This window comes from Clinocottus analis, unplaced genomic scaffold (assembly GCF_023055335.1).
Source record: "Clinocottus analis isolate CAN_PGR_092001 unplaced genomic scaffold, fCliAna1.0.p SCAF_8, whole genome shotgun sequence".
Taxonomy (NCBI): domain Eukaryota; kingdom Metazoa; phylum Chordata; class Actinopteri; order Perciformes; family Cottidae; genus Clinocottus; species Clinocottus analis.
The window spans coordinates 16,386,475-16,458,563 of NW_027176240.1; the positions used below are offsets into that span (position 1 = coordinate 16,386,475).

Here is a 72,089-nt window from a genome sequence, read left to right on the forward strand (position 1 = left end):
ATTGCTTAGAAAAAATAAAACAATAACCTGTCATGAAACATGTAAATTTAGTCCGTTCGCCACAGAAGAAATGTAAGACGATTGGAATCCCTTCATCAACATACCTACAACAATGTCTCTGCAAATTATGGACAGAAAACAAGTGCTTTATATCTTTAATTTTGTGGAACAAAACAATACATCTTTCCCAAAGGTAATCTTTTCCCCCAATGCGGCATTCTTTCCCCTTTGCTCCTTTCCCTGTCGACCACCAGCTGCACCTCCAGTCACCAGTCCATCAAGCTTCTGAAGTTTGAGGATAACACCACCCTCAATGAACTCATCTCTGATGGGGACAAGTCAGCCTACAGAGGGACTGACCATCTGGTGACCTGGTGCAGACAAAACAACCTGTTGCTCAGTGCTGTAAAGACAGTGGAGATGGCTGGATTTCTGAAGGAACGCAGCTCTACTCGCCCCCATCACCCTGTGTCACTCCCCGGTCAACGCTGTGGAGTCCTTCCACTTACTGGGCTCCACCACAAGAGCTCAAATAGGAGGAGAACATCAGCTCCATCACCAAGAAGGATCAGGAGTCTATGTTCTTCCTGAGGTAGCTGAAGAAGTTCAACCTACCATCCCATCGTTGAGTCCTTCCTCTGCTCCTCCATCAGTGTGTCCTTGTCCTTGGCAGTAAAAATATACTACGTATATTAAAATATACTTGCCACTTTAATATATATATATATATATATATATATATATATATATATATATATATATATATATATATATAAGTTTTATTGTTATTTATTGTATTTCTTTTGTTTTATTCTATGTTTATTGTTCTGCACCTTTCACATTCCTCGTATGTTTAACGCACCTGGCAATAAACACTTTTGGTTTAGGTTTGATTGGAATCAGTCAACTGCTGTTATTTACCAGTTAATGGAAAATCTTTCTTATGGTCACTGAAATATAATTTAAAAAAAGTCTGTCCCTGGGCTTATTTAAGTAATGTTTTTCTTTTACTGTTTGACTCGCTCCTGTTTTTGTATTGCATTGCACTGCAAGCTTTGCCTCAATTCACTATAAGAAATAATCTAAACAACGTCTTAGTCTGCCAATATTTGGAACAAAAGGCTCGAGGAACTGTTCAAAGTACAATCAAAGTGAATTTCTTGCTGTTAAATAGTCAAAGTGAAGGATGACAGAATACAAAGAGGATTGTTCCCACAACCATAAGTTTGGATATGTATCATAGAGCCGGTGTAGGAGATGAAGTAATTTAGTAAAAAAAATCATCCAGAACAGGTGTTCTTCTCTTGGGGTTATGGCTGCATGTTATCAACCAGTGTGCCAGCTTGTGTCAATGCTGGGAGGCAGTGCCATGAAATAAAAGGCAGTAAGATTTTTGACTGTTTGAACAGCCAACCGTTATTTAGAAGAGTATATACTTAAGTTGCACAGCTGTGGTGGCCTTTAGCTATTCACTGCTCTTCCTTGTGTGTTGCTTTCAAGACCATCTGACGTGAATATGACGTCACCGCCTTCCTGTGTGACACTGCTCCGAGCAGCACACCCACTCTCTAGTTCAGGCTCTAATGCGCCCAGTGTGCATACGTTTATTATTGTGTGATGGCAATCACGCAGGGAGAAAATTGAAATGATGATTAAATTGATGGGACAATTAATTATAGTTAGAAGTTGTAAACAATTATCAAGCTATTATACAATGTAAAATGGTGGGATACACCACACTATAAGTATTATATGATTATATATTTCTGGTAATAAAAAAAGATCAGAGCTCTTAAAACATCAAATTGTACCGTTAGAATAAAATAGCTTATACATTATAACATCCTTATATTTGTTATGTTTTATTTAATAATATATGGGATTTAATTGTGACATTCAATTGAATACTACTTCAGTAAACAGACTTCAAAAAATCAAACATTGCTTATAAATTCAACAATAACATCTTGGCAGTTCTTCGATATGGACAACCCTTACTAAAGTGCATATTCATAAAACAATCACAGAAATACAAATTATAAGTACAATGGTTGTATAATACAAAGTATTGGGTGAAAAATCGATAATAAATTACTTAAAATTACATCTCAATAATTTCCTTTTACTTGTCTTCTTAATAGAATCATACATAATTTTGATAGGATTTGTTATTTTCAATAACATTTCAACAAAACATTGACTGACAAATGCGAGGTGTCAGTTGTGGAACCTTCGTTCCGCTGGGGTTTGTTTCCTTACGGTGACCCGTTTGCAAACACCGCGATACTTCCTGTTAGAATTCTCACCAGAGGCGAACCACAGAAGCTAAACAATTGTATCAGCTTTTGGACAACAACTATTAATGTAGCGAAAACATTGTTCAGCAATAATGATTCCGTACACGGTCAACATCAAACTCGCGGCTCGGACGTTAACTGGCACTCTAAACTTGCAGAATAAAACCGCTGTAGACTGGTGAGTACGGCGCCTCTTTCGTTAGCATCGTTATGTAGTTAGCTCTGCTCGTCAAGACGCGCCGATGATGAGAGATGATGATGATGTTCACAAGGTGCTAATTACATTGTTTGCGTTTCATCATTCCGTTCCTCTTCACGCTGCCTGCGAGGATAGCAGTGACCATCGATGCCGATAGTGTAGTTTTTTGTTTTTTTTAATCAACAAAACAGAAACGTGTAACGCTGGGGAATCTGGTGTCATGTCATGTGATGTGATGTGGAGTGACAGCACGCTGGGCCTGCTGCTTTTCCTTCTTCCCATAGCAATTCAGCAGGGAAGCGTCTTGTTGCATTGCTTTTTATAAATCTCGCTTCAACCATTTCTGAATTATTCCCGTTTCCTCCAAGTGTTATTCTACATAATGCACATTAAGCTCGCATATATTCCACTTAAAATGTTTAATTTAAAAGTACAATTATTACAACTGAAACCCCACACTGCATTAATCATCTTGAATATACACATTCAGTGTCACTGTTCTGGATTGTATTCACCTCAGACATAATTTCTTCCAAATAGTATATTCTCACCCTTGCAGCTACTCTCTATTTTTTTCCTCGTATTATTCCCATATTTTGGTTACAGTGACACACTGCCGACAGCTGTGTGTGTGTGTTGCATCAGTGTGTTGCACCAGTACTCATTGATCGATATTCTGTGTATAGAACAACAGCTTTATATTGGAGTTTCAGAATTTGATGTAAAATTAAGTTGTTTTTTTTGTGCTTTGGTCCAGCCACATATGCATGCAGATACCTGTTCTCAAGAGCTCATGAAGAAAATCTCAACATTTGAATTCAAACTTTTTGTATTATTATTTTTTTTTTAGATGAGCCAACATCAATCTACTCAATTTCTGCAACTACCACCCTTCAGGGTGTATACAATATCTGCATTCATGCTTGGCATTTGATTCAACTGATGATTAGTTTTTCCATTACGGCACTGATAATGAAGAAGCTGATGGTTTCAGCAATGGCATACTTGAAGTTTCCTGTTACCATTTGATGTACTCGTGTATTTTATTATGCTTTTGTGTACCTGATTACTGTGCCTATGTGTGTATGCATCGTTTTATGTATAACTTGGCTGCGATAGAAATTTTCCCTCTACGACAATTGAGTTGAAGAGGGCTCAGTGACTCACAATGGCCTTGCCTCTTCCAATCTTTCTCTCTGAATTCCATTGACTGTAGGGGTTGGCAGGGGCTGATCGCTCAGGGATGTCACTCCAGTATTCTCATCATCGACCCAAAGACGTCTCAGACTATCCAGGTGTTGGAGAGGCACAAAGCCAATGTGGTCAAGGTGAGTTTTCTAAGTAAGCTGTCTTTCATCCGATCTGTTTACTTGTTTATATCTTTATTGTCGGACTGTGAGTAACAGATATTTTCAATTTCTTTTCATCACCCTGATGATTAAATTGTAAAAAACTTGTGAAAAATACCTATCACAATCTCCCACACCCCAAATTATATTCCTATATGAGAAGCAGGAAATGGCACATTCTTGCCTTATATCCTCAATAATGGGTGGAACAATTAATAAATTACTGAATTTGACTAATCAATCAGTTGAACAATAGTAGCCCTGCTCCATAGGATACAACAAATATTTTTTAAATTTGTCAATAAGTACAAATAATAATACACTTTTATTTCTAAATAACTTTCTTCAAAACAAAGCTTACTAAGATATATTACAAGATATAAATGGCAGACAAACAATGATAATACAAATCCATTTAAAATATTTAAAAATATGTCGATATATAAAATAAAACAATATAATTAAAATTTATTAAAATAATGCCTTTGTATATAGATACAAGTGAAAAAGTCATTCTACAAACCCTTTCATAAGTACAGCTGTCACATAAAAAGGCCATGAACAAATACGTTAAAGATTATTGTGACAAATCCGTCTAATTAATGGGAAAATAATATGTGGAAATTCTGTTTTTAGACACTTGTTTATCCTCTTGGCTTTTTAGCTCTCATCAATCTCAAACCTGTTTTTTGGAAGCAAAAAATCACCACTTAAAGTCAGGACTATGGTTTGTAAGCTTTAGATGTCCTTAATGGACTTACTGTTTATGTCACGCTGTATGTCCATTTCTATATCAGTCTGTGATGCTTTCCAGTTGCATCGCAAACACACACCTGCTGATCAAGTAATATTTCATCACCCGGCGTAAACATTAGCTTTGTGTAACCTTGATGGGTTTTTTTTTCATTCAGCTCTGCTTCACTTGTGTAAAGGTTGTTCCTGTATTGACGGATAGTCCTCTTTAGCGTATGTGTGTGTGCGTTAGCGTGTCCACATGTTTGATGTGTCTGTGTTTTGTAGAAGGGTAAATATTGGGCAATAAATCCCTTGGTGATTATCAGTGCACAGGCTCAATCCAAGGCTCTCGTTTCTCACTCCCAAGCACACCTTAATCTTGTAAAGCACCGTGGCGTCAGCGGCGGGCCATTCATCACGGCTTGGCGTCGCAAAGGAAAGCTTGCTGAATTGAGAAAAAGAAAAGAAAGAAGTAGGCTTAGTAAAGAGGATGCCTGTTCAGCAACAAATTCCAGATACAAGATCAATTATGGAAAAACACCAACTTGTTTATAGAGTCATTTGTCTTTTCAAGTATAGAGCCCATGTAGACTGCATTTAAATGTTGTGTGTTACCTGCTTTTTTTAATTTATTCTCTCAGTTCTCTGCATCACTCCACGAAGCCCAACATTTAAATGAGTCGTAGGTATTAGTTAAAACCTGTAAAGGCACTTATACCCTGCCAAACCTGTTCTGTAGAGATCTACTGTTTGCACCAGCGTGTCGAGTCAAAAGCATCATCTACTGTTTCAGATGGAAAAATGTGTCTTATAACATTTGGATAGCGACTGCCAGACACTCGGCGTGTGTTCTGTGATTGACAGGTGAGATGGTCGAGGGAAAACTACTACCACAACGTGAGCTCTCCCTACTGTCTGCGGCTGGCTTCAGGAGATGCCTCGGGGAAGATCATAGTGTGGGATGTGGTCAGCGGGACTGCCCATTGTGAGATCCAGGAGCACTCCAAACCCATCCAAGGTAAGGGAGCCCCCCTTCATGTAGACTTGGGTTGATTCATTATCCATCAGCACTGTACAGCATATAGAGCTGTTGGCAATTTTTTTTTGTTACGATGCTCTAAACATCACTTTAATTCCTCACGGTGCTCGCTACGCCTCCATTCTCCTTCTTTCCTTATTCTTCTCTTTGTCTCTGCAAGACTTGGAGTGGCTGTGGAATCAGGACGCTTCCCGTGATCTGCTGCTCGCCATCCACCCTCCCAACTACATCGTCCTGTGGAACGGAGACACGGGTACCAAGCTGTGGAAGAAGAGCTACGCTGAGAACATCCTCTCCTTTTCTTTTGACCCCTTTGACTCCTCCAACATGGCGTGTAGGTGAACAACGCTGTCCAAAAGCAACGACAGTGTCCGTCACACACATCGTAGATACTGTACCGGCTCTAGAGAGATGTGTCACATGCAGTTATGCTAACTGCTGATAACATCTCATTTTCTGTACTTGGAATTTTTTTTTTTCGTAAGAGACATATGCTGAGTTGCTCACTCAATACTGACAGCTGTTACTAGCGTATAAGTGTTGACACATTTTGTATTTTTCTGGCCAGTGCTGACCAGCGAGGGAATAGTCTTCATCACAGACTTTTCCCACTCTAAACCACCGGGCAATGCCGGCAAAAAGGTCTATATCGCCAGCCCCCACGCAAGCCCCGCCCACACCAAGCCGGCCCCCACCGCTGCACCGGTCCCCACCGGAGCCAAGAAGGCCCTCAACAAGGTCAAAGTGCTCATCACCAATGAGAAACCCACGTGAGTTGTGACGTATGAATACATTGATTGTAATAATTTGATTTTTGAAATTTGTCAGCCTCTCTGCTTTCTGGTTTGTTGAATTATACACTTCTTTTATTCTATTCATAACTTCTGCTGCTCTTTTCTCATTGGCCGACCTGTTGAAAGTGAACCCTATTTGTCATTTTGAGGCATCTTATAGAGGGATCAGATGGAACGTTTCTGTGACAGGCTTTAAAGTGTGAAAACAGGAATGCAATTTTGTGGTGCCGAAGTTTGTTTGTTTGTTCAACCGTCAAGATTTGAGATTGATCGATTTGAAGTTCAAATCTTATCAATTCAAGCCGAGGTATGGGGATAAACCGAAGCAGTTCGTCTCCACCTCTTCTCAACAGCGCGACTCCTAGGAAGGAGTGACAAGCCTCATTTTAATGCCATTAAGTGACAAACTTGTGAAATTCCATAAGCCCTGCTTTTTTTTACAAAGTTGCGGTGGATCAGCGACCAAAGGCTCGTCTGATGTGCTGGCAGCTTCCTGCCTGAGCGGTTGTGACTGTCAGACAGACTTATTTATAGCAGCAACACCACTGCCTACTCCGTCCACCTACTCAGCCTGCTCTATTAACAAACACGCCATTAATCTTACTTGTCGGCCTCACCTTGTCCATTTCACTCTCTATGACGCCTTCTTCGCTCATCTTTCGAGGCAGTGTGTAATCAGCCCCCAGAGAATGTTGTGTTCCGTCAGACCGCCTTTGTGTGTCTGTTGTGGGTGTTTATCATGTTCACTGTTCTCAGAAATGTGTGAATACAGTACTGTATTACACACTTTAGTGTCTCAAGAGGCATCCATTGATTTGGTTGTTTAGCCAGCACAGATTTGATGATAGACATTGGCTTGCTCATTTGCAAACGCACTTGGACATTGTTCCATTGTACTAAATTTAATACCTATGAATGTAACATTACTTATCTTCAGGATATTGTGTGTGTGTGTGGTGACGGACTGCACCTCAAACGATGATGACTATATGTAGAGGTTCGATTATCATTCGATAATAACACAATAGTTCAATTCTGTGAAAATCTTTACATCATTGAATATTTATTTAAAGCTGGGGTGAGAGTAGTGTAAGGACAAAGAAAAACTTGAAAAACATTACATTGAAAAAAAAAAATGAACAGACACCCGACACTAGGAAGAGCACCTTTTCCAAACTTCCCCTGCTATTTTATCAATTTGAAGTTTTTGCCGCAGTGAGGGTTTGAAGTTCGGTTTCATTTTTTCTTTTTCGGCCCCACCATATTCAGCTGCTGATGGTCTTCATGTGCACATCAAAGCCAAAGTCGACCTGCCAGTATCAAGTTGTGTGTGTGTGTGTGTGTGTGTGTGTGTGTGTGTGTGGTTATTCTGAATTGTCTATAGACAAGAGAAGGTTCAGCTGACGTGACTAAATAATGTATAATACCAGTGTTTGATTTGTTTGTCCTCAGGGTCATTTTATTTATTAAACACGGTTAAACAATAGAAGCCGTGGGAGGTCTTTGAAAACCTTAGCTCACCTCTGGTGCGATCAAACACACCTTTGCACAACACTTTGTTTGGGCATGTGTGCACACGTGTTCATGTGTCGGTTCGCATAACGCTCCACAGACTTTTGCAACCTGCATGGCTTATTCAGAGCTCAGACGGAGTGAGATGTGAGGAGCGTGTGATGTTTTGGTAATTGTACAGCTTAATATTTTGTGATGGTTTGGGGTTACCAGACTTTCGCCTCTTTTTTTTTCTTTTTTTTTTTTTCTCTTTCTCTCTGAAGTCGTTTTATTTTTGCATCTAAGACACAAAAATCTCTTTTACTGTTTCCTTCTGATGTTCTGCCTTTGGTAGCTCAGACATTTCTGACCCTTTCGCCGCCTCGCCTGTCTTCAGTAAGCTGCTACCAGTGTGATTTAGCTCAGCAACTCCTAAAGGTTCCCCTTTTGAGTTCATTTTATCTGTTGCGCCCCCCCCAGAGGATAATGATCTCCATTGTGTGATAAAGTTTGTCTCTCCTTTATTTGATCTCACGGTGACTTAGAGGAATAAAGCTGTAGGAATGAGTTATTGCCACGGCCCCGCTCATAAACTTTGTGAAAATCAGCCTTCTGTTCCTTCCTGATTGAACTGCAAAGCATTTGTGACTGCTTTGTTATCTTATGGTGGGGATCGAACCTAGTTACTGCCATGGATGATCGTCTTTGTAATTAATTTTTAATAACAACAGACTTAGCGAAACGTTTTCACGACACCCAAAATCACAGAGGGGATTTTTTTTTTTTCTCACGCTGCCAATACCTGCTTAGTTCATCAGCCTCCGATCATTAGAGAGAAGTTTTCAGTTTTCCCTCATTTGCTTTAGACTCACAGAGGCAGCAACAGTAATAAGAAATTCATTCAGCTTTCTGCACGAAGCGACGCAAATAAAGATCAAATTCATCCTTGAAGTAAGACAGTTTTTTCTTTTTTCTTAAACTTGTTTTAAGACTCTCATCCATCATCATATTGGTGTATTTGCATATTTCATATGCATGCGTTGATACGGCAGAGTCTCATTATGTCTTTGGTGATGTGTGAGCTGAATGACTTAATCATTTCTAGTTATTAAAATGTACATTTTTGCTTCTTGAAACATGTTCTGTGAGCAGTATATTTAGTTTAAAACAAGTATGCAAAACAGAGGCGAAATATAGGAATACCTTAGTTTCCCAATAAACAGATGAATAGCCTTCAAGCTTTTTGACTTTTTTCCGAGTATACTTTTTGAGAAAAAAAATGAAGTTAAGTTCCTCTTTCTGCTTCATAGTGCTGAAGCAGTGACGTTAAACGACTGCCTGCAGCTGTCCTACCTGCCATCCAAGAGGAACCACATGCTGCTACTTTATCCCAGAGAGATCCTCATCCTGGACCTGGAGCTCAGCCAGACAGTGGGCGTGGTGGCCATCGAGCGCTCCGGGGTGCCATTTGTTCAGGTGAGACCGCCGCACGCACGTCCAGGCAAAGTCTGCACAACGGGGCTCTCGACAAAGCTTGAAGTTTGTGGAAATCGTAAACCTAAATAGAGGGAACCTTTGTTGTTTTTGGTGGAAAGAAGACGGCTAATTAGCTAATTGACTTTAATCCTTTTTTCTTCTCATGGGTTAGAATGTGATGAGAAGCTTTCCCGCTGTGCAGCTGGAAGTTGTCTTTGCATGATAGTGATGTCTTTGTTCAATATTAGTTTGATAAATGCAGAGACGGCTGCGCTGTCTCACTCTAACGTGCTTCCTATATCCCCGTCTTTCCCTCCCTTCGAATGAGCACAGTGCGCAATTTCTACTTGTATTAGATTAGCCGAGGGGCTTTACCTTAACCTGTCCCTCTTTTTTTTTTTTAACACGGATAAATCTTTCAGCAGGCTGATTCTCCCTGCCATGAATGATACAGTTTGCCACTCTTCATCCACCCTCTCAGTGCTCTCCTCCTTAAAGTCTGACAACTGAACTGTGCAGTCCTTAGATACAGGAAGAAAAAAAAACTCACCAACTTCGATATCGTCAACTTCACATAAGCTTCTATTGTCTTATTTAGCAGCCCCATTGACCTTTGAGGTGGCAGTCCCCTTCTTTTGGAGACAGGATTTCTAATTGGAAATTGATGAATGCTGTGGGGGTATAAGATGGAGGGTTATTCATGGCTGCAGGGCCAGTAATAGAACGCAAACTCTCTTAATGCCACTTCGTTCACTCCCAACTCTCGAACGTAAAGCCATTGGAGTGGCTTGTCATTAAGCCGAGGAGGTCTCACGGTTTTTCACTGTGGTAATTCTATTCATTCTGAGTCATATTATGCCCTTGGAAATATGTAACCTTCAATGTAATCCCTGCATGGCGACGCGTGGACCCGTTTACTGCTCCTTAGTTCATCACTGCAGACAGTTGACATTTTATGTGTGTGTGGAATTGTGTTCCGATTTATATTTTTCCTTGCACTTCCATAAATCATACTTATTTAGGGTTGTCAGAGATTATAATAAATGTGTCCGTGGTTAAATGGCACAGAGGTGGAGAATAAACCTTTTGTAGTCAAGGAGTAAGTCCTAAAGTCACAGAGTAGTCGGGGTATTACTCAGCCGCCCAGCCTGTGTCCGGCCGACGCCTCCCTCCTCTAAGTGTTATAAAGTACTTGTCACACGGACAATTTGCATGACTGATGACACAACTTCAGCTAAAGTCCAGGCTGGAGTGCAGAAGCTCCCGGAGCCAAGGAAAGACAAGGTGTAGACACATCGACGCTACGCAATCAGATTTCGCCCATTTATCAGGTACATACGTTCAGGAGCTGAACATCTGAAGTGGTGGTGGGGATCCGGGTTTTAAATGATTAGTAAATACTAAAATGCCATATAATTACTAAAACTGTAGGCAATAATCCAAAATGTGTTGTTCTGTTTGAAATTCCAATAACACACTGAAGAGGTTTTCATCTCCATAATGTTGCTTAGTGCAGTCAATCAATCAAAGGATGCCTTGTGCTTGTTTCATCCAAAGAGCTGCAATGTCAGTTGTTAACATAATGACTGTATGTATGTATGTATGTATGTATGTGTGTATGTGTGTATATATATGTTATTATACTATCTGGAGCTGAAGTGCTTAGTTGATTCGTCCATTAACGGACAACTATTTTCTCAGTTGATCCAAAACCTTTCAAGTAAAACCACCAAACTTCCCTCATTTCCAGCTTCTCCAGTTTTCCATTTGTTTTTTTCTCTTCGTGAATTTAATCTCTTCTGGACTGTTAGTTGGACAAAATATGCAACGTGAATATGTCTCCTTGAGCATTTATTCCACATATGTATGATGCGGTGCTAAGAGCAGCTGTCTGTCTGTTCAGGTGATCCCCTGCGCTCAGCGGGATGCCCTCTACTGCCTCCATGAGAACGGGTGTATCACCCTACGAGTGTGCCGCTCCACCATCACTCCGGATGAAACGACTGGTATGAAACCTCTTCACAGACACACACACACACACACACACACGCGGTAGCTGTACTGTACTTACTCACTAACAGCTCTCACTCCTGTGATGTTCCCCTGTCATCATGTCCTGCAGTCAGAGTCTGGAGTATTCTCTATGCGCCAACGCATGTAGCCCTCTTACTGTCCCATTTATCTTCGGCTTTGTGTTATAGGTCAATGGGAGTTCATTGTGGCTGAATATCTCTCTCTCACTTCTCTCCTTGCTGTCTCCTCTGCAGTGCTCATTTTTCTGTTTTTCCTATTGTTTCATTTTGTGAGTCATTTATTCACTTATTTCCTGTCTTTTTTTTCTCATCCTGTCGAGCCCTAGCTTCCCCTAATTAGGGTACAAATCAAGAACATGGTATGAATCTCCAAAAACAACAACATGTTAGGTATCAAATTAAACATAAAAATCAGGGCTATAATACTATACAACCTCTAAACACAACTCAAACAATAACTAGGATTAGGGGTTAGGGAGAGGGAGTAGCCCTATAACCCCTAACCCTAATCCTATTTATTGTTTTAGTACATCATTCCTCATACCTCTCTCTACTCTGTTCCCCTCCTTTCCTCTCACTTCTTCAAAATGAACTTCGCCGCTCCCTCCATCCCACTTTTCCCACTTTATCTACTTCCCCTCTCTACTTACATTCCCTGGTTAATTAAGATCTGCTCGATGTCTCCTTCCATATTTTGTTATCCTCTTCCTTATTTCTGACCCTTTCCATTCACATGTGCACCTATTTGCTCTGATTCCATTTTTTCCCCACTTCCCTTAACCCTCTAATACTTTCTCTCTCCTCGTCCTCCACCTCTCCGCCAGACCCCGAGCAGAATGTGTACGAGCTCATGTACGACCTGCGTTCTCAGTGCGATGCCATCCGAGTCACCAAGACAGTGCGGCCGTATCGCATGGTCATCTGCCCCGTCAACGAAAACAGCGCTGCGCTAATGGTCAGCGACGGCAGAGCCATGCTGTGGGAACTCAAAGCCCACACCGGCAAGGCTGCAGTCAATCCTAGGTACATTCACAAACACTCACACGGATAATTTCGCAAAGCTACATTTTACATTTTTGTGGCTGAAATAGCAGGGAGAGGTTACTGTTAAAAGTTTTTGAATACGTTTGAAAAACTGACTTTAAACAAAATCCCCTGACGTAAATTTAGTCTCGTATGTAAGGTGGAGTGCACAGAGTTTAACGATCATCGATGAGCCCTGCTCCCCTTTGATGGAGCGCTCCCCTGCTGAAGTCGAGGAGACAGTTGTGTATTTCTCTCTGTAGTTGGCTTCCTGCGTGAGACAGGGAGCGGTTTGTCTGCCTGCGAGCAGCCAAAACAGAATTTATTTTGGGCGAACGAGAGAAATCTCGGGATGAGGGACGGCATGCTTTTGCTTTTTGCCACTTTGTGAGGAATTATCTTATTATAGCCTTTTTTGAATTAATTTGCTCTGCAGTCTCAGACGGATGGGCTTTCTATTTCAGGACCACTGAAAAGATGGCGCTTGTCTTTCGCGCCACACTAAATCGATAAGCTGACGCTTCCTTGTTGTTTTAACATTCTTGTGTTCGGTGTCCCCAGACAAATCCCACGAAGGTGGTTTGGCCCAGGTTTGATATCCTGAAATGAATTATAATTCCTGTTGCATTCTTTTTGTGGGGTTGCGTCGTCACAGTGTGCTAAGCGTGCAGAGATAAATTAAAGAAGAGTCATGTAGGGTGGAACCGTTTCCTTTGCTCTCTACCTGCTCAGTTATAAGCTGTTTAGGCTCCTGCACAGCAGCATGGAAATATTTCTTTCAAGCAATCATTTCTGTTTTGTTTATTTTGTATTTGTATTGAGCTGCCTCTAATCAATAAAGGGAATCAGTAGACATGTCGTCCCCCATGAATGCTGCTGTCTCCTTTTGGTTCAGTAATTTATTAAAAGTTGGAACCCATTCATCATTCCCAAACGCAATATTCATTCATCACTCTCCATTCTCTTGTTATCGGTAATGGCCTGGTTTTCAAAATGACTAATAACCACTCTCCCCCCCCAGTTCCGGTCTCTCGCCGCTCTACACCCCTGTGTCGTTTTGTGGATCTCCACTGGGTCAAAACCAGAAACGGATTCAGGATCTCTCTCTCAACAGCATGATTGGTAATTTTACACATCACTGTCAGCACCATCCAGCGAGCGCCAGACATGTTGAGATTTCCAATGCGAGTTTCAAACATCAAAGTACCAGCTCCCAGTGTTTCTGGGCACAAGGTTTGCACACTATGATCTAGAGACTTCTTCTCCAGATCCTCCAGATCTTCTGCAACCCACTTTCAGTCTAAATTAAGACCAACTCAGTTTATTGTAATTGTTTATTTCTAATTCATGTTAGAACATTTTGAATTCAACATTCAACATCTAAAAATGCATTCACAGCATTTAATTTATTCTTTCTACATTTGAAAGAAAAGGTAAAAAAACAAAAAAAAGGAATTTGTGTACATGCGAGTGTTGGTGTGTACCTGGCCTTTGTATATTTTACTGTACTTGAGGTAGTTGACACTCCTTCCCTTTCTGCTTAAATGTGCGACTGCTGCTTTCTTCTCTGCGCTCTACACAGGCCAGCGTCATTCCCCAGTCTGAACGACTCTGCACAAAGAGTCCCTTGGGCTCTCTCTCTCTCTCTCTCTCTCTCTCTCTCGCTCTCTCGCTCTCTCTCGCTCTCTCGCTCTATCGCTGATTTAGAACAGAGCCAGGCTGTCAAAAGATGAATGTAGGTATAACATAGTAATGAGAGATTTTTTTTATTTTTTTACATTTGTCAGTTGTATTCAGTGAGAGTCAAACTGCCCATGAGCTGCGGGCCTTGGGGAAGTGGAGCAGCAGTAGTTATACTAGGATAAAGGGGCAAACTGTCTCTCTGCACGCACACACGCAGGCGCACACACACACACGCACACACACACATAGATTGGAGCCAGTTACTGCCCGGAGGAATAGCTCTGTAGCTCTGTCTGACAGTTGGTGACTAAAGCTCTCGTTCTGAGCGAACGTCACTGGCCTGCAGTTTCCAATTTCCAATGCGGTTCTGAGATTTTAAAATCTGATGCTGATAGGCTGACACAAGAAGGGCATCAGACGGATAACAGCAAACTGATCACCGCCACAGGCAAGAGCTGCCGCCTAGAAAACCATATTTGCCTTCATTGCATATTTTCATTGGTGGCAATCAGTTATATGTATGTTTTTTTTATTGGTGTATTGGTTTGTTTGGACCTATGCCCTCATCTCATTTTATTATGTCTTCAAGCTGCAATGAACGCTTATATAGAGAGACATTAAATTGACAATGTAAAGAGGACTATTATAGCGCAAGAAATGAAAACCAAATGGATTTTTCAGCCAGTGCCAATTATAACTCCAAGGCGTTTGCAAGGTGTCCTTTTGCTCTGCAGAAAATACACGCGAGGAAAGGTTTGCTCATTTAGAATCTATCAAATTATGTCATTAACTGTCTGATTATGAAAAGTGTTTTCATCAAGTCCATTCCTCAGTAAAACGTAGTGTGTCTCTGAAAATATTCAAAGAGCTTAGGCTTGTGTTTATGGTGAAAACTAATGTTGCATTTTATGATGGCCTGACCTTGGAAATGTGATGAAATCAGCAAGATAGATTTAAGTGGAGAAAGCTTACTTCTGAGTAAAATATTGCTCTGTGGCTTGATTGTTTATTTTTTCATTACTTTACATCATTAAAGCTGCCCAACTGCCCTTAATGAAGTGAACAATATTGGTTGTTTTCTGCTCGCTACAGCTGCAGTCAAATAATGTGAGCTTTTCCACTTGGGCCAAAGAACAGTTTTGGATTAGATCGGGGGAAGCCAAGTTGAAAGTGCTAATGAGCTCTGTTACAAATGGCTGTCTAGAGTTCTGAAAAATATGAGGGAAAGAGAGATAACCGCACACTTCCCTCCAAGCTACACAAGATCAGGTTTATTCCAACATGTCCTGACTTATGCCTTCGTCGGGGTACAAATGACACCGTGGTATACGATGACTCACACATGATCACGTCTGTGCAGCCTCCTCTGGAGTCGTAGCTGGGGCTGCATATGGATGGTTCATGCGGTCGGTCCGTTGGGTAACTTCAGCTCATGTTTTTTTGTATTGTGTCTTAAGTTTTGCTTCATTAGCGCTCGTTTGATATTCATGACTTGTTTGGTTTTTGGAGCTCTTGCTCCACTGCGCAGCTCTAAAAAAAATAAATAAAAAAAAATAAAAAAAAATACAAGTCTCATTGTGCTCTGCTGAAATGTTGTAACCTCTTCCTAATGCACATTTTTGTAACTGTGTGACCCACTTTCTGTGACAGACAAATACACTGGTGCAGTTTTAATGAGGAATCCGTACGGAGGCTTGCTTTAGAGTAGCTGTCTAAAACCTGTACAGACCCCCCCCAAAAAATGTACAGATTAAATCCCCTCTACACATATATATATAATACTGTAGAAAATAATCAAAAAAGTTATAAGGAGCCATTAAACTAAGTATCTATATGCTTCATGCAGACTATTATCCAGCTACCAGACTTCTAATCCAAATTGGATCAGTTTGGATCATTTTGTGTATGTCTAAATATGATATTAGACTCCGTTGTATTTACACATTTACAATCTTTAAAGACATAGATCAGGGGCCAAAGGACATGTAAGGACATTGGCGCAGTAATTTCGTCATACAGTTCACGTTGCAATAATAAATGATTGCAGATTGCATCCTGTGGTTTGAGATGCATAAAAGATGAAATGAAAGGAGGACATTTAGTGAAGATGTTCTTGGAGCAATGTTAAGCATGCTGGATTTACTGTGTTTAATTTGATTGAGTTGCTTCAATAATTATTAAATAGCAAGTGTTGTGGTTTGACCTGCAGGTCAGACCTTGATAGCCGGTGAGGCTCTTTCTCCATCATCCACCCAGCGAGAAGTCCAGTTGAAGTTCCTGCTGACGGGCTTGCTGTCCGGTCTACCACTGCCACCATTTGCCCTCCGCATGTGTCCACCTCTTACCACCAAAAACATCAACCACTACCAACCCATGCTGGCTATAGGTAGGTAATAATGCACACGCTAACAAAACTCACTGATCAGCAATACCTTATCAATACATTCTGCTTGTTCTGTGTAAAGGAGATGGCCTCTTCCCCACTGAGGAATAATTGCAGGGTATTTTAAGGGATAAGGAGCTCAGCATCATTGTTGGACATTGAGGCTTCTTGAAATCTGAACTGAGGTCAGCTTTAAAATTCAGTTTCTGTGTTTTCACAAACATCTGAAGGTACCATTGTGTTGTTTTCTCTCATCGTGAGGCTGTTTCAGAACAAAAGCAGTTGCATCAGCACAGCCGTTCATAAAGAAATGAACAGATTTTCTGTGTTTGTTGCATTTCTCTGACACAGTCATGGCAACAAATAGTTTTACTGAATGTTAGTAAATGTTTCATGAATACCGTGTATTGCTCATTTAGATTGATGGCTATTACATCTCAGTAAAATGTAAAAATAACAGTAAAATAACGAGACATTGAACATGTTTGATATAAAACTTTAAACACGTCGTCTGCTGTTCTACAATTGTAACTGATTAAGGAGACTGATAAAGCTCTCTTTGGTCAGCAAGTAGTAATTCTGCAGTCAGTAGACTGCATGACTAGTATGTTGCTAACTTTAGCTTGCCCGCACATTGTAAACCCTTTACCATCAGCAGTCACACAGCCTGCTGTGTTAACATATTTTAGGTCATTGGAATAAGATGTCCATAGTAAGTGTCAATAACTTCTTAATACATGAGGGAATTGTCATTTAATGGATGTATTTATAGTTACACAATTACATGAAGTGACACATTTCTGTAATGATCATGAGTTTTTAAAGGATGTGAGTTGGACCCGGTGTTGGAGATATTGGCCGTAGAGATGTTTACTACCAAAAACATATGACAAACTCAACAGCAATGTCTCTCTCAGGAAATCCTGACCCGGTGAGCTGGTGGAGCGGATGTATTTCTGTCATTGTTGTAAATGAGATTGCGAAGGCAGTTGCTTTTCTGGTTTGATTACGGAAATGTTGCTGCCCAGTGAGAATCGCACAAAACATCCAGTGAGAGAGCAGTGCTTTGAAAGGCACGGGGCTGGATGCTTGTGCAGCTGCAGCAACACATTTTGATCGCACTGCAAAGCGCAATCGGAGCAGAGCAAGACCTTAATCATCGGTGCGACAGGGACATTAGCAGCTGCTGATATGAAGGCAAGCACTGAGTCAAGCAGGCCATTACCTCAGAGCAGCAGCACAATTATTATTAAATATATTCATTCATATGCTCTGCCTTAGAGACCTGTCATAGGGAATGAATCTTTTCAGAATCTCCAGGTGAGCAATTCCCAGCAGTGCCCGTCGTTGTCGTCCAATTAACGGAAGCTATTGAGCATTGAGGGAAAGCATTTCTGGTGTTGCAAAGTCTTCCTGAACTTGCCGACACGTCTGTTGAACCCTCTTGACCCGTTGCAAATTCTCATGTTTGAGTTTAAAAAAACTTTGCAATTCCACAAACATCATGCAAATGTCAGAATATCGAGTCTTTGAATTTGACTGTTTAAGACAGAAAGTAATTAAGTAATATTTAGTCAAATCTGACTCTGCAGCCTCAAATGATACAAAAGGCCTCGACCTAATCTGAAATATCTGCCTCTGGCATTACTCCCCTCAGACCGCTGCTCGACGAGAGAGAAAGAGAGAGGCAGTGCAAGTGAAAGATTTATTTGTTTTAGATTAGCATACCCATTTTCTTCAAAAGCCACCCTATCTTCTCCACAGTAATGATGCATAAAATTACGAAAGTCTCAATTTGAATGGGAAATTAAGAGCAGAATTGTGTGTGTGTGTGTGTGTGTGTGTGTGTGTGTGTGTGTTTGTGTGTGTGCACGCGCGCGCGAGCGATCGTGAGCGTGCGATTGAATGCACAGCCTCTGCGCACGTGTTCATACTCGTCCCTATGCACCAAATACCATCTGAGGCCCGGGAGAACTGCTGTTTTCTGCCCAACGTAGCAAACCTTCAGTTTAGTTGTCAAGCTGAAAGATTGTTCTGTCCCCTGACATAGCCCATATAGATAAATCACTTTTTTAAAGACACATCGCCACCCACAGACAAGCGGATGAATTATATCGCCGTCAACCTTTCACATCTCACCACCATTTTGTACTGTGTCCCTCTGCCACTTTGATTGTGTGTCACGTCCACAACCGTGGGACGCAGAGATCTCCTACGTTCCTTCCACATTATTACTTAATGACTGTAATTGTTCTAAATAGGCCCGGAGGGATGGCCGCTGCTGTTCTCCGTCTGCTATTTATGGATTTGTCTCAGGCGTGTCTAAAACAACAACAACAACAACAACAACAACCATTCTTTCAAAAGCAGCCATTTCAATCACAGACCTTTTCCAATCAGTGAAGTCTGGATGAAGAGGACAGCAGGAGCCCACCTGCAGATTGGCACAGCTGGCTCCCAATGGCATCCCGGATCTAAAACTCGGGCGATTGAATTTTCTGGATAAATGTCATTTGTCTGATCCCCATAGTCAGCTGGCAGAGTCAAGTAGTTAAACACTCTCGAGCTGCATTATTGAGAGGTGCACATAGTAGCTTTTGGGTACTGGATGGTGATATTGGGGATTAAGAGGATGGAACATATCTGCTGGAAGGTGGCGGTGATGTAAATATGTTTAATTAAATGGTACCTTCAGGCGAGTATATTTAATTTCCAGCCAATTTCTTGTATTATCACATTTGGAGATGGTAGATGTTACAATAACATAAGGAACTGCCACATTTGGAGTCTTTAAATTTGATACTTCAATTAATAATAACTTGCATTCTTGGTAAACAACTGCAATTGTCACTCACTTGGTAATGATACTGAGATTGGTGTTATGGCAGATGCTGGCTGCTGTCACCTTTCTTGTTAACCAAGAGCCAGAGAAAACACCTGATTATTAAATCCCGAGCAATCCATGGCCGAGTTCTTGGCAGACACAGCGCCGTCTCTTTCTTGGCCTCTGTTCAGGTCTACGTAAGGCTTCTCCGTAGTGTGTAGTTGAGCTAATGGGAGGACTCGCTGAGCCTTAGTGAAGCGACACCAGTCAGGCAAACAGCCGAGGGAAACCAAGTTTTTACACCTACCACTGGGTGCAAATACAACAAGAGATGAGCTCACTGCTGACTGGCTAGTGTGACAGCACTGGGGGGCGGGGGTTGGAATCGCCAGCCATTACAGTTTCGACAGGAGGCGGGTTTCCCATCTCTGTTTTCTCAATTTCCATCTCTCACTTTCTCCTTGCCCGGGATGACTGAGGGAGGGAAAGGTTACAGAGGCTGTGCATTCAACCGGGCAACCCAGCAGAAATGACGTCTGGTCTCCTGTTGAAAAAGCTCTAATCTCTGTGTGACCTGACAGCTCCATTACCGAAAGGTACGAGCCGCAGAGCCTTACGTTCAAGTGCCATGTAAGACAAACACTGACATCCATTCCTAATCATCTGAGGGCCGCATGCCTAATTATTAATCCAAGCTTTCCCGACAGCTATTCTTTGCTGCATTGTTCGGATCTGCAAAAAGCAACGGTGTTAAGAGTAGAATATAAAGCATCAACACGGCAACAACATGAATTAGTTATTTGAATAATGTGAGAAATAAACACCTGGTATGAAGGCAGCTACTGAGGCAGGGCCCTCAAAAAGCAACAAAATTCTCAGTTTGACTGATTCATATTCTTAAATCCATTTCCCCTTGGGTTCTGTCTTTACTTGAAGCTAAGCTAACCAGCAGCAGCTGCTCTCGCGTCACATTTAACAGCTGAATATCAGCGGGGTATGATTCTTTTAATCTCAGTTTTGTCACAAAAGAAAAAAGAAAGTGGGGAGTTTTTAAAAAAAACCTGATTTATCAAAACATTTTGTTGGTTCAACACAGAAAAAATGCTTTAACACTAGCTAGAGGCCATTTTCTATTTGCTGTCAATAGTATCCATCCCAGTGTCCAAGTCCCCAATTTTTATTTCACACCTCTGCAGACCATACGGACGGGTGGCTTCTTGATTAAAGTCAACACATAGTGGCTGTAAGGCAACTCAGTATCTGTGTTTATCTCCATCCACCCGTTTGCTGTATGGTTGACATCTACCAGCTGCACAGGACACACACACGCACACACCACTGCCTACGTCCAGATGTTGTTTCAGCATGTGGTTGTCTCGCTGAAGCCACTGCAGACTCAGCATCCTTTGCAGAAGGACTGGTCACTTCAATCACGTGCCATCACACTAATAGATTATGAGGATAACCGTGCATATACATAAAAACTAATAAAGGAATTCGCCAAACCATGTTAAACACCTTCAAAGCATCAGGAGAATGGACTTTTGATTTGCTTTCTCATCTGCTGCAGAGTTGTTGTTTTTGCAAGGCTTCCAGAATTGAGTAATTATTTTAATTGCTCTGTCTTTCAGCTTCCTAGTTTAGGTCATCACCTCAATTGTTTTGTGCTTTTTAAAACTGCTTGTTTTCCCCACTAATGCAAAAACCTGCACATTGCATGCCACAGAATAAAGAAAAGGGTGTCTTTTGCTTTTACGAGTAAATGTTCACAATCTAAATAGGATTTCAGCTTTTTGTGGTTTGAAGCTGTAAGTGTAGATACTGGCTGTTATTACTTGTTTGGATAAAATATGAAAAAGGTATATTTCAATTATAAATCAGTGCACAAAAGGTTGTATTGCTGGGCCTGCCATCGGACCCCTGCAGCAATAAAGTGAGAGTACACTGGGGCTCGCCAAAATTGACACAAAATGAATGTTCTACTTAAAAACTTTCTCCCGATTGGTAAACATAAGAAATAATTCATTTTTGGTTTGCTTCAATACATTTTTTTCTTACAGTCTGAACAAATGTGAAAGAAGCGTCACTTATTAGACCTCCTCAGAGTTTCTGATCAGTTTCAAACGTCACCGGCGGCGTTTAATCAGAGGGAGTTTTGGGGAAGGGATGTGCTATTTTCCCAGCGGCAGATGAAGCAAGTGCGATGTTCTCAGGCTGTGAGCTAAGCGACACAGAGTTTGATCTACACCTACTGCAGTGACAGGTGCTCACAGGGGTGTCGCACTGTCACACCGTCGTTCTAATCCTGCTGAAGGGAAGACGCTGCTACTTTAAGTAACTGTGTGCCGTGTAACCTCCTGTGTCATAACTCCTGCCTCATATTCCTCACACACTACACTTTTCCTCTCGTTTCTCCCTCTCAGGCACCGGTAACGGGTCCGTGCTGGTCTACAACTTGACCAGTGGTCTTCTCCACAAAGAACTCAGTGTCCACTCCTGTGAAGTCAGGTGAGATGTTTGTCTCGCGGGTAGTGAAAAGTACCACCAGGCAGAACGCTGCCAGGGTCAGCGCTTCAGTTAAGCTATCAGTTAAATATCTGTAAAATTACACGCGAGATGAACCCCAGTAGCCAGTCTATCCGCTCGAGGGGGATTGATTTTGAGTTGATTGTTTTCAGGCTCATTAGAGTTTTACAGAGGCAATTGGCAGTCACATAATTGGAGTGCCCTGTCACTTTGTGTGTTCCTTAGCTTGCTTTGGAGGAGGTTTCATTGCCTTGATTTAAAGAAATGGAAGCAACATTTAAAAAAGATTCCAAAAAAAAGATTTCAACAAATCACAACAAATTTAATAACAAAGTGGTTATAGATGATCTAGATTTTTTACAAAAAAATCATTTGAGTTTAGCCTTTTTGACATGAACGGTAATGAATGCCAAGATGGCGTTAGCGTTCATCTTGAGGTCCATAATAATAATAATGTGCTTTCATTCGGGCTCGAGAGAAGAAGAAGACTATGTGTTCAATTGGGGATGGCCAAGCCCTCAAAGGTAGATTTGTAATATTCGATTAATTTGAGTTAAATATATTTATCCAGATTATATGGCAATTTTCTGCATATATGGTCCAACAGAACAGGCACACAAGCTGTCGGCCCATCTGCTTTCTCTGTCTCATTCACATAAATAAAAGAAGCAACATAATCATTTGCATATGGGTTATTTCAGTGTTTGTACTGGAATGTTGATTCAGCTGAAAAATAGTTACCCACTGAGTTACTTACGTCTCCTTCCCAATTTAAGTGTATAGGGAAATGTGTTTCTGGTCCCCATGGCATCACGCGAGGGACCTGGAAATTGTAATTCTACCTTTTGGCCAGCATGTAAAATGTTACCTCCATGGACTGTTGTCCTGTGCAGATGCCGTACGCTCCACGAGCAGCAGCAGCATGGACTCTGCTCAGCACTTCCATGCTTTGACAACGTGTAAATATCTGACTGGAATCACATTTCAAACCTCCTCCAAATGGTATTTCATGGATTTGTTTTGTTTTGTCTCTGTCCAGACTTTCCAAAATCAATCTCAATAGGCCAAAATGTCTGCAGGGAAAAAGGCCAATTGATCTCTCGGTGAAATGCATGCTGCATATAGATATCAACTCGGAATAAATTACTTTTACGGTGGAAGTAAAAAAAAAAAAAATGGTTTCCTTTTAACCTCTGAACAGTAAATGATTCAAGTCTAAGTAGCTAATTAATGAACCTGTCGATAAGACATCAAAGGAGCCGTTCAGGGAAAAGCAGAATTCTATATTAGGAAGCTTTCTTTTTCTGTTCATAACCGAGCATTTAAAAATAGAAACTAAAGCACACGTAAAAATGAACATTGGGTGATGAATGTTTCTATGAGCTGATTATATGATTGCATCACATTTAAGCTTTAGTTGCCAAACTCTCCCATACATTTGTATTGGATACCTATTGGAGCTGTTAAAAAGATGCATTGTACAGATTCTGTGAAATACTTGCCCCCATGCTCAGTCGACTATTATTTCAGTATTTGATTCTCTCTTGCCCTGACTGTCTTTGTTATCTAGGATTCTTTAGGATGGGGCGACTGTGGCTCAGTGGTTAGCATGCCCGTCGTTCAGTCAAAGTGGTGGTTCGAACCCGGCTCCGCTAGTCCTTGTCGTTGTGTCCTTGAGCAAGACACTTAATCTTGCTCAAGGACACTGTTGCTGTGTCTACGGTATATAGAGCAAACATGTATGTCGCTTTGGATAAAAGCGTCAGCTAAATGAAATGTGATGTGATCACAAACATTATTTTAGAAGTGTTAATACATGGGAGAAATGAGAAATCCAAGGGCGAGTATTTGATATGCAGTCTCCTATGAGCTCTGAAAGAGATTTTAAAAAGCCAGGGCCAGAACACTGATGGGTGTGAGGATCCTATTGAAATGCAAATTGTTATTATTTATTTATGCAAATGAAATAGGTCTATGAGGGGCTTAACATGCTGGCAAAATGGCTCCTAAAGTTGCTCAAATTTAGCCCCCTCATGAGGTTTTACCTACATATTAGCCCTTCTACATATTTAATCAGATTCAGTTCAGAACTATCTAAATAAATACCTTTTTTTCCCCCAAACATCTAAAAGGTGTGCCTTTTTCATGAAGCATTGTTACCATGGCATGGTAACAAAAATGTGCGTTATTTTTGTCATGGTGTGGGAACAAACATGTGCGTTTCGCCATCAAACTATAAAAAAAAAAATCTATACATTAAAGTTATAGCAACATCATGTCTGCCACAATGTTCTCTTGCTTCTTAACAGTCCACCCTGAAGACATGTGCATGACACTCGTGGCCTAGCCCATTTCTATAACCCGGGAACTGTTTATTGCAGCAAGAGGCCTCACTGCACTCAGTGCTCACTCGTACCCCCAACACGCTAGAAGGTGCAGGATGATAGGTTTATTTGGTTTTCATATTCTAATGAGGACAAAAGTGGTCCATTTATGATTCATTCTTGTGATGTGCGACATAAATCTAGCTTTGTCTCAGTGTGGTTTTGTTATACATTAGATTTCTTTGTCCGGCTATGCTTCTGCAAAGTGTATTGTTTTTAATTATGGTCTGTACGGCAGACCGCACTGGACACAGCGCCGCACCACCTTCTGAGCTGCGCACAATGCAACAGCCAAATATCAACAAAGAGCAGGCTGTACTTCATTAGTTAGTATTCTCTAATGAGCAGCACAACTATTTCACCGGGTTTAATTAGGCACTAGATTTAATCAATTAATGCTGTTAAAAGATTGATTGGGAGCAAACTCCGTCCGTTCAAGCAGAGCTAGGCTCTTTCTAATGAGAGAAGTTGGGTATCCACAAAATGCAAAACTCCAATGAAATTTGATGAGCCATGGAGAACAAGCAAGTTTCTTGACGTGAGCGTGTATTAAAGTGAGTGATTAGCCGTTGATTTTCTCCGCCTGCTTTCTTGTGTCTAGCTCGTCTTAGTGCACTTTGTTCTCCAGTCCTGACACTCAGCTGTCTTTTTGTCTGCTTGTCATCTCTTCCCCGACACTCCTGCACCTCGTGTTGACACCTTGTGCTGACAAACCGCGTGTAAAATGTGTTACATATGTCCATCAAAAATAACGCGAGTGACAAAATCAATGAATAACACAACCGTACATTAACCCACTCAACCAGACTTCAACAGCAAAGTATTGCCATTAGATCAGACCCTCCTCTTGAAAACACCTCCATTTTATTTTTTTTCTTCTGTCGATGCAGTGACGTACAACATTTAAGATCAAAGCTGTGAATTTTCTGTGGTGAAGAGAGCAGAGGTTCTTTATGGAGATGAGCCCAGCATCCCTTGCCCGAGCACAGCCATGCCAGAAGAGGCCGACTGACTACTTAGCATCTCATTTGCATTTAGTGTTGAAATTGACTAATTAATCATGTGGCTATTTACCATCTCATTATAGTGGAGTTTGTGCTCCCTGAGCTGGGCCCACTTCTCTAAAGTATTCATATCTCACATTTGCTGGCTTGATTTGCTGTGTTTTTAAAATTTTTATATACGGCTTCCCAATGGGTTTTGTAAAAGTTTTAGGTGTCTCATTGTGAGATATAGTGGAGGAATATTTGATAGCTATGAGATACCAATATCATAATTTTAAATAAAGCCTTTGTATGTGTTTGCTTATTCCACAGGGGCATCGAATGGGTGAGTCTGACCAGTTTCTTATCTTTTGCCACTTCTGCTCCCAACAACATGGGCCTGGTGCGAAATGAACTGCAGCATGTTGACCTGCTTACTGGTGAGCACACACACACACAGACACATGCACACACACACACACACACACTATCACTATCACCTGTACCTATTATTACCTGTATCTAAGGTTACGAACCAGCTCTTTTATATTGTCCTTTGTTCTTGAAGTTTTTGTTTTTCTCAAGGTTCCTGCTGCCTTAACAGAGAAAATAGACATTACTGAGTTCTCTAAGAAACAGTAACAGTGTTCGGGTACCACCAAGGGAGGCTCAGCTCTGAAAACTCGATCCATCATGACTTGCCAATGACGGTTCTATAAAATTACGGTTCAATTGGGGTCACAGAGCCTTTATCCTCGCTTCTTCCAGGAACAATGGCGGGGGCTAATCACTTCTTTAATGACTCGAAAGCCCCGGCATCGTCAAAGTTAACGGTCATTAGCTTTGGTTACAGGCTGACACACCTTCCAGCACGCACACGCATGTACACGTAATTATTTTCTCGTTTTATTTGTGCCTGAGATTTTCCAAGGTGTCCGAGACACAAATGTATGTGCTGGTGGTGCACACGTCCCTGATTTACACACTTTGGTGTCTGTTTTACGAAGGTGTCGGACAGAAAAGATCAGTATTACTTCAATCTGTGTGTGTTCAGCACAGAGCCCCGGCAGGTCTGTGACATAGGCAGCGATATTACAAGGGAAGCAAAGGGAAGTAGCTCGCTAAGCTCCATCTAAACTGTGAGAAACATGCCTCTCAAGAACTGTCAACATGTCTTATTTACAGGTTGCAAGAAATATTACATTTAGAAATGAAAGAAATAGTGGGTATAGTTTTCCGCCTACCTATTTCATTTTTTAGATGTTCATTAGTAAGAAGTTGAAAGGACAATTACCTCATCCAGCATTTAAATCACTGCGACACCTGGACATCCTGAACCATATATATTAATTTGTCTGATCCATTAAGGGAAAAGTGAGCATATTTGCTTCATGAAGTCATCCAATAGAAACAGCACCGAAGAAAAAAATAATTCTGTGCTTAAAGATTATGTTCGTCACAAGTAAGACTAATCCACTAAGGCAGGCACCTTGTGCCGTTTACAGCAGGAGCAATTTCTGATAAGATGAGACTTCAGGATAAAAAAAAATCATCTTCCTCGCTCGTCTTACTCAATTGCGATAATATCTCGTCTCCCCAGCCACAATAGCAACTGTTCTGAATGGACATGTTCTTTATCTATGAAAGGATTTTCAGTGTGCGGCAGTAACAGGAAGTTGGTGTTGAGAAGCATTTATGATGTATACACATGATAATTGCATGTAATAACAACAATGTTATTCATACATGCATGATCGTGGCAGGCGTCATCAGCTCAGTGCTTTGCGGCACGCATTTCTGATGTTGCTGTGTTTGCTAGAAGGCGCCCCCCGCCTGGTTTTTGCATACAGCAGATTAAACAAAATGTGACCCCATTTTGTGTATTCAGGACATCGAAATGCACACGTGTGATTTTGAGAATGCACACTTGACATGTGATTCGAGCCAGTCGGCTGACGATCTGAAGAGGGAGATAATTGACATGAAGAGGGCTGCATTTGCTATTAGTGCACCACAGGTTTACAAAGTTGTATTTTACACGATATGCTCAGCATCAGCTATGCCGTCCTCTGCGGTACACACTAACTGACATCCCAACAAATCTGTTGGAGGTCACCCCCGCCAGCTCAAACCGCCACAGGCAGCGGTGTCACTTCTACATTTTAAACAGGCCCCCTTCTGTCGCGTCCCTGGCAAAATCTGATCAGCTCTTCCTTAGGTAAATGTGATAAGATGCACCTGAAGGGTGTTCTTGTTTTGTTTAAAGGGGCACCTTGATCTCTGCATAATGTGCTGCTGCCGCGGTGGGTAGAACTGTACTGTATGTGAATTAAAATCAGAGATTAGAGCAGGTGAGGAGAATAAGTTTGGCGGCATTTGCTCTTTTCTCGCTCCGGCGAACGAGATGAAACCAGGATGCCCTGGCACCAAAGTGGAATGAGTTCAATCGGTCTCTGCACAGGTTGTAAGGACTTCTACCAGCGCCACCCGCTCACTTTTCTCTTTCTCTCTTTCTGTCTGTCTGTCTTTCGGGTGTGTTTTGCAGGAAGATGCTTTGCATTCAGAGGCGAGCGAGGAAACGATGAGCCGCCCATTGAGATGATTAAAGTGTCTCATCTCAAGTGAGTTGCCGGCTCTCGCCACCACCAGCAGCAAAACCAAATACCAACAACATCTCAGTTTATAATGCTTTCACCTGACACACACACACACACACACACACACGCATGCACGCACTAAGACACAAGCTGTACATTTACATACAAACAATTCACACCCAAACACTTGCCTTCACATTACTTGCCTGGAGCCTTCTCACCTTTCTTGATATCTCCTTCTGTCTCTGAATATATCATTCCATATTTTAAAGGGCGCATTGCGCTTGCATGCTTCTTTCGAGGTGTTATAATAACCAGATTTAAGTCCCAACGGAGGTCTGCTGAAAACCCGAATAGCACAGATCTACCATTAATTGCGTTGTTTATTTCCTATTGTTCCCCCAAAACCTTCACAAATTCATGTTGTGCAGTGGTTCAGATCACCCATTTTTTAATTCCCCGCATTCATCATTGCTGCATCTTTTAATAGGACTGTGATATTGCGAGAAGAAAACAAACAAAAGAGAATGCATTAAAAGTCCTCACACATTTTCTGAGAAAGAAGTCTTTTGTTAATTCAGTAGTTGTTCAACTTTCTTTTCAATGCACCATATTACCAAGCCTTGCGGGTACATCCCTGATATGATGAAGTGTATCAGGTATTAAAATGGAACGGGACACCTCCGACTATTCCGTAATCACAAGTGATGAAACTCACTTTTGCTCAATTTAATACACTTGATTTGCTGCAACATCCTATTTTAGGAGAATGATTTGGTCATGCTGTTCTGTGGTTTCTCGCTGTAAATAGCTGTGTCCCTGGGAGGCACACGGCCCAATTGCTAAACATAAATCAGAGTCCGTTTCCAAAATGACCACGGAAAGCTTGTAGTGCGGTTGTGGCCAGTGTGTGTTTTTGAGATTAAATCTCACTTTTTGTGTGTGTTCATCCTTAGGCAGTACCTGGTGGTGGTGTTCAGAGACAAACCCCTGGAGCTGTGGGACACCCGGACCGGGACACTTCTCCGGGAGATGGCGAAGAACTTCCCCACTGTTACGGCATTGGTACTGACTACAGACTACACACAAATAAAAACGGCGTCCTTCAACGGCCCTCGATTCTGAGCTGCTAGTAAAACACATGGACACATATAAGTATCACTGAAGACACTGAAAATATAACAAAGGCCACATGCAGGGTTGCTGATTGGAAATTGACAGCTGCATCGCTGAATATATATTTCATGTAACAATATTTACTTTCCCAAATCACACTGCTGCGATAATAAAGGGAAGTTGACTCTTCCCTTTGTCAATAGTCTCTGATGCTGGGGGGCAGGCTGTTTGAAAGATTAGTTTGAAAATGTTCCCCGAGCTCAGCAAAGAAGAGTGGCTTTATTAGGCCAGAAGAAAATGCTAATAAAACAAGAGCTATGCTGAAAAAACTTTGCAGTGTGGCCGTAAAATCCTCCGCAGCAAAGAATAAAAACTGCCAGTAACCTTAATAATACATGCTGCCCTCCCCGAGACCCATATTGCTGTCTCATTTCCATATTGATTACAACCTCCAGTCAGCCAGACTGCAGCCACGGTGCTCCAGAGACCCAGGAAGGCTGGGGAAAACAGCTCTCAGCTGGCGTCTGTTCCCTTTTTATGAGAGCGTCTACTGTACACACAGATTTTTTCCCTTTTCCTCCCGTCTCTAATCTGTTTGCTGTAATGCCAGCAAATGTGTTTTTGTGTCTGGGTCTGTCACTGGACCTGCAAACCCCCCCATGTGTCTGTGTGTGTGTCAACAGGAGTGGTCCCCGTCTCACAACCTGAAGAGTCTGAAGAAGAAGCAGATGGCGGCGAGGGAGGCCATAGCTCGGCAGACGGTGTCGGACGCGGAGCAGAGCAGTGTTGAGTCCTCGGTCATCAGGTTCGCTTTACGATGCTGCTCCTCTTGTCAAAATAAAAGCACAGGGTTATTTATGCACATGCAAAGACCCGTGACTCAGTGAAAACGGGTCTGACACCAGCGTTCTACGAGGTGCCGGTGCCACGACTTAAAAACTAGTGGCAAATGCCCCGGCGTCTCGTAGAATTGGTGGCAACTGCTCATAGATGCCGGGCATCTCAGAGAGGTTTCCAGTTCCAAAACCATGTACTTCTCCGTAATTATGTTTAATTGATGATCTGATTGCAAAAGACAACAATGCAGTATTATTAATCAAATTTCTCTTTTGGTCAGATGACCTACCCCCACCAGTTATTTTCCAAATGTATTTATTTGATATTTAAACTGGATGAGATTAACCACTATTGATTATATAAAAGTGTATATTGTTGCAATAATGTTTTCATACAGTTAACCTGCCAATGTTTAGGTTAGTTTGGTCAAGTTTATCCATGTATCTCACTTTTAGATAACTATAATTTAACATTAGGATTCGCTGTATCTTGTCTTTATACGTTGCTGTTAGCTCGTTACTGTTTAACTTTACTTTCCTGCTAATTCACCTTTTATCTGTTGTCTTTACATAATTTAATAACTTAAGCTACTTTTAGCATTGTATATCACCCTTTTATTCGTTTCTTTAACAGTTAAAGCTCTCTTGTCAATCGCTAAGTAGTTTCCACACACTCGATCACAACATGTAATATTCAGGTTGAGCCGACTTAATATGTGGATGTATAGTATATCTATATATTATATATTTACTCCCTGCTCTACAATCCATCCAGTGCTGGTTAGGAGTGTCTGACCTTAATGATAGTCGTGAAACTTGTCACGTCAATTGCAGAATATTAAAGCTGTTGGTTCTGCCACAATATTTCACACTGGTGAGAGCGCAAAAAGCCTGAAGTGTTTCTCCACTCCAGTCTGCTGCAGGATGCAGAGAGCAAGTCAGAGACAAGCCAGGCCATCTCCGCCAGGGAGCATTTTGTATTCACTGACACGGACGGGCAGGTCTACCACATCACCGTGGAGGGCAACACTGTCAAAGATGGAGCACGAATCCCCCCTGATGTGAGTCCAGACACACCGTCTCTTTTGAATGTTTTTCACTTCATACGCCCGTGAACTACTTCAAGGTCATTCTCACAGATCCCTGCACAAAGATATTCCTTCTCGTTTCATATCTTTTACTCGCCATTGATTTTCATATATTTTTTTCAATCCTTTCTGAACACAAAGAAAATCCGTCTTGTCCCTTTATACTTCCTGTGGACATCGGTACGTCTCCTATCTCTACTTCTACCTCTGATTTTCCCCCTTCCTCTCTGTAATTGTATTCGTGTCTGATATATCAAATGTATTAATCGATACTTTCCCCCAGTATTGTAATCTATTTTCACACCGTCAATCATTGTGTCCCCACTTTTCTTTATTATTATTAACCATCTAAAAAAATGTATTTAAAAAAATCATAAAAACTCTTTTCTAACATCTTTTGTTCTTCCCTAGCATTCTCTCTTATGTTTAAAGGTTTTTTATTTTTGTCAAAATGTTTTGTTTCTTGGTGTTAAAGAGAATGAAAACATCATTTACATCCCTGTTTCAGTGATAAAACATCTGCATTGCACTGTCGTCACCATTTTTGCCTCATTCTTGAGCTCAGGAGGAGCACTGCTGTCTGGTTGTCAACCAGCATCTGAACAGTCTCCTCCTCCGTGAAGAAAAAGCCATCACTCTCCCTCTATATGCTGTGTCCTTTAGGTCCTTTTCTGTGGCTTGTGTTTGGGATGATACACTACATGTTGGCTCCACAACAAAAAAGTGTTCAAACTTAGGTCTTCGACAGCTTTGTCAGATTAAACCTTGTTCTTGTTGCTATGACAAACAGCCAACTCAATGTGCGTGTTTCACAAGTCCGTAGGCAGATCGCTTTCTGCTCTTGTTTCCTCCACAGACTCAGAGCGTGACCCTAAAAAAGGTCATTGTATTTACCTGTGAAGCATCTTAGCTATTGATTCGCTGTGACAGCAAAATGGTTTGGCCGTTACCGAAGACAGGATTTCTTTTCACCTGAATGACTTCAAGATGCAGTGGTAAAATCATAGCAGTAGGATGTTTTTAATTCACAAGTTCCTGTGTCACTACTAACAAAGAGCCTTTTAATTAATAATACAAAAAGTGTTTTGCCTATTATTCTTGTTTGAGAAGTCTTTTAAAAAAAACTTCAGGAACTTACTTGGACTCATTACGGAGACTTTCAATTCAGTGGAGCAGTATCACGCTTGTGGAGTAAATGGCGCCTTCTGTTTGTTGTTGATTGCTCACATCTGTCGATGAACGCTGCACAATTTCAGATCTTATATTGAGCACTTTTCCCATTTCTTTTCATTCGCGATGGCAAAATTCCTCTTCAAAGTCCTCTTCTGAGCCGCCGATTGGATTGTTCGACAGCCTGTGTTTTACCTGCTCACTCCCTGCATCTATCCACGCGCCGCACAGACAGACTCCGGTGGTTTACCCGGGGATTTAAAAGCCTTATCTTAGCGACGGCGACAGATTCATTGTTCAAAGATTTGCATACCTCAAAGGTTTTCCAGTCTTTTCAGGATGATGGAAGATCTTCATATCTCTCTCTTGTCAATGGAAACTCTCCGGAAAAAGTTTTGTCCCATCATTCACTGGGTACTCACTGAAGGTGAGCTGACACCTAATGTCTTCACTCCAGCACTCCATCTTGTGGTGCAGCCTCACTTCACCTCAGATGTTGCGCTCGTCTACCAGAGGCGTTTTTATAATTGCGCGAAAATGTGTTGGGTTTTTTTCTGCCGTCCTCAACTACCCGTTGATCGGCCGTATTAAAGAAGAGCTTGTTCACATCATGACGTTGTTGTTTTTATGTATGTAATCATGTGGAGTGTGACATGATGATTTTAGTGATGCTATCTCAATAACAGCTATAGTAAATAGTCGTGTGTTCTTGCGCTCTATTTTTGTGTCTGCAAATAATAGAAAATAATCCACACAGGCCAGATGCCAAAAAAAATCATCTGTCAAAATGGTTAAAAAGAGATATAGCTTTCTTAAACCTGCAATTGGTAACTTAAATAAAAATAACTTTTTGTTCAGTCTGTCACCATATTGTCACAGAAATATCACATGCGTCGGATAATCTGTCAAAAAAAAAAAAAAACACCCCAAAAAAAAAAGCAGGTTCCTCTGTAGAATCTTGGTTGATATTTGATCAACGCTGCCTGGTTTGACGGGTTGATCGGAGTTCACAAGCAGTGATGGCTGCGTCAGACACTCCTCTGCTCTGCTTGGTTGTTTTCCTTCGAGCCGTGGGAATCTTGTAAATGCCATTAGGAGCTTTAAAAGGAGGCAAAAGGATCTACTTTTTGACAGATGATCTGTCTCATGCACTTTTGTCAGGATAGCGTGACAGTTTGAATAAAATATGATTTAAAAAAAAAAGAAGTTATTTTCCAAAGGTTAGCTGCTGCAGCTTGAAGAAGCAGGTTTAACATCCAAAATTCATTGGGAATCTTTGAGCAGGGGGACCAATTTGCAGCTCTCCTTCCTCATTTTTTCTTCTCACTGAATATGCACAATTATCCCGTGTTGCAGGGCAGCATGGGTAGTATCGCCTGCATCGCCTGGAAAGGCGACACCCTGGTGCTCGGGGACGTGGACGGCAATCTCAACTTCTGGGACCTCAAAGCTCGTTTGTCCAGGTAGCAGCAGCAACTATTCTTATGACACTGCACTAACAAAAATGAACTTGCCCAGAATGCTCATAGATTGATTGTTATGTTGTTGTTTTTTTACTTAAAAAAGTAAAAAATGGATAAGAAATGAATGTATTCATTAGCTGATGCTGTTGACACTTTCAGGGGAATACCAACACACCGTGGCTGGGTAAAGAAAATCCGCTTCGCCCCAGGTAAGGGCAACCAAAAGCTGCTGGTGATGTACACCGATGGAGCCGAGGTCTGGGACACCAAAGAGGTGAGGACACACACAAACATCACCCCTTTTGGCAGCTGCTGCAGCAGACATGTCATTGTGACAAAATAAATTGTTTATTTTGTCACACATTATAAATTCCCAACATGCATCTCACTCTAATGCAATGAAAGAATCTGCAACCGTCCGCAAGTATCATAGATTAACTGTGGCAGAATGAATGTGTTTGCAGAGCGCCGTGATAATGTGTTGGGGCATATCTCTCAGAGTATCACGGTGGGTAGAGTGTATTGGATGTAATTGTCCTGATGTATTAAAGAATCATCACGGTGCATTGTGTACATACACAAGTACTAAAAGCTTTCCATTAAAAAAAAAAAGAAGCTCTTTTTATAAGCTCAGTCATTGCAAAATTGATGACATGTATTCTGACTTCCTCTTTAACTTTGCTTACCGAAGTCTTGGGCATCTAAAAAGCCACGTCCTTCACTTCGGCTCAACTAAGAATCCTTCGGGCTAGTTTGTGCAAAAGTTCAACATTTGGTCACAGGCTAGACTTTTTCTTTTGTTTATCTGATATATATATATATATATATATATATATATATATATATATATATATATATATATATATATATATTAGTGCCACAGTATTTGTTAGCTTACCCAGCAAAAATATTGAAAAGCAGATGGATGTGGACACAGATAGATGCTCTGGTGCAACATCGAGGGGGGGCAGAGAGTCCCTCTGGAGCGTCGTTGTCCGGGTGGAGGGATGTGTTTTCTTGAGGGGAGCTGAGATAACACACAGTTTTCAGTCCCCAACTTCAAAATCCAGACAACAGATGGATCGAGCTGCAGAGGGAAACAAGCAACCGCTGTGGGGCTGGGAAAGAGAGGGAGAGAACGCGGGAGGACAGGAAGAGATCTCCGGCCTGCCTCAGAGCTCTGCTGACCGCTGGGTCACACAGACTCCTGTACTGCCCCATGAAAAGCCATCAATAGGGAGGTTTTGTAGAACACCTGAGAGGGTCGTCCATTCTCTGTCCTGCTATACTCAGCATAAATGGTTCTTTTCCACAGCATCTCCCATCTGGCTGCATGCGCTTTAAAAGAAGCTTTTAGGGGACAGTTTAGATGAACTGCTTTGGCCCTCCTCCTCTTGCAGGTCCAAATGGTGAGCAGCATGCGGATCGGGCGCAACGTGAACTACCGCATCTTGGACATCGACTGGTGCACGTCAGACAAAGTGGTGCTGGCCTCTGACGACGGCTGCATCCGAGTGCTGGAGATGGCCATGAAGTCCGCCAGCTATCGCATGGACGAACAAGACCTTACCGGTGAGCCAGGGGAAAAACAGCGTGAAGAAATGAAAGAGAAATGGCACAGAGCGGTTCTAGGAGATTCTGGGATGCTTTAATTAAACTCTTGAGCAGCAACGACCTAACATTGTGTTCTTTGTGATTGGTGGGAAATTTGTTCAGATCCAGTGTGGTGTCCTTACCTGCTGGTTCCCCGAGCTGCCCTGACTCTCAAGGCTTTCCTCCTGCTGCAGCCCTGGTCAGGAACCTTCACCATGGACATCACTCAAGTGTAAGTGTCTGCTCTGAGAAAAGTAATCCTACGCGTGTCCCCTCCAAAATGATCAGGATTTCAGGAGGGTTACAAGGGCGAAGCGGAATATACATTTGAAGTTTTCTGATTGTTGGAGCTCAGGAACTGGAGAATATGCAACGGCACACTGAAAGAACCGAAGCAGTGACACTGTTGAGATGTATTACTACAGTGCTCAGGTTATTGTGTTTAGTAATATATGAAATAGAAACATATTTGTACTTGCCTCCATGCAAACCGCTTGTGCATGTAAATTATTACTTTCATAAAACACAACAACCAATTTGTGAGTAGAAGCAACTCCTCTTGGTAAACACGTCAACATGGAAGTAAATAGAGGCTGTATTTAGAGAGTTTGTTTTTCAGACTGCCACATCTGTGTTAAACTATAGCTTGATAGTTTCCTTCGATTAAACACACATACGCAGCCGCCTTATCATAAGTCAGGCAGCTATATTAGTAGCGCTCGCCTCGCAGGGTGCTGCCTGACCTCAGCATAAATGTTAGAACGGAGTTATCTGTTATTGCCTGACACCACAGATCTACTCCTTTTTAACGAGCAGCTTCTCGGCTTCCCATTAAATATCGGGTCAGATTTTTCTTTTAGGGAGACAACGTGCGAGGAGCCATTTGACTGAGTTTAAATCCTCTTTTTTCAGAGACTACAATGAGAAAGATGAGATAAAAGGGCTGATCCAGGAGCAGCTCAACTCCTTGTCTAAGTAAGTTATTACACTTCCTAATGCGCCTGGCGACACACTGGAACTCAAAGCGGATTATTGATATTGATGGCGCGATGCAAAAGGTGACAGTTCGATGTTGGTGCATGCGTACTGTATGTATGCGTGTTTGTCACGTGCCAGCGTTTGTTTTTTGTAGTTTTGGCTCGTCATCACGGTCCTTTTGTGTATTGACAGCAGGCCCCAGGAGCTCGTCGTCTGTGGGTTGGCTGATAAGCGGAATACCCCAGAACAGACAGTCACTGGGCCTGCTCCGTCTGAGAAGTGTAATTGGCTGTGTTCCGATGTCTGTCTCTGATTGGCTCCCCAGTGATATGAAGAGCGTGCTGCAGGACCCGGAGCTCAGCTTGCTGCAGCGCTGCCTTCTGGTCTCACGGTGAGTTAACACCACTGTTTTGTTGTCTTTACAGGTTGTAGTGTGTCTGTGAGAGTTTGCTGTCACCTCAGCACAATAACTTTGTTCATATTTAGACCGAGCACCTTTGTCATAGACTCGATTAGTCCCGAGTGTGACTGAGTTCTCACTAACGTGTTGTTTATATTGGCAGAATAATGATAATGGCAAACAAACAAACTGCAATCCAGGAAGTGCGATGACAGACTCTTCCAGGATACAAACACCTTCTTTTCTTTTCTTTTTCAAATCTTAGAATAATGTAACTGTAAACACATGACTCCACATGTTTTCATCTGCTACGGCCTCCCGCCTGCTACAATGATCTAATGGCGCGCTGTGTTTGCTAACAAGCTGCTACAGGTTGATCTGGATATCATCAAACCAAGAAAGACTTAATAAGATGGAATCGGAGTGATTTCCCTCCATAAATCTGCACATAATGATCTACTTTAATATCATCATTTAAGTTGCCACAGCTTGTGAAACATTGATTAATTCAAATTAAATCAAATATTTGTGATGATAAATAAGAGGTAATGTGATGAGGGAAGTTTAAATATTTTGTTTTGAAAACAGTCAAATCATCTTCCTGAACAGCAGCATTTATTTTTGCTGCATCTGTACCGTCGTGACTCTCTATCTCCAGACAACTAGAAAAAGCATGATATGGGAGCTGGTTTCAGCTTATGATTATCCGCCCGGCCGTCCAAATGTTCATGCCATTGTTAATGCAGCATGGTAACCTAGCAACAGACGTGTGCCTGCACAGATATGTTGAAAGGATGCTGAGGGAAGTAAACAACGAAAGAAAAAGGCAAAAGGATGTGGAGAGGGGGTGGAGGTGAGCTGAAAGAGCGAAGCGTGGGCCGGAAGATACAGGACCTGTGGTCGTTCATTAGTGAGCAAACTACGAGAACGGCCGCCATGTTGGTTGTGACTGCAGAACTTGACTGACTTCTCCGCAGAGAACATGATCCACTCTGGGCTCAGCTGATGCCTCGTTGTTGACGTTGTGGTACACCGCAGGTTGTTCGGAGACGAGTCTGACCTTCACTTCTGGACAGTGGCGTCCCACTACCTCCAGTCGTTTGCCAAAGCTCGCCAGCTGAGTGTGTCCACTGCGGAGGGTCAGGCCCCGAGTGAAGGAACCCAGCCGTCACCGCAGAGCCACCTGGACATCTGCCATGACATCCTGTGTGAGAGCTCTTACTTCCAGGTCAGTGAAACGAGAGAAGAAGAAGGAGTCTTTTGTTCGTTACCTGTTCCTTGTCTGGTAAAGCGAGACAATGGAGACGAATGCATGATCCCGGTGTTCAACATTGCAAAAAGTCCCACAGGAGTTACTATCCTCAAGTTCAGACTATGCGCAAATAAACCCCCACCAGGCCGTCCCATGTTATCCACAGTGTCAACAACATTGCCCCGGTTGCACGGTGCATTCCATTATCGATGACATTGCGTGTCACCTCTGTCGCCTCACTAAGCCCCGGTCTTTAAGAGGAGTGTCTCGCATCTTTAAGCCTCTCGAGGTCAAACCTATCTTTCACTTCACTCTCTCTACATTTTAATCCCCTAAACATTTCGAACAATAATTCCAGGCCATGTCGCTCCGTGTCATGTCTGTGATCAATGTGTCTCGCTAATGGCTCTTTTAAACAATAGCGTGAGTCTGCTGTTTTCTTTCCTTTTAATTATCAACCCAGTTTGTTCTGAAAAGTGTTTTCAAAGTTTCTTCAGAAGATTCCTATTGATTGGTCCTCCTCTCTGCCGGTCAACACCGCATTTGAAACAAGACATCCGCCTTTATGTCACCATAATGAATGTGAAGATTTTTCATTGAAGGTTGTTTGTTTTTTCTTGTTTGTTAGTTTACGTGTGAAGTACCCACACATTGTCCGGACTGCAGAAAATACTTCTGTGCACTTTACTTTAGAGGAATAGTTTGGAAAAAGAAAACTGTGGATGGTAATTAAAAAGTTGGCAGACTGCGCATCAAAACAGACATGCTTTGGTACATCTGGTCTTTTTTTTCACTCTTTTTTTATCCCACAAGACTTCATCAATATTCCCAAGGAAGCAGAGGGAGAGGGAACAACGTGTACCTTTTCTGATGAAAGCCAAGTACTAGCTTTTAGCAAGCATTGAAGCTTGAAGTAGCATGAATGTAAAACAATTTCCGATTCTAATTGTCCCACTGACAATTTTCAGGTCGTTTTTTTTTATAGATCATTCACTATTCTGTTTTTGTGAAATGTCTTCTCCCTGGTAATGAGGGGCCACGCAGCGATCACAAAGTTAAGACTTCCACAAGACGCCCGCGAGACTGCAGCTCCTGTTGTCATAAAACAGCCTCAGTGGGAGCAGCCTGACTGCAATTACAAAAACCCAAGACTGATACAAAGCTTACAGCTACTAAACTTATTTGGTATCTTTGCAGGATTCATGCCCACGGCTGTGAGTCAGAAGAATTCATCACATACTGAAAAAAAAAAAATCTGAAACTTCTGTATTGCATATAGAGACAGGAGTGCACACACACACACACACACACACACACACACACACACACACACACAGACGATGTCACTAATTTCCAACTATGCTGTTATCTCTCCTCTTATTGTACTATTTTCCCCCTCTAGTCCTCCTATAAAAACTGGTACTTGTTACTCGTTAATATCTTTTGCTGTCATATTTGACGCCTATCATTTGCTCACTGAAAAAACAAATCTGATCTCCCATTAGGGACCATTTATTAAAAAATAATGAGGACCAATAATACGTTTTGGAAGCTCTGAAACACCAGAAACACTCTTTAAACCCCTGAATATTTTAGAGCCTTTATTATTACACTCTCCCTCTCTGCACTCTGTATTTCTAAAATTGTCCTCCTATCTTTTTTTTTCTCATCATATAATCCAATAATCGGTCTGACACACACACACACACACACACACACACACACAAAATGTAAATATAATACTTTTGCTGCTCAACAGAAGTTCCAGTTGGATCGGGTTCACCTGCAGGAGGTCAAGCGCTCCAGTTATGAGCACACTAAGAAATGCGCCGACCAGCTTCTCCTGCTGGGTCAGGTGAGTCCTTGCACGACACCGCACTGCTCGCACATTGACGTCCACGTGTCGCGTTAATATCGCATTAAAGGCCCTCTCGAATGTTCCAATTTTCATGCGACCCGGGACTCCATCACCCACGTGTTTAGTGCTTGTCACCACCGTATTTAGCACACTGTGATGCTCCCATGATGTTAAATAGGTCGTATTGGTGCTGTGGAGCCTAATGAAGCAAGATGGACGATAAGTGCTGGTCCCCGGTCATCCCTTGCCTCTTACCCTGTGGGGACTGGAATCACCGCTCTCCACCTCTCAATGTCACCACTCTTTCTCTAATCACAGGCTGCAATCAGCCGGCCATGTGCCGGAGGCGCAGCCCTCCAATGGGCAGACAGCTTGAGCTGGCCCCGGCGGGGGCTCGAGCCTTCATCCACACCAGATGAAAAAGCGTGATATTGAACATAATTTCCCCTTGTCGCTCTCAGACGGACCGGGCAGTGCAGCTGCTGTTGGAGACGAGCGCCGACAACGCCAGCTACTACTGCGACTCCCTCAAGGCCTGCCTCGTGACCACCATCACCTCCTCGGGGCCCTCGCAGTCCACCATCAAGCTCGTGGCCACCAACATGATCGCCAACGGCAAACTAGCAGGTAGCGTTACTGTATGTCCGGTAACAGTTAGCAACCTTCCCCGCTCCTCTTTTCACGAGTATCAGCAGCTGCAGTCAAAATATGAGCGTCTGCCACCTTAAAAGGGCCTGAATCTACAGTTTTGAATAATTCATATATTCTTTAAGCCTTTTAAAAAGACTAGACACCTTTTAAATATGTTATGCTTCATAAATGTTTTAAAAAGGTTCTACAACTATTAATTAGCTGGGGGGGAGGGACACCCATCTGTAGATTAAAATTCAATGAGTAAGGCAGTATGTTAAGAAATCCTTTCACTAGTGTCTGGCAGAGTTTTCCACCTTTTGTAGTGGCGAGCCACGTGCAAATTTTCCCCTTTTTTTCTTCCTTTGTGTCAGAGGGAGTACAGCTGTTGTGTTTGATTGACAAGGCAGCGGATGCTTGCCGCTACTTGCAGACCTACGGGGAGTGGAACCGCGCTGCCTGGCTGGCCAAGGTAACTCAGCATGAAGGTGTCCGTCAGCAGGAAACATCAGACACTGTAATGTTTGGTTAGTGTGTGGGTGTGTTCGGTCTGTACACTGAGTTTTAATAGTTTCTGTATTAGTATTTGGGGTCTAAAAATGAAGTTAAACACGTATGCAATGAGTATTGATGTCATTGTTTTTTTTTGAATAATTTGTCTCTTTTGTTTAAATAGTTGCAAACTTGAAATGTTCTTTTTTTGTGTTATTATTTGGGGAAGTTAAGTACCATTCAGAGCCCAACACCACCATCTGCTTACGTTGCACATGCAATCTTTCACTAAGAAAAAACCCTTGGAAGTTTCACTGCTGTTTGTGTGTGTGTGTGCGTGCGTGTGTGTGTGTGTGTGTGTGTGTGTGTGTTTCCAGGTGCGTCTGAGCCCAGCAGAGAGCTCAGATGTACTGAAGCGCTGGGCGGAGCACCTGTGCTCCTCGCAGGTCAACCAGAAGTCCAAAGCCATCCTGGTGCTTCTTTCTCTGGGCTGCTTCTACAAAGTGGGAGAGATGCTCAACAAGTAAGACTGACGCTGTTATGAGCATACCGTGTGCAAGCATTAGACAACATGCAAGACCTTGGTATTGACTTTGGGTTGAGGTCTTAAAAGGGATTGGATTTCAACTTGAGAAACACAAACCCTGTGATTTACTGCCTTGTAATATTTCTGTTGCGCAGTAACGCATGCAAATATCCAGTCTCACAATGAATCCACAAAATCTACTTTCCCCTCTTTTAAAATTATTCCCGGTTGACATTTTTTTTTCTCCTGCCTGACTCCTGTCCTTTGTCCCGCTGCGTTTTCATAAACACTTGAGTTGATGGCGCAGCGTCGGGTCCTGCCTGACCCTGTATCTTTAACCTTAGCATCCAATCCCTGTTGATCTACTTGTCCTCATTCTTGACAGTTCGTGTTCTTGGACGCCTCGGGCTGCAAAAGCTCCGAGAGTTAGAGTGGCACCAAGACGCCAGGGTTGATGTATGAGTTAGGATCACAGACAGGATGATGCTGGTTTCTGACAGTCGCTCTCACCTCCTCCTGCCTCTGTTTTTTTCTCTTCCTCCTCCTCTCTGCTGTGCAGTATGAGGCACTTTGATCGTGCTGCCCTCTTCATCGAAGCCTGTCTGCAGCACGGGGTGATGGAGGCCAACGACTCGTCCAATATCCTTTTTTGAAAACCCATTACTGCACCCTGAGGGCCATTTACCACCAGAGTTCGCTCCCCTACTACCTGTCAGTCCCTCCCCACTACTACAGACATGTTCTCGAAAAGCAGAGAGTTTTTTCCACAATGAAGGACAATTTAAAAAGCTCCGCGGCGCACATCCTGTCACACTTTGATCACAGAGCTCAGTTAGGCGGCAGTCTCACGAAAGGACTTTTAGAACCTAAACTTTGAGTTAATCACAAACAAAAAAACAGAAAATACATTTTTCTAATTACATTGTGCCGGCAACGGGTTGAAAATGGCTCAGCATGTTTTAAATCAGCGCTGACCCATGCAAGCTCGATGCTGACAGAGAGTGGACCGGAGTTGGTCTACGTCATGACAAGCGCAAAAAGAAAATCATTTTAATGCCAGCTAATCAAAGGCCAGGGACTTTTCTTTCTTAGAAAGAGTGAGAGATTAATTGTAAAAACCAGCATACTATCCCGGACAGACGCGCCTGCATTCATTATGTTCCCTCAGTCAGTTAATGAGTGGTTTGTATGTGGACCTTTTGATGTGGATCATGTAAAAATGTGCCTCTAATCAGCTTCATTGGCTCAATACTGGTTGCCTATAAAAGTGATTATGACCTTGTCTGTTATCAGTTCTCCTTGACCCACGCTTGTACATAAACTTATCAAGACGTCATTTGTGGAGTACGCCCGGCTGCTGCGCTCACTGGGCCTGCGGGAGGGCGCTGCTCTGTGGGCGTCGCGGGCCGGCAGCGCCGGCGAGCAGCTGATGGAGGAGCTGTTCCAGGGGGAGGCGAGCGGTGCGCCAGAAGCCACTCTTGGCGAGGAGGGGGTCGAGTTGGGCCAGAAGAGCGGCGAGTGACCTCGGATGACACACTTCTTCGGGGCCGTTGTGAATTAACTTTGTGTCGGCGTCCGGTGGTGATCGCCTCCACGTCATGTGGGGGAAAAGAGGAGTTTCCTCCGTGTGAAGTTGTCCAGTCCGTCTCTGGAGTCTGTCTGTGTCTGTGACGACATTTTCTTGATGTTTGGTTTGACCCGTGTGTTTGTTCTCATGTGTATGCATGTGACAGCCCCAAAAGAAACACACTACTCTCCTGATTACCCCCAAACAAATGAAGTAATGCACATCGCTGGTATCAGGTCAGCATTGCTGTTGCTTGATGAATTGAACTCACTTGATTATTTTTTTTAAATGATTGTTAAGCTTCATTTTGGTTGCCTGTATGAATATCTTCAAAGTACTGTAGTAGCTCCATAGGTTTAATTTGCCTTTTTGCAGCTGAGATTACATATGGCATAATTCATTTAGCCCATTTTTCAACACGCATTGCCCATAAAGAAGCCCCCCCCACCCCCCTCACGAACACACACACTTCTAACTCCAAGCATACTTAATGACTGAATTGCAAAAACACCACATTTGTTGAACGATAACGCGGATTCCTTACAATAGAGAGCCAATCTTTTTTTAGACAGACAGCCACCAGACCGGCCATTTTGTCCACAGCAGGTGGTGCTGTGTAATTGACAGACCAAAGCCTGCCTCTGCAGCTGTAGCTGCTGGACGGCAGTAAAGTCAGTTAGCCATGCCGCCCCGCGCTTACGAGACACTTATGAGACACTTATTCCTATATTATCTCTCTGAACACAGAGCGGAGAGGTATCGGGCCGTTGCCACCTGAGCGATGCCATTTAATTAGTGTTTGTAGGATCCAGTTCAGTTAAAAAGATGACGGTTAATCCATTCCATTAATCCAAATGGAATTTTTAATTTTTGACTCTGGAGACTCGAAGGGATACTTTGCTCTCTGGGTTCTTTGATGTTTGTGTAATGAGCTTGTTCTCTGGCGGGCCTCTTACAAGAAGAGCTGTCAGGATGTGTTGTAACCCGTTTTAATCCGACCTCCGATGGATCCTTTACACACAAACCTTAATCTGTGCCGCTCCCGCTGTGGCTCACACTGCGATGACAGAAGCCCGGCGCGCAATTTGAGAAATAGTTTTGAACTTGCCGCCATATTTCTTCTGCGTCCGACTTGTGTGTTCATAGTAAATATCGACTGATCGTTGGAAAACATCTACGTGACGATGCAGAGACGCGTGTCCCATTGCCTTGTGAGATGTTTAGTTGTCCTAAAACAAGACAGTGACTCCGTCCGCTGGACCTTTTTCGTGTGGTATTGTGTTTCATAAACACATCAGTGCTGTTTCTCTTGTGTTTCACTTGACCCCCCCCCCCCCCCCCCCGCCCCCCAGGTGGTATCACCATGGCAACCCTGGCCTATTTTAAGGGGACTTGATGTCATTCCTGCAGATCCATTCCACACCCACTATCATATGTTGTAGGGTCTCATAGAGAGAGCCCGCACATAGAATTGCACAACCCAGCAGATAATCAGCTGTAGTTCACCTGACGCACTGCGGTCGCCTCGTGCAGTAGTGAGATAGCAACGTGCACTGTTCTGGAGTGGGATATACACTCTGCTGCTTTTCTTTCTACTGTCGTGTGTGTTCATTGTTTGTACAGTGATGCCAGTGCTTTAAACTCCATTAATATTCCAAGAGAAAAGAGGAAAAAAAAACAGATATATGTATATATGGATGGCAATAAAATCAATGTTATTAACTTTATTATTCATTCTCAGTGTGCTGTTTCCTGTCCGACAATGTTGACACCAGAGGGCGCTGTCGCTTTGTAAGAAAAGTACCCGTGAACGCAAGTGCTCTTTGAAATCCCCCTTCTTTAATTCCAACCCAGGTAGATTGAATTTGAATGCCCGTTCATCTATCAAGCTGTCCTTGGAGGGACTTGGTTCCTGCACGAGTCGCTTCCGCCATTAATTTCTTTTGTTGTGCTCAGAAGGAGGGCCAACAGCTGGCTTCAGCTCGCTGCCCAGCCCCAGCCTCTTTTCATGGCCTCGGATTTATTCATTGATGTGCATTCTGTTGCTTCTCTCTCTCTCTCTCTCCTCTCTCTGTCGCAGAAAAACCGAGCGCAGGGAGAAGAAAGGCAGCGAAACAGGAGGCCACACAAATTACTTGGTCGTGTTCCTTTAATGGCTTAAAGAATAACTGCCGGAGAGCCGTTACAGCCGGGTCATCAGTATGCAGCGCCTCACTGCAGGATTTTATTCTGTCCCACTTTGTTCTTAAGGCTACCACCCAGCTAGCCAAGTGGCTCCAATAACAACTCCCATCCAGCCATCTTCACTCCCTTTCTCCACCGTATATGCACCTTCTAACTCTTTTCTCTCCGTCTGAACACCACACTAGCTCATGCTCTTGCTGCAGCACCTCCACTGATTTCCCGGAAGCCTTTTTTTCTCCCCATCTTCTGCTTTGGATTTCACCTCTTAGTTATCCACCCACATCCACTCTTCCCTCCTATACTAAAGACTCAAAAACGTAAGATTAATAATTGGATCCAGAGCTGTGAGGTGCACTTCTGTTCATTTAACAGATGGAAATCACTGGCCTTTGCTGCCTTCGCTGCTGCACAGGGTCTGAGGTTATTTAACAGCCGGCTTCCGAATCAATCGCTCGTGGTCGTCTCGTTTCTACGCATTCTCGATCATCTGCATTAAGCAGCTATCGAGCCAGGTCTTCAATGTGCGGCAAGCCGGAGGCAGAGCCAAACGCTGCACAGTCTGTACGTGGTGAAGAAGTACAGCAGGTCATCCAGTTCCCATGAGCATGTTCTCCTCTGGTGCTGACAAACGGCTTTATCCAGGATGGGCAAGCCCACGCCTGCTCGCACTACTTAGTGAAAACTCAGCATGTCTGTGTGTGTGTGTGTGTGTGTTTTTTTTCTGAGGGTTACCACTGAGTTCATAGCTCATTTTCGGTGTAATTATCCCACCTTCCATTGTTTCCTCAGCTCGCTCCCTAGACATTTGGGAGCATTCTTTAGGCAGGTCACACCCCAGGTAGTGGAATTATGTTTGGGTTGGGCAGCTGCTGCATTGATGAGGATAATTATTTGTCTAGGTATGCTGATTGCTGCTTCACGGCTGTCCTTTTGACCCGCGCTGGTAGCGCTACAGTTCCACGCTCACCTTTGCGGTAGACCTGAATCCTATTTTCTCATCCTCTCGGCCAATCGGCTCTATGTGGCTCACTTTTCTCACCTTTTCTCCACACTGACATCAATCGTTTCTTTCCTCCCAGTCCGCTCCACAGGAAACCGGTTGTACACGTGTTAATGGCTGCTAATCTCACACTATCCCTCTCACCCCCCCCTCGGCCCCATCTGGGGGTGTCGCCAGGCATGCAAGGAACCCACAGGCCTGATCCGACCTGATAGCCGCATCCAGACGCGCCTCAGATTGGTTAGAAAAGATTCCCCTCCCTCCTTTTAGCCTCTCCCATTGGTTGAGCTTCCTGCCTCCTTATGTTTTGTTTGAGGCCAGTGGCTGGCCTGCTGGGGGCTCCAGGTGATGTTTATGTTGAAGATATTTAGCCCTCCTGCTTTATCTGATCCCATCTAGATGAATGTCACAGTGTTCTGCAGACCTCAACTCGCCACAACACCACACTGCTCCCATTCAGGACAGCCATGAGCCGTAGAGAGAGTAAAGCGGGTTCAGGGGGCAACAGGATCCATGGAACATTACCGCACGATGACAAACTCTTATCGAGCCCCGGTAAATGACTCGCCGACAGGATGATCTTTTAAATAGCTCCTGCTATCTTTTGAAAACAGTCTTTTTTTTTTTGTGGTCTGCACGCGTGCAAGTCGTGGCTGGGGCTGTTATTTAAAGAAGCAACGGGCAATCAAAGAGTGCATTGAGTCAGAAGCGTGGGGCTGCCTTCGTCATCGACTGCAGCGTGATGTGCACTACCTGCACAGGCTCCTTCATGACTCCATACACTACAAACCCTCACGGAACAATCAGGTTATCTGAGCGAGCACGAGGCAAATTATTCTCTTTGAGGTCAAGACTCACAGACACTGACGTGAGCAGACCTCATTATAGATTTACAGACTTATTTCACCGGTGGGTGGTAAGTTTCCAAACTGGGAGCAGGAAGTTTATCTGATATTAATGCCATGCATAATAGGAAATGCTCACTGCTATGTCAACAAGCTTTGAAGGCAGGGCTGAAAGATCTCTTCTGCAACTGTTGTTGTCAAAGCTTAAACCACATCCGTGTGTGTGCGCGTGTGCGTGTGTGTGTGTGTGTGTGTGTGTGTGAATAAACAAATACTGTAGACACTGCAGGGAGATCCTATTTGTGACTGTGATGTCTATTAATAGCAACAAACCTAAAAGGTGGCAAGAGATGAAGAAAAAAAAAAGGCCTAAAGAACAAATCCTTCTACTCCGCATGTCAGTGAGGAGAAAAAGTTCAGCCAAGTCTATTATATGAGAGAGGACTCAAGGGCACCCGGAAATCCAAGCTGTGTGTGTTATGTGTTTCATGGGCAGGCCATGAGGTAATGGAGATGCCCCTACTAAACTGAGGCTCTCCCCGGGCTAATTGCCACTGTCCTCTGGGAGATTAGAGCGGGGGAAGGCAGGGATGATTATGAAGGAAATAGCCTCTTATAAGCCGCTGTCCGCCTGGCCAGCCGGGCCCAGGCCCGCAGAGACGAGAGGTATTCCCTTTCACCGGCGGACAGTGGGAGCCAACAGAGGATGTAAAGGATACCTGCGCTGCAGCCGACCTAGTTCCTGTATTGTTGGTTGTGTATGCGTGCATGTACGCGTGTTTTAGCCGCGTTTGTGCCTATGCGCACTGGCCTGGCCTCCTTCCTGTGAGTGCAGAGAGACCATCCTGCTGCGTTTTTGGGGCTCTCTCGCGGAGTTGCGTGTTTTGGTTTCTAGTCGAGTGGAGTACGTGCGTTTCCTCTCTGCGCAGTACGGCCGGACACACAGGGCCGATGGGCGGGAGCAGAGGGCTGTTATGCTGCGGCCCGTGCAGGCCTTCACCCCTGGGGGATAAGCACGTGCTGCATGCTGCAGAAGGTCCAGACCAAGTCTCTCCAGTGGTTTTCTAAAGAAAAACAGGTTGAGATGAAAATCAATCACATAACAGTCCTAACTACGGTACGGGGGTGCAGCCATACTGAGGTCCCACGAGGCTTCTAGCACAGAGATAGTGGGTTGGTTCCAGCTGCTGGGGAGTAAAACAATGTGGATGAAGGTATCATCATTTTAGTGGCAACACAACAGAATCAATGCATTGTTTTAACATTTGAATAAGTTGTAGTTTTTCCAGAGCACAATTTCCCTTTCCTGTTAGAAAATGCCACGGCAGTGCCCATCCACATTAATACTGTATGCTGGACTTAGCATGGGCCAATGTGTGTGATTGCACTAGGGGGCGGCAGAGGTCTGGAGAACAGACGTGCTGTAAGTATCTTCCTCCTTAAGTCCAACACCAGTTTCCAGATGTACTGTTAGATGTCAAAATAACTTCTAATTATCACAACAAACGGCCCTCTTTATAATCCTATTCAAACATGTTATCTGCTCTCCATTTCAATGGCAGTTGTCATGTCAAAGCATCATCTCTACAAAGAAAAATGATGCAGTGAACTAATCATCTCATTGTGTGTGTGTGAGTGTGTATGTGTCATGCAGTAAGAGAGCCAACCAGAAGTCGCAGGTCCATTTCATAACAGCTCCCTGTGTTAGTGCATGACGGCGCCATGTTCCCTCTATCAGCGAGACGATCTGACACCAGCACTGCAGCCTGTTGCCTAATCTGGGAATCAGCGTATAGCAGCTCTCCCTCATATAGCCACTGCTGGAAAACCTTCCTCCCAGATACGCCGAGATAACACCTGCGATAAATATTCGGAGGTCACCGTTCGACTTTGAGTGATATGTGATGCAACGCAGCTGGGAGAGTTGCTGGCACACTGGAAAGACATTACATCAGACCAGACAGAAGTGTCACAGACAGACGGGGGGGTTGAAAGAGAGGCGGCAAGGGAAGGATTGAAAGGTTAAAGTGATGAGGAGAGAGAGTGGGGAGAAAAGGCCGGACGACTGAAGAAGTGGAAGGGAGGAGGAAGAAGAAGAGGAGGGAGGGGCAGGGTGCTGACAGTGTTTAGTTGAAGTTATGTAGATGTAATCCCTTCTGATGGGCAGGTCAAGCTGCCTGCTGGCAACGCTGAGGCACCGGCCAGCCGTGAGCGTGCACACCCAGGCGCAACATCTCTCTCTCTTTCACGCACACACACACACACACACAGCACAAGACGCTTGCGCTGTGTGCTTGTGCAGGTCTGTGTGCGTGTGTGTCTGTTGAGCCCCTTGTTGCAATCTGGCAAGCCTCATGAAAGGGAGGAACAAAGGGTAGATTTCCCTTTTTCTTTAAGCGGCGATGGGTCGGCCAGCAGGGGAAAGAGAGATGGATCTTCTCCAAATGCCACCGTGGGCGCTCTAATGCCTGCTTTGTTCGCCCCCGTAATTCTATTATGGTAATGGGGGGATGAGTCGCAGCTTTCTTGCCCTCCTCGCTCCGTCCCGGTTCCAAGTCTCCTGTCCCCGCTCCCCCACCCGAGAGTTTCCGGCACGAGAACACAACAGTTAAACGGCCCCTGGAGGCCCCTGAGGGATTAGACGCAAACTCCTACTGTTGCGTAGATGGAGTGGTGAAATGGCTCGGATTAATTTCGTTAATTTTTTTCTCTGTCACTGATATTTATGTGTCCCGATCCGTTTAAATTCACCTTGGCAGCATTGTGAGTTTCTGCACTTAGTGTTTATCAATTGGTTTTTGTTTGCAAATCAACTGCAGATGAGATAATGATACCGTCATGATGTTCTGCCTCAGTTAGGTAAACAATAGCATAACAGATTTGGAAATCATCCATGACACCACGTTGCTGCAGTGCCATCCTCTGGGACCTGCCTCGCATGATGCCATGCTGTAGGTGAGGGTGAGGGTGGCTGTCAGGCCGGACCTTTAGGCTCCGTAAACAACTCGGTAAATATCCAGTAATGTTCACTCCACTGGGACTGGCTTCTCTCTCCACTTCTCCCAGCGGCCCCGAGAGACCCCCTAATCCCTCCAGCCTGGGAACAACTCCAACTTGCAGTCCCTTAAAACGTCTCGGTGTGTGCATTATTAGATGCTATGAATTACACTTGGGGACGTATGGAGGGGAAACATGGCAACTGGCAAACATGGCAGTGATAAATCTGAAATAATGAAACGGGTCTCTAAGTGCAACCAGGAGGGCCTCGCTGACCCAGAATCGGGTAACTCGAGAGGCCTGCAGAGCTGCTGGAGGCAGGGCTGCTAGTAAAGCCAGCTAGACCTGCTGCTAGCTAACCTCTGTACAGTGTAGAGCTCATTTCAACCCTCGGAGGATGGAGGAAGATCACATTCCTGGCCTTCAAAGCGACCCTGGCGGAGATGCCGGGACTGTTTGTGTCTGTCAACGTGTCACTGAAAGTGTAACGGTCATGCTGTCACTTTATTTTGTTTCTTCTCTATTAAGACTTCCAGGAAAGAGTTATGGGCAAGTAGCGGGAGAGCTAACTAATGACAGTCTGCAAGCTTTGATAAGTTGACTTAACCAGGACAAATATCCTGCTATCTTCATTCCCCTGCCTGTCCATTCAATAATACACTGGGAAACCAGATAAGTGTGTGTAGCTATAACTGCGCTGTTATTGTTGTGTGAGTGTGTGTCATGGTTTCGCGTGTGCTCTGAGCTCAGTGTGTACGAGGGGCCTCACTACTGTGCAGCCATAAAGGGCAGCCTGTGCACATGAGCGATGGAGCCCTGCTGCCCAGACTGAGGCGTTGTTACTTTTTCATTCTGAACGCAATATGAATTCCCAGCCGGTAATATAACATGTTTGGGTTGGTTGGTCCTGTGTGTGTCAGTGTGTGTCAGTGTCAGAAAGAGGAGGGCGGGCGGGCGGGGGGGGGGGGATTTTGCAGGGCAGAGAATGAATAGCTCTGTCACAGAAAGGTTAGCTAATAAAGTAGGTAGTTGAGGGTGGGGGGTGAAAAGAATGCATCTCGCCTTTCGCCCCCTTCGCAGTGGGTTGTCATCGAGGGTGAATTAGTTTCATGCCGAGGCGAATGCAACCAATAAAGCTCCATCCACTAGTCAAGCTATTCCCACCATAACCCCCCCCCCCCCCCCCCCCCCTCCCTGCCTGCCTGCCAGTGGAAATTGCATTGGCCATGGTTTAGGAGACGCATGCGGCTCAAGTTTCAACCCCCTTTGAAATTTTCATCGTCGATAAATTGCTAGATCAAGCAGATTACTTAAGTGTATTTTGGCTTCTTTTCACAGCTGGGCGACCTCTGTGCGTGTGCATGTGTGTGTGTGTGTGTGTGTGTGTGTGCGTGTGAGTGAGAAGACGAAGAGAAGGTTGGCTTGGACTATGGTTTTGCTTTTCCAGAGGCCTGACCCCTATGTGTTGAGCAATGTGACAAAAAAAAATGGAATTACACAGAAATTAGAAACACTGGCAGATTGTTCTCTCCGTCTTTTTATTCAGCAGAAAGGTACTCTGTTCGTTTAAACAAAGGGAGTTGTTTCTATGTGGGATGCTAGCATTCAATCACTTGCTTCCTGTCTTATTTTTAATCTACCGGGGAGGGCGTTGCATCAGAGTGTGTGATAAAAGTATTTATGTAAAACTCCTTGCTTTGAAGCTGCTGTTGAAGTTGGCTAAATGAACCAGCACAATACACGGTATTCACTGGACTGGCATCGGTGTTCGGCCCCTGTCTCACACCGCCGCACTGACAGAGCGGCAGCTCGTTCTCCGTCAGGCTAACGGCTAATTTTCCCCGGAGGAGGGGAAGAAAAGGGAGGTGTTTTGAGGGTTCTCCATCACTCTGACACTGGGAACACTGCAGTCTCTGGACAGAGATGTGCTCAGCCCCAGCTACAGCAGCTGGAGGAGAGGTGTGGGGGGATTGATTGAATGAATGATGGCGGTCCAGCCGAAAGTTATCTATTTGGTCATATGTTTGACGGACTCCTTCTGTCTCTCGCAATCACTCACCCCCGTCATGTGATAGCAGTTCTGCTGTGGCGCCGGATTCTTATCAGGCCCACGGAGGCCGATAGGTTTGTGCACATTTGGGTTATCATGAATGTGCATTACTACATACCTGCCGCATGACTCTGCTGATAACGCCGGGACTCCACGCTATCTTTTTTTAATGCTGATCAGCTTTTCGCTCACTGTGCAAACACAGGGATGGATGCCTGGCTCATAGATGCACACATGCAGCTCCTCGTGTGTGTATATAGCCTACATGGGAGTGCTGAGAGGGAAAGGACATGACTGTGGCTGAGCAGCACGAACAGACATCAGTCCAGATCTGTGGACGTGGGGAGAAACGCCATCCGTCACCGCACTGCATCATGGGCTTTAGTGGAACAGAGGCAATCGCATGGTTGATAACACATTTCACAACGAGGAATAAGGGAATAGCATGATGTGAAGCAGCCATGGGAGGGAAGGAAGGGGGGGAGGGTACAGCCCCAGGATTACACACACACACACACACACACACACACACACTGCAGCTCTGAGTCTTATGCAACAGTGTGCTGGAGGCTTTGACTCTCAGACTCTCACCCGGCATGTCGCAGCACAGCGAGCCCGACAGTAACAGGTCTACCTGGCGATTAATTTTACTGTATGTCTCGTAGCTACTTGCTTAAAGCCATAGCAACGCGGCGTATTGGTAAAATATTTACAGCAACCCCCATAGCAAGATGAAAGTAGCACATTGTTCAAGCTTTTCGTAGCACTGTTCATGCAGGGACAGGTGAGCAGAGCCGTCATGGGGCAACATGCTGTAAGTTGTGGGAACACCGGGTTTACATCGGGGATGGAGGGAAGGCTCCTGTTGACACGGGCTGCTGTGATTTCACACTTGGCTTCGCGATGCCAATAGAATCATCTGTTGCAGATGTCTTTCTGGTTTGTTTTAAAGCCTGGCAAGATGAAGAAATGCAATGAAGTTTAAATAGATGTAAATATTGTTTGTGCACATTTTTTGTGTTTAGGTTTATTTTTATGTTACTTTTTGGTGAAACGTTTCAAATGACAGTGTGCTCAAAACAATAGTATTTGCAGTTTATTTGCTCCAGTTGCGTAAAAAATAAGGTTTTTCTCGGGGTGGGGCAAACAAAATCCTCCCCCATCTTGGAAACCAGCTCAAAGAAATGCATGTCTAATCTGTTTCCGTGTACATTCTGACAAATGAACAGAGACGTGCGGGTTTAAGGAGTCTTAGGATCTATACACTACACAGCTGGCTGGGCTTGTTTGCAGATGTAGATGCAGGCTGCGCTCTTTGGCCTCCTCTCCTGTTCATGCGGCACACAACTGAAATGTCACAAGAGCAGGCCGTGGTTGGATTAAGCTCCTTTTCAAATCCAACGAGTCCCCCTTTTCCTCCCCATCTGTTTTTTTTTTCACCCACATCTCATGGCTAACGAACGGGCTGTTAATCAAAACTAGCATGAATAAATTGCGATGATGAAAAGTGTAGTGGTCTCCGGGAGTGCTGGCAGAGGGTTCTGAGAGCCAGATATGCAGAAGATAGGCGGGGGAACCAGACACGAGCGAGGCTCCTGACCGTGCTGTCGGCTGATGACCCAGCGCAGGTCAAAATCCCCGCCGTGCCAAGGCATCGCTGGCATGCAAAGAGTGCTGCATTCTTACACCCATACACCCCCACCAACCGCCAACCACCCTTTGACATGTTTTGTTAGAGGTAAACGAGTCTGCATGTGTGTTTTTGAAACCCACACCAGTGAGAAAAGACTGGCCCATGCGTTCCAGGGACTGCATAAATATTTAATATTCTGAAGCCAGGCCACACCAAAAGAAATGCTGAAAGATCACAATGCACGCAAAGTTCAAATAAAGAAGGAGCCTATAAATGTATTTTATTATGGTCATGATTTTGCCGCCCCTCCCCTCTCAATTTGTTTTTTTTGTCCTGGATTTGTCAGTTGTCAGCTTCAAAGCCTTGGCAGCCCGGCCAGCCACTTGGAGAACAAAAGAGTCTTTGCATGTTGTCATTTTGGGTCTGAGCTTGTTCGCTGCCCAGCTCTTGGTTTTTGTCGAGATGTTATTATTTGATATTTTTCGTCTGTTCAGTGTGGGTTCAAATTCTGCTGTTCTTTCGGGATCTGTCCTGCCTTCTGCTCTCTTCTCCTGTTTGCTTTTTCCTGACTGGCTTCAGTTCCTCGCGCCATGGGCCAGCGGTGCTCATACATGACACGCACGCAGGCACAGACAGACAGAAACACACACACACACATACACACAACACACACACTCTCCTTAACTCCTCTCTTGATTCTCAGGAGTGTGTTTATTATCATTACCTAATCTTCCAAACAGGAGGACAAGATCTCCTCTCAAAACCTCTGTGTTATGGCTTGGATAAGAAAAAAGGGAGGTCTGAGCCACTTATTAAGCTATATGTATTTATTTATTTTTATTCAATTGTTGGTTGGATGTGTCACATTTGAGAAGTACATACCAAAAAGAAAAAACCTTACACCACCAATCATTATGCAAATGCTCTCTGTGAACGTGTATCTGCTGCAGTCTGACTGTTGCATCTTGGGAATCGGAGGTCAGCACATGCTTCTAATCAGCCAGACGACTGTACGTCCCCCCCTCCTCTCCTTCTGCCTCAGTTCTTGCCTCCCTTTCTCTGAAACGTTTTCTCTCTGTGCCACAGGGGGGAAGCGGCTCACTGGCGCCACACAGTGGCAGGAAAGTAGCTCACACAAGCCGCAGGATTTACTGTGATTATTTTCTTTGCTGGAAAGTACTTTCCTTTACTTGATTATTTATATGCCATGCTTCTTCCACTACAGTTCAGGGGGGAATATCGTACTTTTGAATCCGCAACATTTATTTGACAGGTACAGTTGGATTCAGAGGTACGTGTTAAAGATTAAACCGGCGGCTCCCGACCTCTTTTTGGCTTGTAACCCTTTGCAGAAGAAGCGATGCCTGGTTGGGGCTCCGTGACACATTTCAGATGTGAGTTGTAAGTCGTTCCACCAGAGAGTGATTCCCACCCCCCTCTAAACGTCTCAGATGGTTTCATTTAAAGAACTGTTTCAGCTCAAAGAGGTCAAACATTCCAATATTTCACATAAAAAGCAGAAATTAGAGAATATTTCCAAAGAAAAAAATTCACATTTGTGTTCAGGACTGTTTTTCCTTCTTTCATGTCATGCATGTCCTTTCACATTTATGCTGTGACCCTTTGGAGGATGAGAACCACTAGACTGTAGCTCACTATATCTAAAGGAGTTACTTCTCAGCTAGAACAGTGAAATGCTGCTTTTGACTTCATTCATCAATAATAACAAATTAATAACGTCATGCATAACAATTTTCAGCAGAATGAGTACTTTTACTTTAGAAATTAAAAGTACATTCAACTGTAAGCGGGACTGGAAAAAAAAGTATAAAAGTAATGGAGAATTACTTTTTAATGCATCAAGTGTTTAAACTTGTAAAAAAAAAAACATTCTGGTATTTCAGTAAAGTGATTTGTATTAATTCTCAAAACTCTGTAATATTTCATATGTCTTTAACCAATTTGCTTTGCTCTAGAAAACCTCCCTGATGAATTTCTCTTTTATTTCATTTCCTGCCACTTTGGTCCTGCCTCACCTACTTACCCACGTCTGTCTCCTTCCACTCCGTCTCTCCAGTGAGAATAAGTGACAGATGGAGTGACAGGCTCATTAGGGCTTCATTACATGGCTGCCCGGACAGGGGGAGGATGGAGGCCCAGTAGATGAGCCATAAAGCAGGACAGGCTGGCTGGGCGACCCCCGCAGGCATCACGTCTACTGATGGCCCCTGGAGGGGAGCGCGCACCTGGGCCAGGTGAGCGCTGCCGCGAAGGAGGGCAGCGGGTACAGGTCTGCTGAGGAAGCGGGGGCGGATTCCTCAAATTCAGCCCAGTAGGGAACCCCGAGGCACTGCTACACACACACACACACACATAGAGTCAGACTCGCTGTCTGCCAAGGATGTTACAGCAAGTTTAGACTTTTCAACAGGTTGTTCTTTTCAAAAGTGCACAGAGCAAACAGTGAAATCTCTTTTCCAGGCTTGAATAATGAGAATTAAGACGAGGCACAAGTCGTGACGTGAGCTCTTCACATTAGATGTGTCAGGGCTGCTCCTCTTTGAAAGGAAGCCAAAGTCGATTGTTCTGCAGTTTGAATAAGGTTTGACGCCTGGCAACAAATGTCCATCAGAGGTTTGTTTTCCCGGGGAGCAACTGAGAAACGCATCTCAAGCCGCGGTGATTACGGCTCTGAGGAGCCATTATGTCGTTAAATTAAGTGGTTAAACGGAGACCGGTTTGCCAGTCGTTTTTTTTTTTTTTTTAAAGATTTGAGGGCAGAGATCGGGTAACGACTCCAAATGAAGTCAAGACTGTAGTCGAACAATGTTTACTTATAATTCACAATGTTTATTATATTTGTGGGATTGATTAAAATAGTTATGTAGGCCACTTAAAGCTGATATTAAAATATTTTCCACTGGTAATTTGGCACAGTTTAAAGGTCTGTTTACAAGAAGAAAACCTGTTCACTTCGCTAGCTAGCTAGCTAGGAGAGGAGCTAGCTAGCTAGCTAGCTCCGCTCCACGCTGTAAATACTTCAGCCACTGTGCAAAAACACTGATAGTGAGAGTGTTTTGTGTCAAAATACAGGGAAGGTTCTACAAGTAGGTTTCAGCACCTGTCCCGGGCTCCATGCCCGTCCTTAATGGTGATAAATGAGTCTGTTGGGCTCTTATTGAAACAGGCTGCACCCTGGACTGTTTGCCAGTGAAATATATCTTAATGAAGGGAATGTGGCTTCGCTGGGACTTACAGCTGCCACAAGTATGCGAGAGCGCGCTGGTAAATGGAGTGTGAGTGAGTGGAAGCGTCTGGACTGGGAAAGGGTATCGTGAGCATGAAGTTAGATTGAGATTATCGTTCAATCACAAGTAACTTCCCCACAGAGGCTTTGGCTAAGGTGTCACATGTAGCTCTCAGGAATGTAAATGATATACTCCTGATATGACGTAACATTAAGGTGTTGCCATTGTTGCAGATTATACATACATTATTCTACGCTCAGCCTATTTTTCTTCATAATGTGACTGCAGCTTTTCTGGGCTCCGGCTTGCTGTGTTGCTGTCACTGCTGCAGATAAAGCAATGTGTGCAGCTCTGGTCTTCTACAAGTTTCCTCGTAGCTCCCTCTGAATACAACGCAGAAAACGTGTTACGGATCCTTCATGCATGCAACTGTCTAGCAAATGAAGTATCAGGCTGCAGAAGGCAGACGCTGATGCAGGTTTTACCCATAAGCCCTGATTGTCCTCGTATCATACAGCATGTGGGTCCAACATTCACTTAATGAGGGTTAGTACGCACCTCATTCACTTTCTATATTGCGGCATTTCGAACATTGGCTTCAAATTTCCTTGACTTTGGAATCCAAAAATTACAAAAAAATTGCTACGGTCAGCTTTTTGTCTGGTGTAAAGTCATAAGAAGTGTAGTTAGTAACAGAATACTGTAGTTGTGAGATTGCACCATGTCCTTTTAGTTGTTTTTTTAACAAACTCCAATGTCAATCAATAGCTCAGTGGTTTATGGTTTATGGGCACCTCAAACTCAGCACAGAACCAAGTTTGGAACAAAAAAGAATTGTAAAAGCAGACAAAAGATCAGAAAATTGTAATGCATATTTTGGTTAATTTTTTTTTTACAGATTTGTCATCATTGTTTATTCTCCTCTGATCTTAATATGACTCCAACCCCCCACAAGTCTTTCTAGAAATCCCATGAGAAGTGAGTCAGATTTTTTTTTAGTTTGTATCTAAACAGGAAGGCCGTCATCAAAATAATTGAGTGTGATTTGGCTCTGATTGCTGACTAAAATCATAGGAAATATGACCATACACAGCATCTAAACCTCTACTTACGATCTTATCCCCTTTTTTTTCTCCAAACACTGCTTCTCATCTTTGCCAGTGAATACATAACCACCCTGCATTGGGCTTTCCTTTGTCCCCCTTCCTTTGGCTGCAGCGGTTTCCCATCCCCATGCTCAGATGTGACCTTTGACCCCTGGCGACGTACTGACTGCCCGATGGCAGACATGCTGGTGTCTGGTGCTCACCGCTGCGGATATCGGTGGAGTCGCGGTCGTTTCCAACAGCCTGAGAGAGAAAAGAAGAGCTGGATGGAGGAGGAGGATGGATGCGAGCATTGTCTTGACCGATTATAAACTATTATTGACTTCACATTTTGCCCGTCCTTCCTCCGCTTCCGAGACTAGCGGACGCCTCATCTCTTCATGCGCTCTCCTCCGCCTGTTCATTATATTTCTCTTTGCGTGAACTGGCTTCAGTGCCTGTGCACTGCCGTGTTTGTAAGGGGAAGGAAACAATGAGCTCTATGTTTTGATATTGTATTTTTTTTTTTTCGTGAATTTTTGATTCATCACTTTAGAAAGTGGTTTGTTTATAATATTTCTCACAGTGGCCACGTCCAATGACAACGTGTGGCTTCTGTGAACGTCTGTGTCATCGCTCCCACCACTGAATATACAAAAAAAGACTAAATTAAAGACAGACCGTGAATAGAAACGCATCAGGCTGATATTCCAACCCCACCGCAGCCAAATCGCTGGATATCAATGGCTCTGTTTGGAAATGATAATTATGATAATTGTTCTGTGAACTGTAGGTTGTAATAGTCGCTTTCCCCACAACAGGAACTACTGGGATCTCAGCACCGGCTTTGCCAAAACCACAGAGCTTACACAGCCTGAGGATGACAAGACAGTCGAAGGGAAGAGGTATGAGGCACACTATACGGTCCCATAAAGACTTGCATATGTCTCGTGCCCTGCATGTTTGATTTCCAGTGGCTGCGGGATGGTTTGGCTGTCTCTCAAGGCGATCCATAAATAATTTCCATGAGTAGAGGAGTAGCTCCATGACTGTACAGATCATAGTGCTCTGGTAGTCATATGTACCTCATTGAATCAGACTCTTTCTTCCCTGCCGTGAGACTGTTTGTTTCAGTGAAGGGTTCAGACTCGGGGCTGGAGTTGTCGTGGATAGACGCCCCCTGTCATTCAAAACACCTCATCTTTTAGCATTTTTGTTAAAAACCTCAAACGTGACCAGTGAAAAAAAAACTAAAATAAGAAAAAAGGGATAGTAAGAAATATCTCAGACTATTTTCTTAAACCGCCTCACTTACAAAGGACATCTAGATCAATCTTATAGGCATCTGTAGCACTCTATATGTGTCTTACCACTCCGTGTTTTTAGCCAGAATTTGTTCTGTGAAACTTCTTGCACATCCATCTTGAGATCCGGTCAACTGCTGTGCTGAAAGACAATTTCTCTCCAAGACAATGTTATGTTTTCTTTTCTCTGCGGTGAGCTGACATTTGACATCGTGAATCCAGAATGTCTTATATATTGGTCCAACAGAGCCGTAAATCTCTGTATTTAATGACCTGTTAATTGGCCCACACCCAGGTCCTCCTGGGACCCTTAACTCGTGCTTTATTACCGGCAGGTGTGCTGCTCAGGCCAACCCATTATTATTGGTTAATGACATGTACACAGTATTAGTAGCAGTCGTCATTTCTCTATTTCTGTTTGCAGATTCCACTGATAACGTGTTCATGAGACAGCCAGTCCGGCTGTGTTTCACCTCCGCTTGTTGTGCAGAGCTACATGCTAATAAGGCCTCATATTGGGAAGAATCACGCAAAGTCAAAGCACTGTTAGTATCTAGAGTATTGTCTTATGTTGAAAAACACCCCGAGACATTTGTTCTGCTGTGCACGTCCTTGCAAACACAGAGACCTCTCTCTCTGACGCGCAGCCATCAGGGGTGAGATAGAGTCCCGTCTTCGTTCTAAATCCCCTTTTCATATCCAGTATCCTCTCCGTCTCTGGCTAGTGTCTTGCTTTTCCAGATCTTGGGGTTATAGCACTCTGAGCTGTCGGGGGATGATGCTGCACAGCTCTGCCAGGCGTGGGGAGAGGATGGACAAGTGAGACGATTCTTCTTCCTCTCCATCAACACCTCTGTGATGCATGTGGTGCTTCGTCTCCATGCTGTGTATAGTTCTACTTCCATTCTCGTGTACTGTGGCTGAGATCTTTCACTGGACTTTTCTAGTCCCGTACGACCACTCGAAACGCTGCACGCCATTCACCCATTCACGAACATGCATACGTTGTTGGCGGGGGCTACTATATATGTATATATATACATTAATTGTATAGTTTTTTCTTTTTCACTGTTTTTATTTATGAACTAGTGTACTGCTACATGTCAGCAGTGTCCTGCAGTGGGTGTCAAAGTTCAAACAAGGTTATATGACAGAAAATAAGGCAGCGAATCGTCCATCCAAGGAAAACGGCAAGTGTGTGTGTGTGTTTTTGTATCTTGAGGTGTGTTCACAGTCCTCTGTTCTGCCCTCCCATCGCTCTGGATCCTGAGAAGTGGGCAGTGGAGTGAGCAAGGGTTCAGTGCCATATTCTGATCCCTGCATTCACACTGGGTTTTTTCTGTGGTGGCAAACTTTGGCACCTCTTTTGGCACCTCGGAGCACTTTCAGAGTCCGGTCCTCTCTCAATCCCACATCCTCATTGGCACTACCTGTTTTGGCAGGACTGGTCCTCACCAGGGAAATGGGAGAGCTTAACTTAATCATTGTGTGACTGCTGCTGTGGGGGCCCAACAAAGATGGACTATTTTTCAAGTTCATTCCAAGCAAGATCCAGAATCCTATTTTGTTTTGTCTCTGGTCCTTGCTGAAAGCAACCATCCTTGAAAAAGTTACAAACCGCTCAGCGGGAGCTCCATTTTGATGAAAACTGTTTTACTTCATTGCTGTGACCAGGTTTGCGCTGTCGCGACAGCGGCTGCTCCACCTTTTCTTTTTCCTTCCTGCAAACACATCCATATCTGGGAACTGACGTCCCGTGACGTTTGCTGCAATCTTGATTCCCCTCGTGCCCCGGCTGACCCGGCCCGGTGCAGGAACCGCAGCAGCCGTGCAGCGGGGGCCACGCTGCTGGAGGGCAGCAACTCACCGAACGCGAAGGGAGAGCTCCTAATTGTCCTGAATGGCTACAATCAGAGCCAATAAGAGATAAGCGCTGGATTGCGCTCCAGATCAGGCGGCGATAGCATTGTGCTGTGTGACCGGGCTGCGATAGCAGCTGTTGACCAAACAGAGAACAGGTGTGCAAGCTCTCTGCCGCTCAGGTGGCCTTCCAAGCGACCCAGAGTAAGCTCCGCCACGGCGGGCCTCACACACCCTGAGCAAACAGACTGAATGCTTGGATTGCTGTACGCTTTATGCTTTTATTCTCTGAGGAGAAAATCCATCTCTGTTTGACAGGCTTGTTCCTGTGCCATAGCTGGATAATCTACAGTATGCAGGAATGTGTTCATAACTGCTGGAACAAAGGCACTCTTAACCTGCTTCCTTCACGCCTAATCGAGCTGTATTGACTTTAGTGATAGGGGGGATGGTGAGGCGGATGCTGGCGAAGTGCAGTGCAATCTGTTCCCGGTTCGTTTTATTATGGATGACAACGTGTCAGCTCGTGAATAGTAATTTCTTCTTTCCTGTAACCGCTCTGAATGCTGATTACAATTCCCTTCTACCCACACAGCCTCTGAAGCAAGTATTCTTATTTCACAAACAATATATACTGTAAATGTCTTTGTTTTGATTAGGAGCCATAAATGTATAAATATGCATAAAACCTTCTTGGCAAGCAAGCAAAGCCTTGACATTAATGGCTTCCAGACAGCAAATGACCAATGGAGAAATGTCAACAAGTTCCTATTTGATATCATAAACAGAGGAAAAGAAATAGGGAAAACATTTTTCACCAGTTTCCTTTTTTTTCCGTTTGAATACATAAATAATGTATTTACCACGAGTCTTAATTTAAAAAAAAAAAAAAATGTAATTATTTAAAATGTATTGCTCATAAATTGTGTGGAAACGACACACAAAGGCCACTGTATAATAGTTCATCTTAAATGACGCACATCTGTGCCTGTGCTGTTTGCGTCTAAATGTGATTGAGTGAGTGTAACTTTTTCAATGAGAGGAAGGGGGTCTTTAAGGAGGAGGGGGATCACATCCTGTGCCGGAGCCCTGCACTCTGTTTCCAAAGCCGGCAGAAGTGACGGTTGTGCTGGGATAATGAGGGGGGTCAGTATCAGAGGGTGAAAGCATTTGGGGATAAGCCGTGGCTAATGACGAGGAAGTCCGAGGTGGCTTTGATCTACACGGGTCCTTTGGCACATCGAGGGAAAGCTGTGTGCTACACCAAGGAGATCCCTAATCTTCTTAGGGATATGCTTAACATTCCTCTACTTTCGGGGACCAAACGGAGCGATCCATCCTTCCATCAGTCCTTTTTATTGGTGCAGTTCAGAACCGTCTGCAGGCCTGCATCCTATTTCACTGCTGGTTTTTAGGGAAAACCAGAAAGCGCTGTGGGTTGGTGGGTTGGCTGCGATGGTGGAAGGCCTCTTTTGGTCACCGTGAGATGCTTTCTACTAAGCTGGAACAGGTTTTTTGGTGGGTTTTGGAAAGATTTCCGCATCAATCTCTGGCATCCATAGCTGAAATTAATTCTACAGAGGGAAATTTAGATCTAATTTTCAACGTGCACGCCAGAAAAAACATGTCGGCGTTGTACATTTCTGCAGATCACGGGATATAATTTATGTCAATGTTTCTGAACCCAAAATAAGTTTCTTGAATCTGTTTTGTGTCAGTCTCAGCCTGCAGAAACACGCTACACAAAAGGGTTGGTTGGGTTCATGCAACTAAACTACTCGGTTAAGACGGGACAAAACATCATAGCTTGTGCTAAAATGAAAACGTTATAATGAAACACTATCGTAAAAAAACATATAACAATTTCCTTTGGTGGACTTTCGTGTACATTGTCATCTAACAAGACTGACAATGGAACAAGCTAGGTTTACTTTAGGTTTCACACAGGACTCCAACAGCGGCCTCCTGGGTTAGAGTCCTGTGCTAGAGAGCCAGTCACCGCCACCTCTGCCTTGTTGCACATGATGGTTCATCATGCCACGTTACCAATGAAGGTTGCTTTCTACACTGCTCACTTGCTCTGCACGTCCCTCGCTGTCAAACATCTGACCGATTGCAAAAACTACGCAGTAGTCCAGTTATTATTATCGTATCCCTGGTTTATATAAACACGAACGGCCAGCAGCTCCTGACTTTTTTGTTGTTGTGAATAATAAAACATGACATATGAAAATGTTGTTTGCGCTCATTTTTGTGTGTATCTTTCTGATGATGAATAATGAAGAATGCACGGTAATAACTTACAGAGACCCAGCTGTGCATTGACAAAGTATTGAAGGAGACAACGGACGCCCAGCTGCAATCAGACCCGTCTCATATTCTATGTATTGTAAGTGATTTGCCGAAAAGTAAAATGCAAACCTATTTTTTGCCGACTCAGCTGGGATGTGGAAGACTTTTTCAAAATGGCATCGTCGTCATTTGAAAAAGGATTTCATACAAAAGGATCATTTTCTCGAAAACCATTCTTTCTTTGAGTGACGTTGTCTTCATTTTCTGAGGCGTTTCGAGAAAGGACAGAGCTGGAAATTACAATGGCCATGCCAGCCTGCTGCGTATGTGCGTGCGTACCAGTCGAGGAGAAAAGCCCAAAAAGCGGCAAAGAAGATGGAAAATATAGAACAGTCCTTTTCTCCCCTGGCTGGACTGGCACTGTGACTCACCAAACGACTGCAACGAGTTCAGCTCAGTTCGCAGCAGGAAACGGTTTCAGTAAACACTTTCCCCGTGTTGTTGTCTTGACTTTCTTACAACAAGGCTTTTATTCTCACAATCGAGATGTGCTTTATTTAGTACACTACATGCGTGTATGCTAATGAGAGGGACGGTCAGTCAAAGATTTGGTCTGGGCGGGTGGGGGGGGGAGTACCAGTATTGGCCCCAGAGAACCTTCTGTCTTGCTCACTGTTAGGCCAACAGAGAATTAGCCAGCCGAGGCCTGCGTGTCTGCAGGGGCTTAGGTCTGCCTTCATTCCCGTGTCTGCAGCCAAAGCCGACACCCCTCCAGGGCATAAGGAGAGAGGAATGCACTCCGACCCTCCACCCTCCTCTCCTCGCTCCCTCCGGAGGAGGAGCAGGGATGGAGGCCCCTTTATGGAAAGCAACCAAGACCCCAGGCATCAGATCCCTCTGTTTTTCATCCTTCTCTTTACTTCCCCAACCCATTGGCTGCTTTTCCCCCCCCCCCCCTCCTTTTGTGCGAGGGTTGTTTGGAGTGGTAGAGTACACACTGCGGTGGAGCCGCAGCCTTGCAGAGGGCTGCGGCGAGCCAGGCCGGGGCCCCTGATAAGGGCTGCGCTCGGCTGCTGTGAGGGCCATGAAAGCACAAACATTACACCACTGAGTAAACGGACCCAGGGGCCCACTGCTGAGCGCCTTTGTTATTGCGGCTCACATGCAGCCGGGTCAGAGCAGACAGAGAATGCAGCTCATATGGCTGGCTTATCACAAAATCCAATCCCGGACCTTGTGGTACAGCCTATTCTTGGAACTGGGGGCAAGTTAAGTCTCTGGTTGTTTTTCCTGCCTTTTTTTTTTTTTTTAAGCTCTTTTAGGGATTTGATTCAAAGGCTATTTATAAGTGTAGTTATGAAAGGGCATTTTAGGATAGTCTCTGTTCCAGATGGCTATCTTCGCTGTTGGTTTAACTTCGATAAACCAGATGAGTCATTTACGTTAAATATTTGCCCGCGATATAGATGTTTAATTCAGGAGGAAATGGCTCTCCTCGAATCGCTGTGAATCTCACCGAAACTAACGTTATCTTGCACTGCTGTGGGAAAAAAAAACACATCTCCGCCTCTGCTCCCATCAGACGATCTGTAGATGTCCTTGTCTTATTGCCGGAATTTCTCTTTTAGAAGCACAACATGCGTGAGTGATAGGTATTTACAGATTACACATCCTGACACTTATTTACCAAGTCATTGGAGAATCCAGCACCATCTAGTGACAGAATAACATCTGTGTTTACTGCCTTTTCTGCTCATCTCAGCATCTTCCTTCCGTGTCCCTGCGAGCTGCAGGATGGAGGACTTGAGGAGGCAGGCTGAGTTACAGCGGGAAACGGAGACTTAAGCGCTTGTCTAAACACTGTCAGCAGTGTTCCTGGGCTTGAGAGAACAATCTCCGTCCACGTGCTGCTGTGTGTTCTGTCTGCGGTGACACGCTGGAGGCTCTGGTTCCTGTCCAGGACCTGGTCTCTGGCTCTGGCTCCGCACCATCCCTGCTGATGTCCCACAGGCAGAAAGACTGCTTTTCATTTCAACTTCAAAAATGAATACGGGGCCTCATTGAGGAATACAGACGCCTGACTTTATTTTTCATGACATCGTCAGAGTTTGGTTTGCGCAACCTCGGTTCTTATCGGCGATTGTCTCTCCGAAATAATCCAGGCAACACGTCTTGCAGACTACTCCGGAGTTCACGAAGCGCATCGCTTTTCTTACGAGAGACGACTTGGCTGGGATTTTCCTTCGGCTCTCAATGCACGCGCCAAACACGCGGCACCGGTTTCGTTGCTGTGCCAGAGTTTTACTGGAAGTTCAGGTCACTCTGCCGCTCCAACGTTCTCTGTTCCCGTCCCCAATTCAGGGCCCGGCGTCTCCGTCCAGACTCTGCAGTCTCCTCTTGGTACACCCACGGCGCTTAATGAAAACTGATGACAGATCAGTCATTAGAGCTACACACTGCAGCCATTTATACCCTTAATCTGCCATACACAGGTAACCTTGGCATCCGCGTGTACGTGTGCATGATTGTGCTCTTTCTAAGCCTGTTTACATATAACGGGGCTGTTGATGGCAGGGATATGAATATGTGCATTTGTATCCCGTCAAATGACGAGTGAGGTGTTATGTTACACTTTAAAATTAAATAAAAATGTATGACGGCATGGTGTGACAGCATGTCATACAGTTACATTATTCAGCAGCTACAACTGTTGGCAACAACCCCACAGAGCAAAAACTACCTGACTGCAGTTGCCCTCAGTCTTTTAGTGTCTTTTACCTCATTGTTCTGGCCCACAACTTTAATGTTTGGTTCAGTCTGGTTTCAACTTTTTTTTTACAGCAAATAAATAAAGTTAGCAACTATTTGATGAACACAATAGGGGATTCAGAAGCTTAAATGGAGCTATTTTCCTTCCAAACCAAGGTTAAAGGAGAGTGAGTATTGGATTTGGTCAATAACACAGAAAAAAATCCATTGAAAAAGAAAAACATCATTATTAAGGGTGCCACCCACAGAAACCTAAACAGATCAGAATGCAGTGCAGGTTTTGGGTTGAGCATACATTTTCTAAACTAGAAAGCTATGCTACGCTATTACCACTTCAACTCCTCTTTCTGCATACGCAGAAATGAAACCCAGTCAGACACATACTGGGTTTGTCCTCCTCTTGTAATGATTGAAATAACAAGCAGCAGCAGCAGCAGCAACGGTAGTGGAGATGAGGCCGGGTGAAAGGAAAGTGGGAACACTTGAAAAGTAAATTGGAACACGTTCCACTTTGCGCTGAGCGAAAGATTGATTACTTAAGACGCTTCAAAAGGAATTTTCCTGCGAGGTGTGCGTCTCTATGCATGTCTGTGTACATTTTCATACATCTGGGGACGCACTTACGAAGCGGAAAGCCTTCGTGTCCCAACTAGCACCGAGTCAGCGAGATGAAAGGTACATCAAGACAATCTTTGAATTCAGCTTTGTGTCCGGGAGGATTGGGCAACCTTGTAAAAAAAAAAAAGAAAAGACTTTTAAGTTGGAATGGTTCTATTAGTCATAAATAACACTTTAACAAGAATGAATCCAATAAATATTTAGTTGTAGTCTTTCGAAACAATCGTCTCCGCTTCGCAGTGTCAACTGAAACAGATTAGGTTGAGTAGATTCACTTCTTAATGTTCCCCCAGTCGGAGCGGAGCTGGAGCTGAGCCAGAGCTCTTCATAACCCGCAACAACATATGCAAAACATTGTCTCGGTGATCTCTTGTTTTTGCCGCTGACTTCTCTGGGCTCATTAACATGATTAATGGATCTCCAAGAAGCTAATGGAAATGCAGCCTGATCCAAGCGTAGCGTTGGATTTCCACAGCTTTTTAATTTCTCATCACTCATTCGGAGGAACTCATTCATGTCTCTCGGTGAGACATTAGCTTGAGTGCGATGGCTGACACGTTACAAGTTAAAGGTTTTCCTAATGAGCCTTTCTGCCCTCTCGTCAAAGATGCACATTCATACTTTTCTTTCCTCAGGAATTCAAATTAAAAGTCCCTCCAGCACCTGATCATTCATGCATCTGCATGGCTGTACCTCTGGGAACATGCACGCGCTCCATACCAGAAAAGGTATTACTACCCTTATCCCCTCCTCCTTCCTGCTCCTCTTAATGAGGAATTGAATTTACCGGGGAAGTGAGCCGTTTGGTCCCAGCAGAAATTGCAGATAATTATGCCATTTGGAGGCCGGATAGCGGGGTCTCCAGACAGAACAGTCCGGCTGGGGGAAAGTAAAGGCCTGGGAGTTCACGGTTGGCTGGTGCTGAGTGTGTGTGTGTGTGTGTGTGTGTGTGTGTGTGTGTGTGTGTGTGTGTGTGTGTGTGTGTGTGTGTGTCCGTGTTTGTTCTTTTATTCACAGTGGGTTTGAAAGCAGGCCGGCGCTGGCCGAGGAGTATACTTTTTAACTGTAATTGTCCTCTACAATAACAGCCCCCATGTTTGCTCTGGCAGCGCACACAGAGTACAGCCTGTGTGTGAGGGGCTTGTTTCCAGCGCTGTAAGTCCCGTGTTTTATTTTCCTTCGGTATCTCGCTTCAAAGATGACGGACTGCCAAGATCTGCGAGGGCAACAGGAGTGCACGCAGATAATGTGTGAGGTGTTGCTTAATTCCCACTCCTAACATCCAGCTCACTCTCTCTCTCTCTCCCCCTCTCCCTGGCCTGGCACATGCAGGGTGCCCCCCCCCCCTCCTCCCTCCTTCGAGGTGAGGTGGCGTCCCAGCACAAGCTCAGTCAGGTGCAGTCGTTGGAGAGCAGGTTAAGTGGTGCCCCGAGCCTGCACACAGGAGCTTAAGGTTTTGACTGACAGCTCTTTAAAGCACGGGCCCTGGAGCTGGTCCAGGTGTGAGTGAGAGGCTGAGCTTCAGCACACAGAGCCCGTTCAGGAGCGTCCTCCTGCGAGCAGACCGGTCAGGCAGATTGGAATGATGACATATGTGTCTGCAGAGAGACAGGTTGACTTTTCCTCTGACAGATTCTCTGTGCTTTAGCAACACACTTGATGGGGTTCAATAAATCATAAGGAAAAAGTCTAATGATACTCCATACTTTTATAATTGTCAAAACACTATCAAAACAACGTTGATAGTGTACAATGTTGCTTATTGTGTGGACTTTAGTTCATTTGAAAACAATCCAATATTTAACTCCCTGCTCCACCAAATGTACAAAAAAAGCACCAAATGGTCCATAACAAATATGTATATATATATATATGTGTGTGTTTCTATATATCTGCGTGTGCATGTATATACAGTATATCTATAAATATTCATAGATATGCTGAGCTCATGTTCTGTTTCAGCCACATCAAAGTGGTTCAGATGAAGTGGTTTTAAGTGGATGCTTATTAACCTGTCCAATCCTCTTGATTCTTGCCCCGTCTGGCTTCGTTGTAGCATTACCACAGTGGAGTTTTTATAGCAGCACTACAATACTCAAGTTGCAATAAAAACTGAATCTTAAGTCAATATTGATTGTCTCCTAAAATGGGAGCCAAGAACCATCCTCGTCAACGTCAGTTGGAGGCCCCGATCTCTGTCCTTGGGCCGCGTCACCAGATCACTTCCTGTCCACACAGGCAACAGCAATCAATGTCGGCACAAAAACGCAATCATCAGCCGAGGCCTCCAACTGCTGAGCCACGACAGCAGAGTGTGTGTTGTCCGATTCAGGAGCTCTGAGTAACATTCCCCAAGAGGCGAGCTACATACCCTCTGTCTCCTCCGCTCATGTCAACCTCTGTGGGCTCGAGCTGCAGCAACAGGGACCCCTGCGACGTGGCATTGATTCATAGCCAAAGTTGCTCTGTCTGACTCTTTTGGCTCTCCGTATCAAGTGCGACGTCAGAGGCTAGTTATTTCATCTGTCACCGCTCCGTTTCATAACATGTCAGCCTTTTTTAGCGAGCCCAGGCTCCAGCAGATCTCACTTTAAACAATAGGAACCCCTGCGCCGCGAGGCGATATCTCGATAGAAGGTCAGAGGTCGACCTTCATTTCAGAGTTCAGTGAAGCCATTTGCCTCTTAGCCCTGGAGAGAGACATACCCAGCGAGTCTACGGTGTATTCATCCAGAAGAAATAACTGATTAAAGCAGAACAACCGCGTGAGACTCCCATAACAGCAGGAAATTACACCTGTGTCTATTTAGACTCCTGAACAAATAAGACATTCACTATGAATAAATGTCAAAGCAATAGGGGGGTGTGGACGACAGGAATTAATTCATGTGATTCACATGTTTAAGTTTCAGGTGAAAGAGGTTTGGGAGGGGTTGGCTTTTCCATCTCCAGAGCGATTACTCTCCGAGCTCACTACATTATCCTCTGATGGTGGTTGTTTTTGAGTTTTGCGGATGTAAGTCGTGTCCTTACATGCATCAAATTACTGTAAATATTTATGTCCGCCTTTCTTGAATAGAGGCCTACTGTATCGGAAGAGAGGAAAATGAGGCCGGGGGAGGAGGAGGAGGAGACCCGTAAATGGAGCACTATTTGAATAGTTGCAATCGTTGGATAATGCTCCATTAATCGTACCTCTCATGTGCGTTTCCCATCACAAAGCATTCTGTCCGGATTCTCATGAGAGAATCAGATAGTTAATCTTGACGGGTTAGCCGCGCTCCATATGGAAAATTGTCTGGCAAAGCAAGAGGCTTGGCTCGGCTCGGCCTGTCGTGACAGGCAGAGTCGCAAGACATTTTCGCTTCGTGCTCGGCCTCCCTCTCTACTGCACAGTTTTTTTTGTTTGTTTAGTTGGCCCCACACCGTTGTCTGGATCCTGGTCCTCTTCGGTGTGTGACTCCTGCTCCTCGCAGAACAACAGTGCCAATTAAAACACACACACACACACGCACACACACACACACACACACTGCTACACTGCCAGTTTCACAAGAATAAGATCAATTCTTTCAACTGGATTCTTCCTGTTTTTTCCACCCACGACTATTTTCTCCTAAAGAGTTGTTTGTTTTAGTGCTTCAGGTTTTTATTAGCATTAGGCAGCACTGTGGGGTAGAAGTTTTGGCGAGAAGCAGCAAAGTATAAGCTCGGATTGCCAAGCAACGCGTCAGACGATTTGTGCTTTGCAGGAGGAAAAGAGTACTTTTTTTTTTTTTTTTTTGTATAAACCGTCGGGGCTCCACAGACGCACAAATGCATGCCAGAGTCTATAAACACACAAGTCTCTCTCACACAGACATACACAGTCTCCGTGTCTCTTTCTCCCTGTTGGGGGTCGATGTCATAGGTGCTCCGCTTGCCAAAGGAAATCACTGTCGTATTTATGTATGTGAGCACAACTATTATTACAGGGAATGTTTTAAACTGGAGAAAATGGGAGTAATGAACGAGACTCATACATTCCACAATTCCAGTGGTTTCTTCTCCCCCACTCCCTCCTCCTCTGCAAAACAATGAGGCATTGTCGCTAGAGAGGAGAAATCCCTATTCAACAGGCTGCCGATGCTGCTTTCCCCTCTCATGTCTTTCCTTTGTACACTTTTTTTGTTTTTCTGCGCTCACTTTCCCCTTATTTGTCGTGTTATTTATATGAGCTCACCCCACTCACGCTGGGCAGCTTCAGAATGGAAGGTTCCCTTGGGGGAGGTAGTGGCGGCAGGTTAAAGTGTGTGTGTGTGTGTGTGTCTGTGTGAGTGTATGTGTGTGTGTGTGTGTGACCCACCGGCCACCCCTGCACAGAGGGCCCTTTGTGCACGTCCCCAGTTTATAACACCTCCAGTCTTCTCTACTCCGCTCTCCTTTTACGCCATTCCCTTACTCTGCAGCCGCTGCCAATCCTGCCCACTGACACTTTCATGTACACACACACACACACACACACACACATACATACAAACACGCATGAAACCGCTTTTTATTGTAGGCAGGCATCGCTCATTCTTTCCATGGAGGGAAGCGTGTCCTGAACTCTGCGGCTCTGAGCCGAGGGCTCTGGCAGTGGCGGCTTGTGATGCAGCCACAAATTCAAACCGGGTCCCCCCGGTCTGGAACATCCTGCTGCTGTGTCTCTTGCTTGGATGGGAATAGCACCCAGATGTTGAGGCGTATGATAATGCTTTGGTGTACTTGCAAATCATGGTATCGATTTTCTCTCTACCCCTGCTGATATATTTGCTTCAAAGGGTCCCTGAATGCACCTTCAAGCCCCCACCAGTCATCACCTCTTGTATTTCCTGCTGCTGTCATACTTCTGTTCCTCTTTATCACATTAGCTCGATGCAAACATCCTCCATTGGCGCAAAATGGGGACCTCGCCAAAGGGGGTTTAAACCATGGATATATTATGTTACTGTACTGCATATAGCTGATTACTGTTTCCATTTCTAAAGCCCCAGAAATAGTGTTTGGTCTATGAAGCAACTTTGGCGGAGTGACCAAGACTTCACTGTTTGGGCTCATGACAGACAGGAGGCACATTGTCTGAGCAGATAACTCGGCTAGTCCAGCCGACTTAGCCACCGCTGAGGAGAAGGCGGCTGTAGAGCAGTACAGACAAAGTAGAGAAAAAAACATGGCGCTTGTTTCCCTTGTCATTAAACAAGCCCTGATTGTGCCCAGACAAGCTGATTGCATTAGCCAATTAGAAGCTGCCGCAGTGCTGCAGCGACGATTGGGGAGTGTGGTTTAATGCTGTGTTCACACCAAACGCGACGCGAATGTGACGTGCGACCAGATTACATGCAAAGTCAACGCAAAGTTGCGATGAGTTGCAAAAAAGTGTTTTTTCCCGCCGGGC

At 44.1% G+C, this 72,089-nt stretch overlaps 1 protein-coding gene across 1 annotated transcript; it reads left to right on the top strand.

The window, feature by feature from the left end:
• The first annotated feature begins 2,282 nt into the window (after nucleotides 1-2,282).
• wdr11 (WD repeat domain 11) lies at nucleotides 2,283-44,123 on the top strand. Its single transcript, XM_068568173.1, has 29 exons — nucleotides 2,283-2,475; nucleotides 3,713-3,824; nucleotides 5,445-5,598; nucleotides 5,780-5,953; nucleotides 6,188-6,389; nucleotides 9,215-9,380; nucleotides 11,284-11,386; nucleotides 12,238-12,436; nucleotides 13,458-13,558; nucleotides 16,329-16,505; nucleotides 21,750-21,834; nucleotides 25,553-25,659; nucleotides 27,765-27,840; nucleotides 28,773-28,881; nucleotides 29,616-29,737; nucleotides 30,682-30,829; nucleotides 33,383-33,489; nucleotides 33,649-33,763; nucleotides 34,890-35,061; nucleotides 35,206-35,314; nucleotides 35,995-36,057; nucleotides 36,386-36,451; nucleotides 37,499-37,688; nucleotides 39,472-39,567; nucleotides 40,032-40,197; nucleotides 40,575-40,672; nucleotides 41,070-41,215; nucleotides 41,778-41,857; nucleotides 42,535-44,123. The coding sequence occupies exons 1-29, from the start codon at nucleotides 2,390-2,392 to the stop codon at nucleotides 42,738-42,740; spliced, it is 3,735 nt and encodes a 1,244-aa protein (XP_068424274.1). The 5' UTR covers nucleotides 2,283-2,389; the 3' UTR covers nucleotides 42,741-44,123.
• The last annotated feature ends 27,966 nt before the right edge of the window (nucleotides 44,124-72,089 follow it).

Bases quoted from the DNA above. Each gene is read 5' to 3' on its own strand.
- wdr11 (XM_068568173.1), top strand. From the start codon at position 2,390: ATGATTCCGTACACGGTCAACATCAAACTCGCGGCTCGGACGTTAACT. The intron at 2,476-3,712 runs GTGAGTACGGCG...CATTGACTGTAG, and splicing joins AATAAAACCGCTGTAGACTG to GGGTTGGCAGGGGCTGATCG. The intron at 27,841-28,772 runs GTGAGTTGCCGG...GTTCATCCTTAG, and splicing joins ATTAAAGTGTCTCATCTCAA to GCAGTACCTGGTGGTGGTGT.